Genomic DNA, 72,089 nt, shown 5'->3' on the forward strand with positions numbered 1-72,089 from the left:
GATTAGAGATGAGTGTTCATAGTCAAATGTATAATGTAGTATTGTATTTTCTCTCTGTAAACTAAGGACTTCCAAACATGTACACCTTAGGAACAAACCTTAGTGAGTACCAATTTATGTATCCTCTCCTTAGGGTAACCCAAACACTCAAATCAAACCTATCTAGAATAATTGTAAAGCCTAAAAAGGCTAGGGAAAGAATATTTGTAAAGCCTGGAGAGGCTAGCCAAATAATACTCACTGATAAGAAAATACTAGTGTTGGTGAGTGAAGTTGGCGGGCCAGGAGTGATCTAGAATACTTAGGGAACTATAAGTGGTTTAAGAATACTAGAGCTGGTGAGTGAAGCTAGCCAACCAGGAATGGTTGAGAATACTCGTGACTAGGAGTGGGCGTGACCTGGGAGGTCTAGAATACTCGTGACCAGGAATGGTCGTGACCTAGGTGGTCTATAATACTCATTGATAGCCTGAAGAGGATGATATGAACATACTAGCGCTGGTGAGTGAAGCTGGCAGGCCAGGAGTGGTCGAGAATACTTGGACCAGGAGTGGTTCTAACCTGGGTGGTTCATAATACTCACTACTAGCCTGAAGAGGCTGAGAAGAATATACTAGCGTTAATGATTGGAGTCAACGGGCCAGAAGTGGTCGACAATACTTATGTACCTCATTGAAAATATAGTGAAACCCTTCTGTTGAAGGAGACTGTACGTAGCTCAGGTTGAGCAAAATAATATAAAAATATTTGCACTACTTATCTATATTTTAGACGAAATCCTTTTTAATAGTCAAATTATCTTATAAACCTTCGTCCAATATTTATTCTTCTTTGGAACCAATTTTCAGACGCAGACATAAATCTTATTTAGCCCATTTATTAAACTGAAAGTTTCGTTTACTGCTTGCAACTATCTTTAAACGGAAGATGCGCACTGATGGAAGACTTGTAGAGAAACCCGGATTGATGTGAGTCTCCTTCAAGCTCCTCCCTAGACCTTGAACTCCTTGATCCTTCCTATGCTTGGTTAAGGCTTCCTATGGAGGAGGAAGCCTTAAAGCCACCACGGTTGGTGGAGGAACACTCCCAAGAGGCGCCACTCCTTGGAGAAGAGATAAGCCCCTTCAATTCTCACCACACTCTTCTATGGAAGGGATAAGAGAATTGGATGCACTCAAAGAGGTTTAGGGACTTTTGGAAGAGAGAAATCTGAACTCAACTCAGAAAATGCAATCTCTAATTCATCAAAAGTGTTTTACAAAGAGGGAAAAACGAAAATATAGGAGTAGGAAGCTTGGAGAGTAAGCTAGTCTTAACCATGGTTCACTAGGAACCATGGTAAGGTCTAGCTAACCACCCATGGTCTAGAGGCTTGGAGTGCAAGCTACACACTTAGCTTGCTTGGTAAGCAAGCTAAGGAGAAGCTTGTGCTTCAAGCTTCCAAGCTTGAGAAGAACCAAGCAATTTGGCCAAGTGTGAACACAAGTGTGAACACATCTAGGTGGGTGGCCTTTTGGACTTATTTTACTCCAATCACGTTTGAAAATGGTTAATTTGGTTTAGTTAGGTTCATTCAATGTGAATGGAACCTAGCTAAATCAAATCTATGAAAAATTAGGAGTAAAATGATTCCAATATGTAAATTTTAGCCTAGGACCACCTTTGGCTAAATTGCTAGGAGCACTCTCTAGCTTACTAAGGACACTCTCTATTTTGCTAATGCCACTCCTACTAGAAAAACTAAGAAAAGAATGTATTTCTAGGTTAGGTTAAATGGAGTCAAAGTTTCCAAGTAACCTACCCTAGAAACAATATACAATAGCTACTAAAAAGGAAATAAAGTGCCTCACAAATACAAAGGCAAAAATACACCTATACAAGTATCTACTATATACAAGGTACAAGAAAACAACTATACAAGTATGTACAATGGAAACTTAAGAGACTAATAAGAGGAACTATAATCAATGCTCATGATGAGCAAAGGTCTTTGAAGCACCTCCTCTTTAGAAGTCTTCTCTAGCTTCCTAACCATAGACCTAGTTAAAGGCCCAATGGTCTTTATGGGTGAGCCTCCTTGGATCAACCTTCACCTTTCTTGGTCTTACCTCTTCCAAATGGATCCTTGGGGATTAGATTTCCATCATACCCTCCCCCTTCGAAAGGATTTGTCCTCAAATCCCGTGGTCCTTCAACAAGGATAGCATCACCTACAAAAATAAGAAGCAAAGCATTAGTAATAAAATATGCATATAATACATGTGGAAAGTGCACCCTATGAGGAATCCCTTCTATAGTACTACCAAGGGTTCTTAGACTTGGATGGATGGGTTCTCTAAGCATAAGAATAGGATCCTCACTATAGTGTAGTCTAAGTGTAAAACTAAATCCAAAAGATGTTAAAGTACTAAAACTATAAGAAACTAATGAAGTAGTCCTATATACTAAGATATCTTGCCTAAAGTACCCTATGTGGTAACCTAGGCTTCTACAAGAAAACAAAGTGAATATAATAAGGAAACTACCTAGACAACCCTTGATCATATTATATGTTAGATACATCATGGAAGAGGGTGTAAAGAGTTTAGAAAAGTCATAGAATCTAATTTGGTCTTGAAGGGAAGTAGTAAAATTAAGTTCAAAGAAGTTTGAACTTCCCTTAAGATCAAAAGTAGAAAATAAGACACTATGAGATGTATTTAATAAACAATATAAACCAAAGGTTGGGTGCTTTATTAGAACAACTAAAGTAAGAGAAGTCCTAAATAGACAATGGCTGTCTACTTTGGGCACCACCAAAGTAGTAGCATAAGAAGTAGAACTAGGTGAAGTCCACTTCTTCTTCACAAGACTAAGAACTTGAGATCCATTATTTTCAAAAATATTTAGGTTGTGGATCTTAAGCTCTAAGGTTGTGGCAGCAGTAGGAAAAGAGTTAAAATCTTTATGAAGAAGAAAAGTCTTTTTGCAATCATTTTGAATTAAAAAGTGACTTTCCTTTTGCATAAAATTTTTGGAGGAGACACTATCCTCCTTACTCTTTTCCAAGAGTAGTGTCTTTTTTGTATTGAGAAGGTAAAGAGGTTGTTCATGATTTATTGAAAATTGACTTCGAGGGAGGTGAGCTACAAGGAGCCACTTAATAACCAAGCCTTTTCAAGTGGAAATTACTAAACCCCCTTATACTTTTCTTACAAAACAAAGTTTTCACACAAGCAAGCAAAGTAGTTGTGTGTGTGTGCACGGAACCCCTAGTAGGCAAGGAAGCCTTCTAAAACGAACTTAGAAGCTAAACAAGTAAAAAGGAAAGCAAGTAAGCATATACTAGTCGTAGGGTCCTAATGTGGAAGTCCAAGTGGCACTTGAAGCTTTTTGGGACACTTCCACAAGCTACAAACGAAGTATGAAAGCTAGTAAATCTAGGCGTGTCCTAGTGGAAGCCCAAATGGCACTTAAAGCCTTTGGGGACCCTTCCACATATACTAACCGAGTCTAAGAGTCTTTATTTAGAACTATTTAGGAAGTGGTGGGACTTAAACAATGACCCAAACAACCACCCCTAAATGTAGGTTTGTATATGTAGACCCCTAAAATTGTCCGGGTCGGAAATAAGACTCGAAGACTCTCGAAGACCAAAGGAAAGTCAGCCGGAAGGACTTCTGGAAGACTCTGGAAGACCCTAGGATGATTATCTGTAGGTTTAGAGGTCTTAGAGTAGCTTAAAATAAGGATGTGGGAGGATTGAAGCTCAATACGGCCTCCTAGAAGTTCAGTATGGCCGTACTGAACAATTTGAACTACAATACGGCCGTACTGAAACCAATACGGCCATACTGAAGTTTTTGAACTTCAGTACGGCCGTACTGAATTCAATACGGCCGTACTGTAGTTCAAATCTTCAGTACGGGCCGTATTGATGTCAGAGGCCGTACTGCGCCTCACTCCTATATATAGGACGTCATTTGGACGTCATTCCACACTTTTTCCAGACTTCTGGACCCTCTTACTGAGTATTCTGGGGTTTTTGAGCAGTGTTCTGCCCTAGAATTCTCTCCGAGAGCCGATCCGACGAAGTTCTTGAGTTCTGAGCATTTAGCTTGAGAATTCGAACTAGTCGAAGGGAAATCTTTTGATTTCCATAGTAAAGATTAATTTTTAGGGAAGGAGCGAGCAAGCGTGTAGTGGGAAGGAGCGCCAAAAAGCCTCCTAACATTTGAATATATAAAAGCACGCTTCAAAGGTTTCTTCTTCAAAATCCTTCCTTTTACTGCTTTCTGATTGTTGCATCGCATGTTTAATTTATTCATCATGTAGATATCTTATTCATAGTCGTTTCTAATAAATAGGGGTAATTTAGTAATTTTACACTGTTATTTATGAAATAATCCGTCATAGGGAACCCGAAAGGGGCGTTGTGGGGTGCTAACACCTTCCCCGCACGTAACCGACTCCCTTACCCAACTCTGGTTGTAATGGCCAAGGTTGATTTGCGAAAATCAATTGCCTTATCCCTTTTTCCAATGTTTTGAGTAAAACATTGGTGGCGACTCCAAGAACCCTTCTTTTTATGAAAACCACTAATCCATGGAGGGTCCCGCTTGGGATTAACATGGATTGGTGAATCATTTAATAAAATTGTTAGTTCGATGAGGTCTCAGTTTGAGAATAAGTCGTTCTAACAATCCATCATTTTTCAAACCTTTAAAAAGAGTCCGACCATCGTCGCGAATGCCAAGGTCCGTTTCGGCGGGTGGCGACAGATGGCGACTCCACTGGGGAAGCCTCGAGAGTCAGTCCCATTTAGTGATGGATTATTTCTAAAATAATAGTTTAAAATTACTTCATTACCCCTCGCTTGTATGATAATATGTTTTATCTATGTGGTTTTTAATAACTGTTGAATGTTTAAATTTTTGCAATTGTTTGAAATAAAAACTGCACACAAACCTTTGCACACAACAGTTCCCTCTATACCCGGGGGCATGAGTGGAAAGCCATAGGGAGTGGATGTTAGTACGGCCGGTTGTCGAATGGGTCTATAGGTGCCCGTAGACCGTTGTCGGAAAACATCACTCAAGGTGATAACCATGAACTCGAGTCCGACAGTGCGTTGGAGCTTTCCATCGACTTACGACGAGAGGGATTGGGTCCCTATAATGGGGGCACCTTGGGGGCCTCAGACCGGTGAGAACAGTTAGAACCTCCTTGAATATGCACTTTTCTGCAGGATACCCCTACCTCGTGATTCGCTCGTGACTGTTCGTGGATGAGTGAATTGTTTGTGCATTGTTTATGTGACATTGTTTGAGCATACATTGCATTCTTTAAACATACAACATTCCTTTTTAAAAATAAGAATAAATAGGAATAAGAATCTTCCGTTACATGGTGTTAACATCTACCTTCATCACATTCATATAGGTAGATTCCCTTTTCACCCAAAAAAATACAAAAAACAAAATACCCAAAAAAGGGTTATTTATCCAAACCAAGCAATATCATGCATCATCTTAGGGACATCCCGAAAACATGATAATGCTTAGTTGAATAAACACAATGCATGCATATTCAACGTCATCATCTCATATCATGCATTCTTATCAAAGATCATGGAGGGATCTAGGTTTGCATTTCATACATCCCTCCTAGTAATTCATTAATAAACATAAATAAAAAGAAAGGATTAAATCGATGCGTATGTTTAGAATGGATCGCACGCCATTTGTTATTAAGTGTAAGCCAACAACCGCGCCAAGCGAGCGCACATCAACTCCGTTGTTGGTAATCAAGACGAATAAAGGGGAAGGTCCGACACCGTTAAGGATCACTGCTCCAAGACCTTTTCCCTACGAATCGAATAAGGCTATGCCATGAATATACGACATCCATTCTTCTGCCGACAGCGATATCTCTAACATCGCTGAACTTGGGGGCATGACTAGGAGTGGCAGGATCTACACTCCCGAAGATCTTCATGATAAAGCTCCCAAGAATAAAGAAAAAGAAGAGAAAACCGAGGAAAATAAAGAATCCGAGGAGGAGACTGACGAGCTGTTAAAGTATATCCGACAGAGCGAGTACTCCATCGTGGATCAACTTCATAAGACGCCAGCAAAGATTACGCTGTTGTCGTTGATCCTATGCTCCGAACCGCATCGACAAGCTCTGTTGAAAGTCTTGAACGAGGCATATGTGTCACACACTATCTCCCAAGACAAGTTTGAGGGGATTGTTAGTCACATCACGGCTAGTGATCACCTCTCTTTCACCGATGAAGAGATCCCCGCTGAGGGACCGAATCACAACAAGCCCTTGCACATCTCTGTAAAGTGCAAGGAGTATCACATCGCTAAAGTCTTGGTGGATAATGGATCTTCCTTGAACGTAATGCCAAAAAGAACGCTCGATCAAGTGGCAATCAAGGGAGTCCAAATGCGCCCGAGCAACATGATCGTTCGAGCTTTCGACGGTTCTAAAAGAGAAGTGGTGGGAGAAGTCAATCTTCCAATCCAAATTGGACCCACCATCTTCAACGTCGAATTTCAAGTGATGGACATTACTCCCGCATACAGCTGTCTCCTCGGCCGACCTTGGATTCATGATGCGAAAGCTGTTCCCTCTACGCTCCACCAGAAAGTCAAATTCATAGTGGGTGACAAGCTGGTGACTGTACAAGCTGAAGATGACATACTCATCAGCAAGCCATCCACCATACCTTACGTGGATGCAGCGGAGGAAGCTCTAGAAGCCGCCTTCCAAGCATTGGAAATTGCCAATGTTGAAACGTTTCCCCGAGAAATGAAAAAGGTAGCCTCCATGCCCACCAAGAACGGATACTTGCCAGGACAAGGATTTGGCAAGGATTCCCAAGGAATTCCCGAGCTACCCGTTATCAAGGATAATCCGGGGAAACAAGGGTTAGGATACAACCCTATTAAAGATCAAAGGACGAAGAGGAACCAAGATCCTCCTCGACGTTCTTTAAGCCAGATCTTTAGGAAGGCCGGTTCACAAGCGTCAAGGCCGGTCGTCGTCATCAAGTGTTCTTCTCCTTCCGATAGGGATGTATAGACCTGATGACTGTTAGAGATCACTCCTCGGGGACAGGCCAACCCCCGAGCCTCGATAGGGCACATGTTTCCATTATGATTATAATAAAATCATTCTTTATTATTTCTTACTGCTTCTCTTCTTGCTTACAGTAAATTTCTAAACCGCATTATTTTTAACCATGTTTGAATAAACATGAATGAGGTTAAAATCATCTTAACAATAAACCCGCATCATTTTTATGTGGAAGTGTGTGTGACAACTTGGAGCACCTTCCCTTGGCCTCGACAAGTGCCATCATGGGTAAAAAAGAAATCCTTTAAAATAAAAGAAAGCTCGGCAGGAAACCCAAAAAGGGGGCTGCGCAAAAATAAGAGCAAAGAGCCCGCTAGGAATCCCACAAAAGGGTGACCTAGGCAAAAATTAGGGTTACAAAAATGAACAAAAACAAAAGTCCGCTAAAACGCCACAAAAGGGTGTTTTAGGCAAAAATAAGGACAATCAAAAAACAAAACAAATCCATGATGGTACCATGAGCCGAATTCAAAAAAGGTTCAAGGGAAACTATCTAAGTTGTCAAAATCACAACGTCAATAACAACATTTTCTTAACTTCATAAGTGTTTAATCAAACAAGCCTAAACACATAAGCCTACCTTGGCCAACCATTCTTACAAAAACCATTTTCAAAAAAATAATCCCCTCTAAAACACAAACTTCTGAACAAAAAATATCTTTCCTTTCTTTTCTCTCTTGTCCCAAACGATTTTAGAATAATCTAGTGGAAACATGGAGATATAGTGGTCAATAGGAGGGTTGACATGTCTTCTAAAGGAAGGGAAGAATCACTGGGTTGATGACGCCCATCTCGATATAACACGCATCATTCCTCGGTTATGTAAATCGGCAGCGCACAGCCCGTATAGAGGAATGGCAAAATTCAAACAGAAAAACGCATCGGTTAATTCTTTTGAAAAATGAATCAAATAGAATTAGGTGCATCATACCGCATACATGCATACAGATGATAGGTGTACTGGAAGATCACTTATTCTCTGTTTATTGAAAAAACAAACAAAAAAACAAAAAAACAAAAAAACAAAAAAACAAAAAAACAAAAAAATATAAACTTCAGAAAAAACAATGCGCCCGTATCATGTTCAGTACACCCGTACTAAAATCAGGGTTATGAACAAATTTTCAACTCAATACGGGCGTACCGAAATGAATACGGCAGCATTGGCCATAACGTCCACACCAATACGGGCGTATTGAATTCAATACGGCCCATATTGGCCCATTCTCATTCATCACAACATCTTCATTCCTCTGCATACTTCATCTGTGAGTGTGTTTGAGATCCCTCCAACAGAAAAAGCCGAAATCAACGAAAAAAGGCAAAATACAGAAAATCAACAAATTATACAGAATAACTGAGCCTGGAGAGGCTTGCCGAAATAATACTCCCGCATCATACAGAATAACTGAGCCTGGAGAGGCTTGCCGAAATAATACTCCCCAAGAAACATCTCAGCTTGCATTCTTGGGCTGAACAGAAAAACCAATAAATCGTACAGAATAACTGAGCCTGGAGAGGCTTGCCGAAATAATACTCCCCAGAGACTTCTCAGCTCACTCTCTTGGACCAAATTCCCAGTAAGAGCTATCAGTGCAAGATCAGCAAGATTCCCCAATGGAAGCATGATCATCCGAACAGAATATCCGAGTCAAAGGACTCAGACTTCCTCAGTGGAAGATAGCTGTCCAACTCGAGCGACGAGTGAAGCTAAGCCTGAAGAGGCTTTCTAAATAATACTCTGGGATACATAAGATCTTCAATCCCCATTCGCCTACTCAGAGGCACCCCTTCAAAAAGCAAAAAATCAAAAACATCAATAACCATTCCCCAAGCGGAATCCGGCACTCAGCCGAACACTGAACATCAAGATCATTCGCCTACTCAGAGGCACCCCTTCAAAAAGAGAAAAATCGAAAAGATCAATAACCATTCCCCAAGTAGAATCCGGCACTCAGCCGAACACCAAACATCAAGATAATTCGCCTACTCAGAGGCACTCCTTCAAAAAGAGAAAATCCAAAAAAGATCAATAATCATTCCCCAAGCGGAATTCGGCATTCAGCCAATCATTGAACGTCAAGATGATCCGCCTAACAGAAGAGGCTAATCAAAATTAACGACAGAATCCCCCAGCGGATAACAGCCTACGCAGAGGCAACAAAACCAAGAAAATCAAAAGAGTCACCCGAATAAGGATAACCGGGATACTCCACCAACGTCGAAAGGACGACAGCCAATCATAAGGCATCGCTCACCTCAGAAAGAGCATCTTTGTGTCTGCACCCCCAAGGAAACAGAATTTCCCAGTGGACACCAACTACACAATGGAAAGTTGGGACACAAGAACCTATGAATAACTGCACATCCCCTAGACGGATCCCTGCGTTATCCAGCCCTCAGCGGCATCAAAATAAAAAACAACCGTCGAAGCAGCATCGTGGACTGTGGAGACAAAATCATACCACAGAATCCCCCAGTGGATAACAGCCTACACAGAGGCAATAAAACCAGAAAATCAAAAAGAGTCACCCGAATAAAGATAATCGGGATACTCCACCAACGTCGAAAGGACGTCAGCCAATCATAAGGCATCGCTCACATCAGAACGAGCATCTTCGTGTCTGCATCCCCAAGGAATCAGAAATTTCCCAGTGGGTACCAACTACGCAATGGAAAGTTGGGACACAAGAACTTATGAAATAACTGCACATCCCCTAGACGGATCCCTGCGTTATCCAGCCCTCAGCGGCATCAAAATCAAAAAACAATCGTCGAAGCAGCATCGTGGACTGTGGAGACAAAATCATCGCAAATCCCTGGAGAGGGAAAACTCACGTTACCAAAGTGACCAGAAGCACGGAGGTACGCAGCTTCCGGCTCGGGCGTCGAGTGAAGCTGACCCTGGAGAGGGCAAACTCATGCTACCGAGGTTGTCAGAAACACCGAGGTATGCAATGAGCCTGGAGAGGCGACGACTAATACTCACACTACCCCGTCGTCAGAAACACGGAGGTAGGAAACTTCCAGCTCGGGCGTCGAGTGAAGTTGAGCCTGGAGAGGCGGGTACTCAGCTACCGAGGTTGTAAGAAGCACCGAGGTATGCACGAGCCTGGAGAGGCGACGACTAATACTCAACCTGGAGAGGCTACTCAACAATTTTCCATCGGAAGACACTACAAGTCAGAAGGATGGCCTACTCCCCGGACAATTGGGTCAACTCCTTTACTTCGCAACCGGTACACTAAAAAGCCGTTTGACTAAGTAAAGGGGGGGCAGCTGTAGACCCCTAAAATTGTCCGGGTCGGAAATAAGACTCGAAGACTCTCGAAGACCAAAGGAAAGTCAGCCGGAAGGACTCCTGGAAGACTCTGGAAGACCCTAGGATGATTATCTGTAGGTTTAGAGGTCTTAGAGTAGCTTAAAATAAGGATGTGGGAGGATTGAAGCTCAATACGGCCTCCTAGAAGTTCAGTACGGCCGTACTGAACAATTTGAACTACAATACGGTCGTACTGAAACCAATACGGCCATACTGAAGTTTTTGAACTTCAGTACGGCCGTACTGAATTCAATACGGCCGTACTGTAGTTCAAATCTTCAGTACGGGCCGTATTGATGTCAAAGGTCGTACTGCGCCTCACTCCTATATATAGGACGTCATTTGGACGTCATTCCACACTTTTTCCAGACTTCTGGACCCTCTTGCTGAGTATTCTGGGGTTTTTGAGCAGTGTTCTGCCCTAGAATTCTCTCCGAGAGCCGATCCGACGAAGTTCTTGAGTTCTGAGCATTTAGCTTGAGAATTCGAACTAGTCGAAGGGAAATCTTTTGATTTCCATAGTAAAGATTAATTTTTAGGGAAGGAGCGAGCAAGCGTGTAGTGGGAAGGAGCGCCAAAAAGCCTCCTAACATTTGAATATATAAAAGCACGCTTCAAAGGTTTCTTCTTCAAAATCCTTCCTTTTACTGCTTTCTGATTGTTGCATCGCATGTTTAATTTATTCATCATGTAGATATCTTATTCATAGTCGTTTCTAATAAATAGGGGTAATTTAGTAATTTTACACTGTTATTTATGAAATAATCCATCATAGGGAACCCGAAAGGGGCGTTGTGGGGTGCTAACACCTTCCCCGCACGTAACCGACTCCCTTACCCAACTCTGGTTGTAATGGCCAAGGTTGATTTGCGAAAATCAATTGCCTTATCCCTTTTTCCAATGTTTTGAGTAAAACATTGGTGGCGACTCCAAGAACCCTTCTTTTTACGAAAACCACTAATCCATGGAGGGTCCCGCTTGGGATTAACATGGATTGGTGAATCATTTAATAAAATTGTTAGTTCGATGAGGTCTCAGTTTGAGAATAAGTCGTTCTAACAATCCATCATTTTTCAAACCTTTAAAAAGAGTCCGACCATCGTCGCGAATGCCAAGGTCCGTTTCGGCGGGTGGCGACAGTATACAATAGCAAAACTAAACAAAACTAACCCAAGTAGGGTTAAAGAGTTACAAGATAAAGGAAACAATATAAAACAAGTCTTCTTGAAGAATTTTCCACCAAGGGCAGCTAGGACAGGTTTGGAACAGCCTTGAAGTCAAGGAGAAGCTTCCCAAATTGGTCTCCACCAAGCCTTCACCAAGTTAGCCAAATCCGTCACTAATGGCTTCAAATCCGTCACTAGTTTTGTTTCCAAATCCGTCTCTAATTTGTGACCTAAAATGCAAACAAGTCTTGGCTGCAAAACAACAAACAAATTAGCCTATCCAAAGGTGTTTCACTCAGGTTGGGTGTACCTCTATCTCCTTCAAGTATAAACTCCTTTGAGATTATCCAATATGTCTCAATTAAGCCTTCCTTCCAAGTGTGATGGCTTGAAAAGAATTATGTCTCAACAAGGAATAACAACCAAGCAAGAGAGAATAGAGGCCAATGAATGAAAACTGAAAAAGCACAATTTAGAAAAGGCTATACTCTAATAGGAATTAGTGTGACAAAACAAGGAGAGCCAAGAAGACACAAAGCAACAATTAAGGCAAATTTTGAAAGCTAGCACACAAAAGATTATACCTAGGAATGGTACTAGAATGGATTACAAAAACCAAAATAAAATTTGTGCAATTGTTTTGAAGGTTTTAAAGTGTTTTTCCAACCACTGGACAGCAAGCAAACCTCACAAAAATTCACACAAAAATTCAAGGCCAAGTGCTACAAAACTTGTTTAGTTTTCACTTTGATTTTTCTATAAATTTTCTTTTGTTTTCTTTTCTTTTTTTTGTCTCTTTTCTTTCTTTCTTTTCTTTCAATACAGTGAGTAAGCACCTTAACAGAGGCCAAACAATTAATAAAGAGGTTTCCAAGTGGTGGAGAAAAGAAGAACAAGAAGAGTAGAAGTGTAAGTGTACTAGTCAAAAATTTCAACACAAAAATGTTACTAGTTTTAGTACTAGTTTGTTATCTTCTTTTGTACACTTTAATTTTCGTTTTCAATACACTTCTACCTCTGTTTTCTTTTGTCAAAACAAGCACAAGACACACAAGGGATTGCTGGTCACAAATTGCTAAGAAACTATTAGCAAAAGAAGTTCACAAAAATTGACTCTAGAACATGTTAGGTCTAATAACATGCATTGGAATCTTTTTATGGGCACACTAAGAGTTATTTAATGTTCAACCAGCAATGACACAATCAAGAACAGAGGTTAACACATTAAGATTCAAAAAGAAAAAGGCACAACAAGGATTTAATGACAAGTACAAGAACTATACATGACTCTAAGACAAAACTAGTAGATTAAGAAATGTAAAAACTTGTATTCTTGTTTCTTTTTAGGAGTTTTCTTTTAGTCCGAATTTATAGGAGTCCAAAGGGAGATAAAAGCAATCCTAAAACAATTAAAAAGACATACAAAGAATACCTAAAGGCACATACAAAGATTGATTCACAAGAAATTATAAAATGAATCAAGAAAAGCAAGACAAGGTGAGTGTGTTCTATAGATTTATATATGTGACACAAGAACCACTCAAGGCACACAAACTCAAGACACAAAAAGGAAATACATGGAGGAACAGCAAAGACACATATTAAGATGATATACACTGAACAAAACAAGACAAAGAAGCATAGGAACGAATTTACCAAGGAGACCTAGCTCTTGATACCAAATGATGGAAGACTTGAGAAACCCGGATTGATGTGAGTCTCCTTCAAGCTCCTCCCTAGACCTTGAACTCCTTGATCCTTCCTATGCTTGGTTAAGGCTTCCTATGGAGGAGGAAGCCTTAAAGCCACCACGGTTGGTGGAGGAACACTCCCAAGAGGCGCCACTCCTTGGAGAAGAGATAAGCCCCTTCAATTCTCACCACACTCTTCTATGGAAGGGATAAGAGAATTGGATGCACTCAAAGAGGTTTAGGGACTTTTGGAAGAGAGAAATCTGAACTCAACTCAGAAAATGCAATCTCTAATTCATCAAAAGTGTTTTACAAAGAGGGAAAAAACGAAAATATAGGAGTAGGAAGCTTGGAGAGTAAGCTAGTCTTAACCATGGTTCACTAGGAACCATGGTAAGGTCTAGCTAACCACCCATGGTCTAGAGGCTTGGAGTGCAAGCTACTCACTTAGCTTGCTTGGTAAGCAAGCTAAGGAGAAGCTTGTGCTTCAAGCTTCCAAGCTTGAGAAGAACCAAGCAATTTGGCCAAGTGTGAACACAAGTGTGAACACATCTAGGTGGGTGGCCTTTTGGACTTATTTTACTCCAATCACGTTTGAAAATGGTTAATTTGGTTTAGTTAGGTTCATTCAATGTGGATGGAACCTAGCTAAATCAAATCTATGAAAAATTAGGAGTAAAATGAGTCCAATATGTAAATTTTAGCCTAGGACCACCTTTGGCTAAATTGCTAGGAGCACTCTCTAGCTTACTAAGGACACTCTCTATTTTGCTAATGCCACTCCTACTAGAAAAACTAAGAAAATAATGTATTTCTAGGTTAGGTTAAATGGAGTCAAAGTGTCCAAGTAACCTACCCTAGAAACAATATACAATAGCTACTAAAAAGGAAATAATGTGCCTCACAAATACAAAGGCAAAAATACACCTATACAAGTATCTACTATATACAAGGTACAAGAAAACAACTATACAAGTATGTACAATGGAAACTTAAGAGACTAATAAGAGGAACTATAATCAATGCTCATGATGAGCAAAGGTCTTTGAAGCACCTCCTCTTTAGAAGTCTTCTCTAGCTTCCTAACCATGGACCTAGTTAAAGGCCCAATGGTCTTTATGGGTGAGCCTCCTTGGATCAACCTTCACCTTTCTTGGTCTTACCTCTTCCAAATGGATCCTTGGGGATTAGATTTCCATCATACCCTCCCCCTTCGAAAGGATTTGTCCTCAAATCCCGTGGTCCTTCAACAAGGATAGCATCACCTACAAAAATAAGAAGCAAAGCATTAGTAATAAAATATGCATATAATACATGTGGAAAGTGCACCCTATGAGGAATCCCTTCTATAGTACTACCAAGGGTTCTTAGACTTGGATGGATGGGTTCTCTAAGCATAAGAATAGGATCCTCACTATAGTGTAGTCTAAGTGTAAAACTAAATCCAAAAGATGTTAAAGTTCTAAAACTATAAGAAACTAATGAAGTAGTCCTATATACTAAGATATCTTGCCTAAAGTACCCTATGTGGTAACCTAGGCTTCTACAAGAAAACAAAGTGAATATAATAAGGAAACTACCTAGACAACCCTTGATCATATTATATGTTAGATACATCATGGAAGAGGGTGTAAAGAGTTTAGAAAAGTCATAGAATCTAATTTGGTCTTGAAGGGAAGTAGTAAAATTAAGTTCAAAGAAGTTTGAACTTCCCTTAAGATCAAAAGTAGAAAATAAGACACTATGAGATGTATTTAATAAACAATATAAACCAAAGGTTGGGTGCTTTATTAGAACAACTAAAGTAAGAGAAGTCCTAAATAGACAATGGCTGTCTACTTTGGGCACCACCAAAGTAGTAGCATAAGAAGTAGAACTAGGTGAAGTCCAATTCTTCTTCACAAGACTAAGAACTTGAGATCCATTATTTTCAAAAATATTTAGGTTGTGGATCTTAAGCTCTAAGGTTGTGGCAGCAGTAGGAAAAGAGCTAAAATCTTTATGAAGAAGAAAAGTCTTTTTGCAATCATTTTGAATTAAAAAGTGACTTTCCTTTTGCATAAAATTTTTGGAGGAGACACTATCCTCCTTACTCTTTTCCAAGAGTAGTGTCTTTTTTGTATTGAGAAGGTAAAGAGGTTGTTCATGATTTATTGAAAATTGACTTCGAGGAACAACTTTTTTGGAAGGGACACTTCCTTCCAACTCTATAACCTTCCCTCCCTCCTTCTCAAGACTTAAGAGATTTTGTTTTTTTTCTAATTTTTCCTTTCTTTTTTCTTCCTCAAATTTCTTTTTCATGACTTTTTGATCCTCTAACACTTGGGAAGGTGTAAGAGGAATCAAAGTATGTTTCTTGCCTAGATAGACTAGGCAAATTTTGTTGCTAACACCATCATGAATGGCTTTTCTATCATGTTGCCATGGCCTTCCAAGTAGAATGTGACTTGTATCCATTGGAATGACATCACAAAAAACTTCATCTTGGTATTTTCCAATGGAGAAAGGCACACTTACTTGTTCCTTAACTTCTATAGGTCCATCCTTATTAAGCCATTGAAGTTTATAAGATTTAGGATGGGCTATAGTAGTTAAGTGAAGTTTATCAACCAACCGTTGACTTACAAAATTGTTACAAGACTCACTATCAACAATGAGAGAACATGTTTTCTTGAAAATTTTGCATCTAGAATGAAAAAGGTTCTCTCCTTGTGATTGATATTGTTCTTTTAATTGGTTGGTTAATAACCTTTGGGCAATTAATAGATCACCCTCACATGGTGTTTCATATTTATGTTTATGGGACCTAGAAGGCCCATGACCCTTATTGGCATGGGGTTTGCTAGTCTCACCCCCCACCATAAGCTTATTCAATAACTCTTTTATGGTTTCATTGTTTTTTTCTTTTTTGATTTCTTTTCTCCTAATATATTCCCTAAGTTTTCTAAGTTCTTCTTTAGTGCTTTTATTACTCCTAGGAGAATGATGACCATGCACACTAATCTCATGATAATGATCACTCATTTTTGCAAGGTAAAAGGTTTTCACAAGTCTTTAAAAATTTTTGCAAAGTGAGTGATAAAAATTTTCACAAAGAGTTTTTCTTTTTGGTGTAATACTAAGTACTTGGAGGTCTAAGTATACGAATTGCACTATCAAGGGAGGTGAGCTACAAGGAGCCACTTAATAACCAAGCCTTTTCAAGTGGAAATTACTAAACCCCCTTATACTTTTCTTACAAAACAAAGTTTTCACACAAGCAAGCAAAGTAGTTGTGTGTGTGTGCACGGAACCCCTAGTAGGCAAGGAAGCCTTCTAAAACGAACTTAGAAGCTAAACAAGTAAAAAGGAAAGCAAGTAAGCATATACTAGTCGTAGGGTCCTAATGTGGAAGTCCAAGTGGCACTTGAAGCTTTTTGGGACACTTCCACAAGCTACAAACGAAGTATGAAAGCTAGTAAATCTAGGCGTGTCCTAGTGGAAGCCCAAATGGCACTTAAAGCCTTTGGGGACCCTTCCACATATACTAACCGAGTCTAAGAGTCTTTATTTAGAACTATTTAGGAAGTGGTGGGACTTAAACAATGACCCAAACAACCACCCCTAAATGTAGGTTTGTATACAATAGCAAAACTAAACAAAACTAACCCAAGTAGGGTTAAAGAGTTACAAGATAAAGGAAACAATATAAAACAAGTCTTCTTGAAGAATTTTCCACCAAGGGCAGCTAGGACAGGTTTGGAACAGCCTTGAAGTCAAGGAGAAGCTTCCCAAATTGGTCTCCACCAAGCCTTCACCAAGTTAGCCAAATCCGTCACTAATGGCTTCAAATCCGTCACTAGTTTTGTTTCCAAATCTGATGGAAGAGTATGGGCTAAAGGCCCAACCACTAGAGCTATGGCCAGGAGGTTACTTGAAGATTTGACTGCTTCAGAGCTTGGTGGGCCCAATGGGCTTGGTGGGCCTAGGGTGCTTCTTACTTGGGCTTAATTGATTATACACCATGTTTATTTGTACTTTCTTAGTTTAGGAATCTATTTTCATGTTGGTCTTGTATTTTGACCATAGATTAGGGTTTAGGCTAGTTGGGCCTAGTTTTGGGCTTCATGGGCCTTTGGGCTTTTGGTACCCAATATTGGGCTCATTATTTTCCTTGTAATATTTCCTATTGATTGTATTCATTAGACCATTTTATTTAGATCATTAGATTAGGTTTTAAGGAGGAATTATTAAAATTGAGGATTAGGCAACATTAGGTTAAATTTGACTTGCATTTAAGTTGAATTTGGAGTCACATTGTTTGCGCCACCTTGGCTGAACAAGTGTGACACAAATTCAACCCTAAATGCTAATCAAATTCAACCTAAATGGACACTAAACACCCATGTGACCGGACCTTGCATGTGAGTTAAGTTTTTGAATTCAAATTCAAATTTGAATTCAAAAACTTGGCGCCACATTAGGCTAGCACATTGGCGCCAAGTGTGAGCCATTTCCGGATATTATATATGCTACCTCCTTAACCATTTGTACTACTTTGATTCATATTGAAATTTGAGAGCCATTGGCCGAGTTTCTTCCTCAAAGTCTTCTAGCTTCTCACCTCAAAACCCTAGGAGAGTTCCATTCTTTCCTTCTCTTTGAAGTGAGTAGTCCATTGTTTCTTGAGCTTGGATACTTCCCTCCATAGCTTAGGAACCTCAAGTCCGAGAATCATTCTTCCTTAAGTGTACATCTTAGTGGAATCCAATCTCTTTGAAGAAGATCCTAGCATTGGCGAATTCAAGGAGGAGAGCAACGTCCACTTCTCCTAGTCTTCTCCATCATTTTTGGTATCAAGAGCAAGGTCTTCAAGGAGATAAGTTCTTCATCTTGTTTGGTCCGAATATTTTGTGTTCTTTGTGTTCTTATGTTTGTCTTAATTGAGTTTCAATTCGGATCTATATTGTGATGTTATTGAGTTCATAGATCCATTGTTGATTGTCTTGAATTTTCTTCCATAATCAACTTGTAGGAACTATTTGCTTTGTGCTAATTTTGAGTTTATTTTGAGTCTCTCCATTCCTTGTATGTGTCCGTGATTGGACCTCATGCATTGCATTTAGATTTTGTTTTTTTAAATCTTTGTTTTGTCTTAGAAGTTTGTGTTTAGTCCTTACTTGTTGCAAATTCCTTGAATAGCATGTTTAACCTAGTTTTATTTTGAGTTTTGTGTCCATATATTGCTTTCGGTTTACCTATTGTTCTTGCCTCCTATATGTGCTTTTTCTTTTGCCTTTTTGTGTTCATAACTTGCTATTAGTTCTCGTAAGTTTCCTTAGAGTTAGGTTTCCTTTGTGTTCTTAAGTTTTCAAATCACCTTCCATTAAAAAATCTTCTAAAAGAAAATTTTCAAGTGTAATCCTATTTCTAGTGCACTTTCTTGTGGATTCAAATTTAATAAAAAAAATTTTAGAGGCTGAAAAACAGAGATAAAACAGAGCCTAAACAAAAGAAAAGACCTAAAGTTCAAAAGAAAAATAGTTCAAAAAGAATCCAAACCAAAACCTAAAACTAGTGCACTAGTTTATCATTCTCACTTGAAATTTGACCAAATTTTTGGCTGATTTGTATTCTCGGTTTCTATAGCTTGGAATCTCTAAAAATTTTGAAACAAAAGGCAAATATACTCTCTGGACTCTTAATTTGATACTGGAAAAAGAAAGAATTAAAAAAAAAATAGAGAAAGAAAATTAAAAGGAAAAAGCCGAGAGGTATACAAGTTGAAAAACCTACTTGATTCCTTGTTATTATTTTGGCTACTACTTTTGCTATACTTGTCCAATTGTCTTCAAATTTTTTTTGTTTTGTTCATCTATTCTAGTACCTATCTAGGAACTCTTCTCTCTGAGTGCTAGCTTTTATTTGGAGTCTTAATTTTCAGTTTTACTTGTTGAACTTCTTTGAGTCTTGTCATATACACATATTACTCTTAATTTTGGTATAAGCTTTCCAAATTGTGCTTTGTTGCTTGTCTAGTTTTCTTTCAATAATTTCCTGTGCTGGAAGTGGCCTTAAATCCTTGCTCAAGGATCAAGCATTGCTCAACAAAGAGTAGAAAAAATTTTGGACACTATAATCACCAAATTTGACCTAATTTAGTGACCAAAATCATCCTAAATCTCCTTCACTTGAGTGACCAATTCCTTCACCTTGTGAGGCAGCCACCTTAACCTCTTTGTTGTGTTTCTTTTGCAGGTCCAGGAGCAGCATATTGAAGGATTAGTGGTGGATTAAACACTTGGTTAAGTGTTAGAAAAGTTGAACACAAAACCGCCACTAATTGGTCACCAAAGCCGCCACTTTATTGCTTTTTAGGCTAGTTTAATTTTTGTCAATTCTCTTGTATTTTTAAACCAATTTGTAAAGCTTGGAGGGAGTATTAAGAAGCTGGTCAGGTATATCTACATCCTTGATAGACTCTCACGTGTAGTACTAGTGGAAGTGGCTTGGAAATTTCATATGTTTCAAGCTTCCACTTAGGATATCCGACTAGTTGCTTAACTTGCTTCTTTCAAGTTTTTCTTGTACTTAATTGCTTTACTTTGTTGCCTATAAACGTATAGAATTGTGTAGTTTTATTTGTTCACGTTTAGTTAAGTGTTAAAAACAAACCAATTGTGAAAAAGCATACAAAATTTTTGTGAAAAGTTTTGAGGAATTGGAAATACCACAAAGGAGTTTAGTGATTTCCACTTGAAAAGGCTTGGTTATTAAGTGGCTCTTTGTAGCTCACCTCCCTTGATAGTGCAACTTGTACACTTAGACTTCCAAGTGCTATTTTCATTCCTAGAAAATACCAAAAACATTTTATAACTTTTTGCATAGCATACAAATTCTTTTGCTTAACCATGAGTCATCATTCTCAAGGTAGTAGTGACTTTGATACTCCTAAAAGTTTTGAAAGAATTGTCAAGGAGGTTGAAGCACTAAAACTTTGGAAAAATGATGAGATGCTTCAAAAACAAAAAGAGAAACTTGAAAAAGAAGTACAAATCATGGCTTTGGAACAAGAAATCCAAAAGATTAAGCAAAGAGAAGAAAAACTTTTAAAAAGTTTAAATAAAAATAAAAGTCCAAAAGGTTCTTCTAGAAGCTCAACCAAGAGCTCCAATGATTCTCAAAACCAAGATAATGATGGTAGTATGCATATGGATGCTTACTATCAACCAACACCTAGGAGAGTCATTAAAGAACACAAAGTGAGGGAATCAAGGGTTGATCTCCCTTACTTTCATGGAAAAGATAATGTGGACACCTACTTGGATTGGGAGATGAAAGTGGAGCAAATCTTCACTTGTCATCAAGTAGGTGAGGAAAGAAAAGTTCCTTTGGCCACCCTAGCTTTTCAAGGACAAGCCATGTATTGGTGGACATCCTTGGAAAGAGAGAGAAGACTTCACAATGATCCTCCCATCACTTATTGGAATGAATTGACGAGTGCTATGAGAAGAAGGCACATTCCTTCTTATTATAGTAGGGAGCTTATGGATAAGCTCCAAAGACTCCAACAAAAGGGTATGAGTGTTGAGGAGTATAGGCAAAAAATGGAGTTATATCTCATGAGGGCTGGGATAAGGGAAGAAGAAAGATTGACCATTGCTAGATTTCTAAGTGGTCTTAATTTTGACATAAGAGATAGAGTTGAGTTACTCCCTTATAGGGACCTTGATGATTTGGTCCAACTTTGTATAAGGGTGGAACAACAAAATTTGAGAAAATCCTCTTTTAAAGGTAAAACTCAATCTAGCTCTTATGTTAAGAAAGATTACAAGAGGGAGGGTCACTTTGATTCCTCTAAGAAATTTGGCAAAGAAAAAGAGAAAGAAAAAGAAAATGATAAAAATAAAAATATTGTCACTTCTAGTAGCAAAACTAGTGATATCAAATGCTTTAAGTGTCTTGGGAGAGGACACATAGCCTCTCAATGCCCAACTAAAAAGGTGATGATTTTGAAGGGGCAAGACATTTATAGTAGTGTTGATGAATCTAGTTCCACTACTTCAAGTGATAGTGAATCAAGTGAGGAAGACCATTCCATTGAAAGTGCATATCCTTGTGATGGTCAACTTCTCATGATTAGAAGGCTTCTAGGAAGCCAACCTAATGAGTCTCATCTTTCACAAAGGGAGAACATTTTTCACACAAGGTGTAAAGTTTTAGACAATGCTTGTTCTCTCATTGTAGATAGTGGGTCTTGTTGCAACTGTTGTAGCACAAGGTTGGTGGAGAAGCTTGGTCTTATTATTATTCCTCATCCGAAACCATATCAACTTCATTGGATTAATGAAGATGGGGATATTAATGTTAATCAACAAGTGAAAGTCAAGTTCTCTATTGGTAACTATGAAGACCAAGTGGTTTGTGACATAGTTCCAATGGAAGCTTGTCATATTTTGTTGGGAAGGCCATGGCAATTTGACAAGAAAACCATGCACAATGGCCTTACCAATGAAATTACTTTCACCCATAAAGAAAAGAAATTTGTACTTCATCCTTTGTCTCCTTCACAAGTGATAGAGGATCAAGTACAAATGAAAAAGAAAAGAGAAGAAGAAAAAAAAACTTGAATAAAAAAAAGAAAAGAAGGAAAAGAAGCATAAATTTTCAAAGAAAGATGAAGAGAAACCTTTTCCAAAAGAAGGAATTCAACAAGAACCTTTTAAAAAAAAAACTTTGATTGTTGAAAAACCTTCTTACATTCTTCTTTGTAAAGGTATGCTTCAGTGTCATAATTTAAGTATTGAACTTAATTCTTTATCTCCTCAAGTTTCTCATTTAATAGAAGAATTTGATGATATATTCCCTAGTGAAGGTCCACAAGGCCTTCCTCCTTTTAGGGGTATAGAACATCAAATTGATTTTGTGCCTGGGGTTAGTCTACCCAATAGACCAGCCTATAGGACAAATCCTCAAGAAACTAAGGAGATCGAGAATCAAGTCCATGAATTATTGAATAAGGGTTGGGTACAAAAGAGTTTGAGTCCCTCTGCTGTGCCTGTATTGTTAGTGCCCAAGAAAGATGGAAAATGGAGAATGTGTTGTGATTGTAGGGCCATTAACAATATCACAATCAAGTACAGGCACCCAATCCCTAGACTTGATGATATGCTTGATGAGTTACATGGTGCTTCCATATTTTCTAAAATTGATCTTAAAAGTGGTTATCACCAAATAAGAATTAAAAAGGGTGATGAGTGGAAAACTGCTTTTAAAACCAAATTTGGATTATATGAGTGGTTAGTTATGCCTTTTGGTCTAACTAATGCACCAAGTACATTCATGAGGCTTATGAATCATGTCTTGAGAGAATGTATAGGAAAATTTGTGGTTGTTTATTTTGATGATATATTAATCTATAGTAGGTCTCAAGATGATCATTTAGGACATCTTAGAGAAGTTATGATGATCCTTAGGGAAAACCAATTATTTGCAAATTTTGAAAAATGTACTTTTTGTGTGGATCATGTGGTTTTCCTAGGGTTCATTGTAAGCAAAAATGGGGTTCAAGTGGATCCCGAGAAAATTAAAGCCATTCAAGAGTGGCCAAAGCCTAAAAATGTTAGAGAAGTTAGGAGTTTTCATGGTTTAGCAAGTTTTTATAGAAGATTTGTACCTAACTTCTCTAGCATTGCTTCATCCTTGAATGAGCTTGTCAAAAAGGATATTTTATTTGAATGGACTGCCAAGCATGACCAAGCATTTAAATTACTTAAAGATCAACTTACTAATGCACCCATTTTAGCTCTACCTAATTTTGAAAAGACTTTTGAGCTAGAATGTGATGCATCAGGAGTTGGCATAGGAGCTGTGTTATTGCAAGGAGGACACCCCATTGCATATTTTAGTGAAAAACTAAAAGGTGCCTCCCTCAATTACCCTACCTATGATAAGGAGTTGTATGCCTTGGTTAGAGCTTTACAAACTTGGGAGCACTATCTTGTGTCCAAAGAGTTTGTCATCCATAGTGATCATGAGTCACTTAAATATTTAAGAGGTCAAGGTAAATTAAATAAGAGACATGCCAAATGGTTAGAGTTTCTTGAACAATTTCCATATATTATTAAAATCAAGAAAGGAAAATCCAATGTTGTAGCTGATGCTTTATCTAGGAGACATACTTTGCTTGTGTCCCTAGGAACTCAAATTTTTGGATTTGATAATATTAGGGAATTGTATGAAGAAGATCTTGACTTTGGTGTTAATTATAAAAAATGTCAACAAAAAGCTTTTGATGGTTTCTATATGGCTGAGGGGTATTTATACAAAGAAGGAAGATTGTGTATACCCCAAGGATCCATTAGGAAACTATTAATTAAAGAAAGTCATGAAGGTGGGCTTATGGGGCACTTTGGTGTTGATAAAACCCTTAGTTTGCTAAAAGAAAAATTTTATTGGCCCCATATGCGAAAAGATGTCCAAAGGCATTGTTTTAGATGTTTAGCTTGTTTACAAGCTAAGTCTAAAGTAATGCCTCATGGAACATACACACCTTTGCCTGTTGCTTCTTCTCCTTGGGTGGATATTAGCATGGATTTTGTGCTAGGTTTACCTAGAACCCAAAGGGGAATGGATTATATTTTTTTGGTAGTGGACCGTTTTAGTAAAATGGCTCATTTTATTCCATGCTACAAAGTAGATGATGCAAGCAACATTGCAAAACTCTTCTTTAGAGATGTGGTTAAACTTCATGGGCTTCCTAAAACTATAGTTTCAGATAGAGATACAAAGTTTCTAAGCCATTTTTGGCGTGTCTTATGGTCAAGACTAGGAACTAAACTCCTCTTTTCAACTACTTGTCATCCTCAAACAGATGGCCAAACTGAGGTAGTGAATAGATCTCTGTCTACTATGCTTAGGGCAGTCCTAAAGGGTAATCACAAATCTTGGGATGAGTTTTTACCTCATATTGAATTTGCCTACAATAGGGTAGTTCATAAAACTACCAATATTTCTCCTTTTGAGGCTGTTTATGGGTTTAATCCTTTAACTCCTTTGGACTTGATACCTCTTCCTAATGTTGAACATTTCATTCATAAGGAAGGGGCTTCAAGGGCTGATTTTGTTAAGAAACTTCATGAAAGGATTAAAATTCATATTCAAAATCAAAATGAGAAATATGCAAAACAAGGAAGTAAAGGCAAGAAGTCTATGATCTTCGAGGAAGGTGATTGGGTTTGGCTTCATTTAAGAAAAGAACGTTTTCCAAATCAAAGGAAGTCTAAACTCAGTCCTAGAGGAGATGGTCCCTTTCAGGTCTTACAGCGTATCAATGATAACGCCTATAGACTTGATTTACCCTCTGACTATGGGGTCAGCACCACTTTTAATGTCAGTGATCTTAAACCTTTTGTAGGTGCTAGTGATGATGAGGAAGAGTCTTCAGATTCGAGGACGAATCCTTCTCAAGAGGGAGGGAATGATGGAAGAGCATGGGCTAAAGGCCCAACCACTAGAGCTATGGCCAGGAGGTTACTTGAAGATTTGACTGCTTCAGAGCTTGGTGGGCCCAATGGGCTTGGTGGGCCTAGGGTGCTTCTTACTTGGGCTTAATTGATTATACACCATGTTTATTTGTACTTTCTTAGTTTAGGAATCTATTTTCATGTTGGTCTTGTATTTTGACCATAGATTAGGGTTTAGGCTAGTTGGGCCTAGTTTTGGGCTTCATGGGCCTTTGGGCTTTTGGTACCCAATATTGGGCTCATTATTTTCCTTGTAATATTTCCTATTGATTGTATTCATTAGACCATTTTATTTAGGTCATTAGATTAGGTTTTAAGGAGGAATTATTAAAATTGAGGATTAGGCAACATTAGGTTAAATTTGACTTGCATTTAAGTTGAATTTGGAGTCACATTGTTTGCGCCACCTTGGCTGAACAAGTGTGACACAAATTCAACCCTAAATGCTAATCAAATTCAACCTAAATGGACACTAAACACCCATGTGACCGGACCTTGCATGTGAGTTAAGTTTTTGAATTCAAATTTGAATTTGAATTCAAAAACTTGGCGCCACATTAGGCTAGCACATTGGCGCCAAGTGTGAGCCATTTCCGGATATTATATATGCTACCTCCTTAACCATTTGTACTACTTTGATTCATATTGAAATTTGAGAGCCATTGGCCAAGTTTCTTCCTCAAAGTCTTCTAGCTTCTCACCTCAAAACCCTAGGAGAGTTCCATTCTTTCCTTCTCTTTGAAGTGAGTAGTCCATTGTTTCTTGAGCTTGGATACTTCCCTCCATAGCTTAGGAACCTCAAGTCCGAGAATCATTCTTCCTTAAGTGTACATCTTAGTGGAATCCAATCTCTTTGAAGAAGATCCTAGCATTGGCGAATTCAAGGAGGAGAGCAACGTCCACTTCTCCTAGTCTTCTCCATCATTCCGTCTCTAATTTGTGACCTAAAATGCAAACAAGACTTGGCTGCAAAACAACAAACAAATTAGCCTATCCAAAGGTGTTTCACTCAGGTTGGGTGTACCTCCATCTCCTTCAAGTATAAACTCCTTTGAGATTATCCAATATGTCTCAATTAAGCCTTCCTTCCAAGTGTGATGGCTTGAAAAGAATTATGTCTCAACAAGGAATAACAACCAAGCAAGAGAGAATAGAGGCCAATGAATGAAAACTGAAAAAGCACAATTTAGAAAAGGCTATACTCTAATAGGAATTAGTGTGACAAAACAAGGAGAGCCAAGAAGACACAAAGCAACAATTAAGGCAAATTTTGAAAGCTAGCACACAAAAGATTATACCTAGGAATGGTACTAGAATGGATTACAAAAACCAAAATAAAATTTGTGAAATTGTTTTGAAGGTTTTAAAGTGTTTTTCCAACCACTGGACAGCAAGCAAACCTCACAAAAATTCACACAAAAATTCAAGGCCAAGTGCTACAAAACTTGTTTAGTTTTCACTTTGATTTTTCTAGAATTTTTCTTTTGTTTTCTTTTCTTTTTTTTGTCTCTTTTCTTTCTTTCTTTTCTTTCAATACAGTGAGTAAGCACCTTAACAGAGGCCAAACAATTAATAAAGAGGTTTCCAAGTGGTGGAGAAAAGAAGAACAAGAAGAGTAGAAGTGTAAGTGTACTAGTCAAAAATTTCAACACAAAAATGTTACTAGTTTTAGTACTAGTTTGTTATCTTCTTTTGTACACTTTAATTTTCGTTTTCAATACACTTCTACCTCTGTTTTCTTTTTTCAAAACAAGCACAAGACACACAAGGGATTGCTGGTCACAAATTGCTAAGAAACTATTAGCAAAAGAAGTTCACAAAAATTGACTCTAGAACATGTTAGGTCTAATAACATGCATTGGAATCTTTTTATGGGCACACTAAGAGTTATTTAATGTTCAACCAGCAATGAAACAATCAAGAACAGAGGTTAACACATTAAGATTCAAAAAGAAAAAGGCACAACAAGGATTTAATGACAAGTACAAGAACTATACATGACTCTAAGACAAAACTAGTAGATTAAGAAATGTAAAAAGCTTGTATTCTTGTTTCTTTTTAGGAGTTTTCTTTTAGTCCGAATTTATAGGAGTCCAAAGGGAGATAAAAGCAATCCTAAAACAATTAAAAAGACATACAAAGAATACCTAAAGACACATACAAAGATTGATTCACAAGAAATTATAAAATGAATCAAGAAAAGCAAGACAAGGTGAGTGTGTTCTATAGATTTATATATGTGACACAAGAACCACTCAAGGCACACAAACTCAAGACACAAAAAGGAAATACATGGAGGAACAGCAAAGACACATATTAAGATGATATACACTGAACAAAACAAGACAAAGAAGCATAGGAACGAATTTACCAAGGAGACCTAGCTCTTGATACCAAATGATGGAAGACTTGTAGAGAAACCCGGATTGATGTGAGTCTCCTTCAAGCTCCTCCCTAGACCTTGAACTCCTTGATCCTTCCTATGCTTGGTTAAGGCTTCCTATGGAGGAGGAAGCCTTAAAGCCACCACGGTTGGTGGAGGAACACTCCCAAGAGGCGCCACTCCTTGGAGAAGAGATAAGCCCCTTCAATTCTCACCACACTCTTCTATGGAAGGGATAAGAGAATTGGATGCACTCAAAGAGGTTTAGGGACTTTTGGAAGAGAGAAATCTGAACTCAACTCAGAAAATGCAATCTCTAATTCATAAAAAGTGTTTTACAAAGAGGGAAAAACGAAAATATAGGAGTAGGAAGCTTGGAGAGTAAGCTAGTCTTAACCATGGTTCACTAGGAACCATGGTAAGGTCTAGCTAACCACCCATGGTCTAGAGGCTTGGAGTGCAAGCTACTCACTTAGCTTGCTTGGTAAGCAAGCTAAGGAGAAGCTTGTGCTTCAAGCTTCCAAGCTTGAGAAGAACCAAGCAATTTGGTCACGTGTGAACACAAGTGTGAACACATCTAGGTGGGTGGCCTTTTGGACTTATTTTACTCCAATCACGTTTGAAAATGGTTAATTTGGTTTAGTTAGGTTCATTCAATGTGAATGGAACCTAGCTAAATCAAATCTATGAAAAATTAGGAGTAAAATGAGTCCAATATGTAAATTTTAGCCTAGGACCACCTTTGGCTAAATTGCTAGGAGCACTCTCTAGCTTACTAAGGACACTCTCTATTTTGCTAATGCCACTCCTACTAGAAAAACTAAGAAAAGAATGTATTTCTAGGTTAGGTTAAATGGAGTCAAAGTGTCCAAGTAACCTACCCTAGAAACAATATACAATAGCTACTAAAAAGGAAATAAAGTGCCTCACAAATACAAAGGCAAAAATACACCTATACAAGTATCTACTATATACAAGGTACAAGAAAACAACTATACAAGTATGTACAATGGAAACTTAAGAGACTAATAAGAGGAACTATAATCAATGCTCATGATGAGCAAAGGTCTTTGAAGCACCTCCTCTTTAGAAGTCTTCTCTAGCTTCCTAACCATGGACCTGGTTAAAGGCCCAATGGTCTTTATGGGTGAGCCTCCTTGGATCAACCTTCACCTTTCTTGGTCTTACCTCTTCCAAATGGATCCTTGGGGATTAGATTTCCATCACGCACCTTTAACTTAATGCTTTAAGAAACATCTTCCTAGAGCAGACGATAAAACTCCCAAACGCAAACTCTCCTTGCTAAGCAAATTATGCAGCATTGACAAATGCTTAAAAACATATTCTTATTGGACGGACAAATGTCTCCTTGCAAAAAATAGTTAAAATTTTCTTCGTTCACACACATAAACATATTCAACCCCCCTTCTATGTGTTTTCCTGTCTAACTTCAATCTTATTCATTTAATGTAAGTTACACAGATTGTATGTTTCGTTTGATTTCTTTCATCTTACAAATGATATGTATTTTCTTCATATTTTGCCTAATATGTTATATTTTCGAAGAATGTTGACTTTTGCTTAAAGAAAATCTTTTTGTTTGTCAACATTAAAACTTAAGGGATCTCATGTTGTCTTAAAGATAAGATTTTTGATTTAACAATCTCCCCCCTTTTTAATAGTGGCAAACACCTTTTAAACGACATACACCTTTACAGGTTTTACTAGCTTTTTCTTTTGAAAGTGGCTTTTTTTAGTGATAAGACGAAATGAGTTTTCATATTTCAAAAAAGGTACTATAAGAAATGTTCAGTTAAAAATTATCAGACTGATGTGAAATACATATATCAAAGATGCTAGAAGTCATGTGAGCAAATTTGATTGCGATTTGATTTCTTCTTATGACATTTGGTTTTTCATATTTGCTTAGTCCTTTTAGTTAGACATTATAAAGTTTGACAAACTAAGGTATCAGAGCATATTATTCAAACACAGAGAACTCCCCTTAAAAGCATGCATGGTTAAACAAAACAAAACAACATGAAAAATATTTTATTACTAATAATAGAGAGACATAAAAAAAAAAGAAAAAGAAAACATAAGGAAAACACAAAAGAACCCTAAATCCTAGCACAAGGGAAATATAAGGAAATTAGAAGAAACTTGAACATTTTCTTTACCCTTAGATTTGGTGGATATCTCCTCCCTCTTTTGTCACTAGCAAAGTCGGGGACTCCACTTATATCATCAAAGTGGAAGAGAGGTGGAGATGGAGTGGGAAGAAAGGAGTGACGAAGAACAAGAGAAAAAGGTGGAGTAGATGGAGAGGTGGAGGATTCGAGAACGAGGGGTTAGGGTTGGAATGTCTTGGCAAACAATTCATTTAATTAGGTTGGTCGGAAACGAAAGTTGCTATTGAGTAGAAGCCAATGATGACTAGCGTGTCCGACCAACTAAGTTAAAGAAAGCATTCAAAAAGGCATGAGAAAAGTAGGGGAAAATGTAGAAAGAATTCAAAGAAGTTGGATGAGATGAGAAAAAGATAGGAGTAGTTTTTATAAGCACATAAGCACACAATCAGACAAAGAAAAAGAATAAACTAAAATAAATAAATAAGTACAAAAGGACATGGAGATACTTGACAATGTGAAAGATGAAATGAAGTTGAGTTGACAAGTCACTACAGATTATGAGGGTTTCATGCAATATGCTTGTGACACACTAAAACAAGGCATTAGTGCATATTACCAAGAAAAAGATGCCATGTCAAATTTAATCAGATGAAGTTTGATAGACATAATAATTATTAGACAAAACAACACACATAAGATGATGCATACAACATATAATCTAATGCATTTTTTATTCCTAAATGTTGTCTAATGAACACAAACCATTCCTTAGCTAAAGCCTTTGTAAAAATATCAGCCCATTGGTAACTAGTGTTAATAAATTTTATATCAAACACACCTATTTGGACATAATCATGAATAAAGTGATATCTTGTCTCAATGTGCTTAGCTTTAGAATGCTGAATAGGATTTTTGGAAAGGTTTATAACACTAGTGTTATGACAAAATAAAGGGATATTGGATTCAAGACTATAGTAGTCTTCTAGTTGATACTTGATCTATAGTAATTATGAAACACCCAGTAGTTGAGATGTATTCTTCCTTTGTTGTTGAAAGAGCTATGGAGTTTTGCTTCTTGCTTGCCCATAAAATGAGACAATTCCCCAAGAAGTGTCACCCTTCACTAGTGCTCTTTCTTTCAACCCTGTCTCCAACGTTGTCTACATCACAGAATCCTACTAACTCAAAATTGTTATGTTTCTCATAAAACATACTAAGGTTAGTAGAACTTGCTAAATATCTGAGTATTTGTTTCATAGGCTTTAAATGAGATTATTTAGGGTTAGATTGAAATCTAGCATAAAGACAAACACTGAACATAATGTTTGGTCTGCTTGCGGTCAGGTAGAGTAGGGATCCAATCATGCCTTTGTAAATCGTCTAATTTATAGACGTTCTAGATTCGTCTTTCGTTAACCCCACATATGAATGCATAGGTGTGGAAATTGGCTTGCACTCATTCATCTTGAATTGTTTGAGAAGTTCCTTGATGTACTTCTATTGATGAATGTAGATCTCTTCATCTGTCTGCTTGATCTAAAGACCTAAGAAAAACTTAAGTACTCCCATCATGCTCATTTCAAACTCAGTCTACATTAATTTTGAAAAATCCTTGCAAAGAGATTCATTAGTCGCGCTAAAGATAATGTTATCTATGTATATTTGCACAATAATAAAGTCATTTCCAAACTTTCTTTTGAAAAGAGTTGTGTCAACTTTGCCTCTCTTAAAATCATTTTCAAGTAGAAAATTGCTTAATCTATCATACCAAGCTCTAAGAGCTTGTTTGAGACCATAAAGAGACTTTTTCAGTTTGAAAACATGGTTTTTAAACTCGGGATTTTCAAATTCTAGAGGTTGCTTGACATACACCTCTTCTTCAATGATTCCATTTAAAAAGGCACTCTTTATGGTCATTTGATAAAACTTTATGTTTTTGTGAGCTGCAAAAGCTAACATACTAATAGCCTTAAGTTTGGCAATTGGAGCAAAGGTTTTAGTGAAATCAATACCTTCTTGCTAATTATAGCCTTGAGCTACTAATTTAGTTTTGTTTCTTACCACTTTTCCTTGCTCATCAAGCTTGTTCCTAAAGACCCACTTAGTTCTAATAACATTATGATGTGTTGGCTTGGGGACAAGGGTCCAGACATCATTTCTCTCAAATTGATGAAGCTCTTCTTCTATTGCAATGATCTAGTCATTGTCCTTTAATGCTTCGTCAATACTTTTGGGCTTGATCTAAAAAATGAAAGCATATAAGGCATTGGTTTTTAGAGTTGATCTAGTCCTTACTCCTTCAGCTTTATCTCCTAGGATGAGATCTTGGGCATGATGATTTATGAACTTTTAGTCTTTTTGAGGTCTATTTGCTTCGTTTGACTAGATCATCTGATCTATCTTCTAAGCTTTAGCCTCTAGTCCTTTCATCTATTTGCTAATATGCAAATCTGAAGACTCATCTTCCAGATCTAATAGTTTTCTATCAGTCTTCAAAGAATCATTAAATCTCACATTTATGGATTCTTTTACCACATCAGTTTTAGAGTCGTAAACTCTATATTCTTTTGAGGTTTCAGAATACCCAAGAAAAATACTTTTATCTACCTTGGAATCAAACTTCCCCAATTGATCCTTGGTATTCAGGATATAACATTCACATCCAAATAGGTGAAAGCATGATATGTTGAGTCTTCTTCCTCTCCATAATTCATAAGGAGTCTTATTTAGAAAAGGTCTAATCAACACTCTATTTTGTATATAAGTGGTTGTGTTTACTACTTCTTCCCATAAATGTTTTGGTAAATCATTTTCACAAGAAATGTTCTGGCTATTTCTTGCAAGGTCCTATTCTTTCTTTCAACTATCCCATTTTGTTGAGATGTTCTTGGTGAAGAGAAGTTGTGAGAGACCTTGATTTTTGCAAAAGGTTTTGAAATCATAGTTTTGAAATTTAGTTCCATGATCACTCCTTATGGTAGTTATACAAAAACATTTTTCATTTTGAACACATTGGCAGAATGTCTCAAAGACCTTATAAGACTCGTGTTTATAGCTAAGGAAGTATACCCATGTGAATCTAGAATAATCATCAAGAATGATGAAGCCATACTTTTTACCTCGTAGACTAAGTGTTCTAATTGTACCAAACAGATCCATATGTAACAATTCAAGAGGTCTAGAGGTGAAAACTTCCCTTTTTTCTTTAAAAGAAGATTTCAAATGTTTCCCCCTTTAACATGTTTCTCAATGTAGATGAGTTTTCCAAGAGATTTTAGGCAGTCCTCTTACTAATCCTCTTTTTGATAATTTTGAAATGTGTTTCATATTGACATGCCCAAATTTTTGTGCCAAATAAAATTTCTATCTTCTCTGAAAGCTTGACAAGTTACATTTTGTTTGCTCAAACTAGTTAGATTAATTTCATAAAGGTTATTTTTCCTCTGAGCAATAAAAAGTACAGATTCATCATTTCGTTTAACTATACATGAATCTTTATCAAAAGAGACAGTATATCCACTATTACAAAATTTTCTTATGCTAAGTAGATTATACTTTAATCCTTCTACATAAAGAACATTAGATACAATAGGTATAAAGTCTTTACCTATCTTACTTATGCCTTTGATTTTTCCTTTTCCACTTTTGAAGAAGACAAATCCTTCATGTGGTTGGAGGTCTAGGAACATAGACCTTTCTCCTATTATGTGCCATGGGCATCCACTATCCAGGTACTACTAGTGTGAATCCTTTGGCGGCTTTCTCACCAAGGATATCTGCAACATAAACTATTTGAGTGTAGCAAAAAGTGTCAACACAGAGCAATTGGGGCTAGTGTAGAGCAATCTTTTTCAATCTCTTTTCTGTTATATCCGGGATTGTGCTTTTGGCTTCTCACGAAAATTTTGTCTTTTTTCTCATTAATGCTCTTCAAGAGTTTCGAAGTTCCTTTTTGTTTAGTATGTCGAGGAATAACACATTAAAACAAATGCAATGTTAGTCTTATTCATTTAATGTAAGTTAGATGGACTATATGATTTGTCTGATTTCTTTCATCTTATAGATTATATGTATTGTCTTCACATTTCGTCTGATCTATTATATTATTGAAGAATGTTGACTTTTGCTTAAAGAATATCTTTTTGTTTGTCAACATTAAAACTTAAAGGATCATTTATTGTCTTAAAGATAAATTTTTTTGATTTAACAAATATGAAAGAGAGGGAGGAGGAGAGAAAGAGAGAAACAAAAAAATTGCGAGAGAAAAGAGAATATGAATAGAAAAGAGAGAGAGTGAGAGAACAAAAGAAAGAAAGGGAAGAAATAAAAAAAAATCATTCAAAATTTCAAAATTTTTGATGAGATTATAAAACATATAAACCTTATTAAATTTTTTTATAAAATTAATTATTTAAAATATTCAATTGAAATATTTTTTTAACATTAACAAATATGTTTTAAGTAAAAAAAAGTCTTAATTGAATATCATTAAATTTTTAAAAAAAGAAATTATAATTTTTAATTAAATAATACTAGATTTTTACGTAATTTTTTTAAAAAAAAATCTTGAAACAAAATTTTTTATATTAAAAGAATATATCAATAGAGTATCACAAAATATTTTTATATAAAAAAATCCTAATCAAATACAAGGGTGACAAATACTTCAGATTTTATAAAACAACTCTCGAAGGTGAGAGAAAGAGACTAGGGATGGCAATGGGGTCCCATGGGGGCGGGTAGTAGTAAACCCGTCCCCGTCCCGCTGTATAAAAATTGGTCCCATACCCACCCCATATCCACGCAGGTATCTATTAAGCAGGTATTCATGAATTTCTTGAATACCCACGGATATCCATGGATATTTATAAATTTTTAAGAAATTAAAAAAATTATATTACAAATAATTTTAAATTTATATTTAATGTCATTGAAATATTAAAAATAATAATTCAATGTTAATTTTGAATTTGTATTTAGCGTTAATTCTGTTGAAATAATAATAAAGATGCAAGATAATCAATCACTTAAAATACATTAATCGTACACAAGTATGTGAAAGTCTCATCACAAAGCTACAATAATTCAATTTCATAATTCCAAACGTAAATAAACAACTTAAAATACATAAATCTTATTAGTCCAATCAAAGATATGAAATTAATCAATTTACATCCATCATAATTCTATGAAAAGAAAATAAGATGAGAGTGTAACTTTAGGGTTATGTGGAACAAGGATAATTAGGATATTTAATAAATATTATTAAACAGGTACCCGCGGGTATGGAGATCATCATACCCGCCCCTGCCCGATTTATAAACGGGTAAAAAATTATTCGTCCCCATTATCTACGGGTACCCAATTAGTCTATCCATTTATTATTCATAGCGAATTTTACTCATAAATACTACGGATACGGATATTTTTGTCATTCCTAAACAAGACGAGGAACCTTGTCCGCCCTTCCCACTGCTCAGGGGACGGATCCATATTCATAAAAATGGCACTAAAATTTTTCTCCCATTATTATATAATACGTATATTATATTATATTTAAATATTTTTAATATATTTAATATACTTCACACTTTATTCTACTAAACAATTGTCCTCAATAAAATTATCTTTACTTTTTTATTAATATAATATGTTATAGTTTTTGGGTTAAAAATATATATTTTTGTATATTGATGTTATAATTTAATTTATTAAAATATTCTATTTTTCAATTCCTTATTTTTTAATTCTTTTGATATTGCATGATAGGTACAACATGTATTGATAAAAGATAATTTACTTCCAAAATAATAGGTACTATTTCCATAAAAAGAAAAATTATATATATTTAAAATGAATGTAAAAAATTATAAAAGATAAAAATGAAAATAAATTAATATTAATTTTATTCTTTTAATTTCTACTATTTTATTTTGTTGATCCGTCACTCTGCTGCTGTAGCCCGAAGACGCTGCTTCTCTTCGGCGTTTGGTTCCGTCGCACAATCCATCCTATTGTTCGCGTTGTAGTATCCGCAGTCCGCACTCAGGTTGTTTATTTGCTGTGTTATTTAGCACGACGCTATTTGAATATAAAGTATGTATGTTTGGTTTTTCTGGTTCTATACAATTTAGCTCCTCTGTTCCCATGTAATTTAGTATTTTATATATTGATTGCTCTGTTGCTATGTTTCTCTACGTAATTTAATGCAATTTTGTCCTCTCTTTCTCCCCTGACATCGTTTGTGGTGCTCATGCACGCTGGCAACTCCAATAATTTATGATGTATAATTTTTTTTAAAAAATTGATCTGACCATCTATACAATCTATGGAACATATAATTGAATTCAAATGAATGTGCTACTTTTCAACTCATTTACTTTTTTGCAAATTCATTCTTCTTTGGTAAAGAGCGTGCTGTTATTATTATTATTTTTGAAAAGTTAAGTCTGCATAAGAAGCAATTCAATTTTGTTGTTTGTAATTGAGTTTAATTTGCTAGCTGTCAACTGGTTTCAGGATCACGATAATTTTTGGACTCTAAATTTCAATTAGTTAAGATGCAGAGACTAATAAATAACCATATGAACATGCTTTATAGTGAATCATGAGACTGATAAAATAATTGTTCATCTATAAATGTTGTTGTGTTTTAATATTGATTTTAGTGTTCAAGCCCTGTGTCACCACGCATACTGCAATTTTTCGCAAGCAATGTTTGAGACCTTTATAGCTACTTTTATGTTTTACAACTTTCTGTGACAAAATGTTTGATTTGTGGATCTGAAAGAAATCATAACTTGTTATTTATTTAATACTTTCAAGACAGGCAATGTATGAGACCTTTACATGTAATATGAACTCACTGCTTAGTATTTGTTTACAAATTGATCTCTAATGCAGCTTCTGTCTGAATCAATATTTCTATGTACCATCTTTTGTCTTCTTTTTTTTTTTCCTCCCTGAAGAGCTTGTGTGGTTTTATAGTGATCTTCTCTATTGGTGAACTACCATGTTTGGCCACGTAGGCCTCCGTCTCTGTTTATCCTTTGAATGCGTAGACATAGACTGTTCACTTGTTCAGGTGGTGAACGGTGAGTTTTTGCTTGCAGGGCACCTTTTGTTTTTTTTGAAGAGTTGTATTGTTTGTTGCATACAACTTAGAGAAGCAGGTATGCTTAATCCTTGTGCAAACAGTAAGCTGAAGAGGAAGAGGGCCGATAAACAAAGCCCAAACTTGACAATTGGTAAAGAAGAAGGCACAGAAGAAGAGAAAGATGTTAAGATGGAAAAAATTGCCTCAAATGATGTATATTTATTTACCCCTTTGGCCTGTTCTCCAAAGAAGGTGAGCTCTCCTGCCATATTCATCCTTGACAATGCTTCTTTGAAAAAGGGTCTTGTTACGGAGGTATTTTACAAGCTAATAATCATTGTATTGTGAAGCTTTTACTTTGGTATAGGTTGTCAATCTAGCATTGCGTATGCTCTCAAATTATGTTTGAAATATCAAAATATGCTTAGCTTAACATGTGTGCTTATTATATATTTATTTGTAGCTTTCTTATTTATGCTTTAGAAATGGAGAATTCTAAACTCAAATGAGGATGCACAGTTTCTGCTGAAGCAAAAGAAGAATTTAAATTATAGGATTTTCAAAATCAAGACAGACTAACAATTATATAACAAATGTGTTAATAAAAGGTTAGTATTAAAACTAGACAATATAACTTTTTATCCCACCACTTTAGATTTTATATGTATATGTTTGTTTTAATGACTCGTAGAAACTAGAAATGGTTTCAATAACAAGAAGATACTGTCTAATCAATTTCATGACACGGACATTTGAGTATGATTATGGAAACTAATTATTGTCTTGAAGTTGTTACATTTTTAATTTGGATCGAATGAACTATGCTTGAAAGGGAGAGGTTAAAAAAATATAGTGTCAACTCTTTCTGGAAAAATACAAGAAACTGAATGGTATTTTATTTTGCTTGCCAATAATAGCTAACTATTTTTCTTTCCCACAGGCTATGCTTTTAGAATGGAATCATTCAACAAGGGATGAAGATGACCATGATTCAATGCCACAACTTGCCCGCATTCGGCTACCACCTCATAGTCACAATTCAAAACATGGAGTGTATTTCATTCTTGAGAAAGCCTCACTAGTTGCTGCTTATGTTGGCAAAGTTAGTTCTTTTTTTTTTTTTTCTCCCAACAAATTGTGTCATTCTGCTCTCTTAGTTTCATGTTCTTATTGAATTAAATTAAGATTTTGTTTGTAATCATTGCACTCCCTATTTCAGAAATACCAGATTTTGAATCCAGATGAGCATGCCAATTTCTTGCGAAGGAAAAATATGAATCCTTATGATTTTAGGCCTGATATTGTTCATGAGGTTAGCTATTGTTCGTTCATGCCTATCCTTGAGACATTTTATTCTCGAATTGTCCATAGGTAACTTGAGTACAATGAAGCTGGTAGTTGTTGAGATTTTATGACAAGTGAATGTAAGTACAGATTGTTGAACATTAGGGACTTGGAAAATATTTGTAATTTCTATCATCCTAATGAAAGCTTGAAAAAGAAAGATTCACAAAGATTATAAACATGTTCATTTCAGTATTGGATTTATAAAAGTATAATAAGCAAAGCAAAGGTGAAATTGAAAGATGACAGTATAGAAAGTTGTTGGAATTGAGTTTCACCTATCTCACCCTGATGTTTTCTTCCTATGATCATCTTTATATGATTTCTACCATCTAATGTTATTGAGTTCATTAAAATCATTCGAAATCAATTCCTTTTATTTAGAAATTCTATGGAGTCCAACTTAATAAATAATTCCTCTATTTATCAAATTAGAAACCCTGCATTAAGTTTAAAAACTTATTCAACTAACAGATCCAAATCTATTCCTAGTGTTTAGAGTTATTAGGTGATTTGATTCAAAACCAGTTTATAAAATGTTTTACTATCAAAATCCAAATCAAAGATCAAAGATGAGTGATTAAGTCACCTTATCATTAAAAACAAAATCAAAATCAATAGCACTAAATAATAGATCATCATATATATATATATATATATATAAATATATATATATATATATATAAATCAGAAGGAGTACATGAGAGTTTGATGGATTACATTTAATCCCAACAAAAAGGAAAATCAGCCACTCAGTGATGAGAGCCAATTCAAAATAAATGGAGAAAGTGTAGAAGAAAGAAAAAAGTTATCCTAGAATTCCCATTCCTAGTTGATTCTTGGAGTTCTTGGTTCCTCTACTAGTTTTGCTTTGTTCTCTTTGACGATCCTCCTGATTTTCTATCTTGTAAATCCTTGTATATGAACAACAAATAAAACAAAGTATGGATGAAAGAGAGTAAAGCGTCCAGCCCTTTCCAAATGGTTGAGCGAGTTTAGAGAATTTTTCATGGTGAATAAACTCCATCAGTTGAGCCCCTAGGAAATAAATTTTCTGCATCCATCTGGAACCAATCCACTTAGCCCTTCCCAAATGACTGAGCAGTTTGGACTCTGCTCTAAGTCTTATTCTCTGTATCTGCTCAGCCCTTTCCAAACAATTAAAAAGGTTTTGAGTCTCTAACACCTTTGGCTCTGTCTCTGATCCGTTCAGTCACTTCAGAAGGATGAGCGTTTGGGTGTTTTGAGACTCCAAAATATCATTTCACCTGCAAAACAAGAAGCAAGGGTTTATAAGTAAAATCCTTTGAGCTCTCCACAATGTAACTTATTACACATCCTTTTGATTTTTCTAATATTTAAGGGGTTAAGTTACAATTTTCTTTAAAACCAAGTTAGGTAAGTGTCAAATTAATCAAACATTTTGAGTAAAATGGACACTTATTAGTAGTTTGGTAGTGTTTGGTCAATGATTGAATGTGAAACAAATCATATTATGAATTTTGTGGTTTTGTATTCTCTAATCAAATTACAACCTACCTTTGGCTGGTTCTCTGAAGAATTTTATTTAGTTTTCTATTCCATTGTAGTTTTCTCTTGAATAAGTATTATTTTTCATGATTAACTTGACTATGAATGTTTATTGAGTTTAGGCTCTCCTTCAAATTGTGAGTAGTCGACTTTGCTTGTCTGGTAGATTACGCGCTGTATTCATCAGGACAGATGAAGGTATTCTTATCAGAGTTGAACCACATACTCAGATACCAAAAACATTGGGAAGCTTTTGTAATATGATGGGTACTTTTCTTTACTCATAATCATACTACTCCATAGTCCATCCTTGTTTTTTTGTTTTTGTCATCACATGTATTTGATATGTTCAATAATTTTTGTAGTGGAGTTGCTGCAAAAGTTCAGTATCAAATCAAAAGGTGGTCACGGAAAGCTTTTAAGGTTAATTCAGAACCCTGTGACTTATCACTTACCTGTGAACTCTCGTAAAATAGGTCAGTACTATAATTATGCAATGCTAAATTGTCAATGTCTTTTGTGAAGTGTTCTTATATGCTGCTCTTGTGCTATTATAGGTCTTTCTTTTAGTTCATCAAAGACAGTTCAATTAAGGGACTATGTTACTGATGCTAATAATGATGAGAACCTTGTATTTGTGGTGAGCTTTTGCAAGTCTTTATGATGTGATGAGGTTTATTCTGTTGTTTTATTAACTTTATCGTTTCACTATTTTTCAGGTTGGTGTAATGGCTCATGGAAAAATTGATGTTGAGTACATTGATGATCTTATATCAGGTTATTCACAAAATGGTGTTTCTTTCTTCTTTTTTATTTTTATTTTTATTTTTTTTTTCTGATTCAAGTCGTAATTTGTGGTGGTCAAAATGTTCAAAGTGTATTGGAGAGAATGAAGTCCTAATTGTTGGACATATCCTGCTGTTTCTGTTTATTTTTATAACTGAAGTGTTTTGATCTTTGTAATGGTTTTTTCATTAGCATGTATCTAAAACAAGGAAAATGTTCTTAAAAATCACACTTGCAATGTTTGTTTTCTTTGATCCTTTAATAATTTTGTGATTTAACGTGTCATTGAAGGAGAAATGAAATGGAGATCTTAACTAATAAAAACATTGTAGTTAAAAAGTTCTTTTTCGAATTCCGATGATCATTATGAACTTGCATAAATGTTTTGCTTAATTTTTAAAAGCTATCAATTACATGGTTGTTTGTAGGTTACCCTTGACATTATATCATTATTGTTAATTTCATAGTTTGAGTAATATTATTTGATTTCTATTTTGTGTTTATAGTTTCAGGTTATCCATTGAGCGTTGGGACTTGTCTCAGACGGATTTGCGTTGCATTAGAGAGAAATTGGAAGATCCAATGAATTTATTACTATATTATTTTTTATTTATTTTTTTACATTTTCTATAAGTAAGGTTATTTGTCAAGAGGTGCTCCTTCTATATATTAACAACCATTCATTATTCATTTTTAAAAATATTTATGATTCTCTTAATTCAGAATCAAAAATAGTTTGTTTCCTTCCTCTTTTCCTTCAAACTTCCTTTCAAATACAAATCACGCAACATGTTACGTTTAATATTTTAGTTTTTTTTATTTATTAAAAGATGTCAACTTTGTACAGGAATTTTTGAAAAACAAGAAATTATTTTTGGAATATTATTCATTTAATACTATTAGTTTTGTCAATTGATAGAAAATATATTTAATTGTATCAATTCTATATTGTGATTATTAAATGAAATTTACAATTACTAATATATATAAAATTAAGCACATAAATATTTTTATGTGAATGATACTATTAAACTTTGGGTTTTCGTATTTTTTCATGAATATTAAATTGACTCTATCTATTTTAATCTATTAAGAGATAGGCATAAAATTTTGTGAGAATGGATATTTAAAAACATGACCTTGTACATTTAAATAAAAATATATGATGCAATTCAAATGACTTGCTGAAAAAGAGGGGATTGTTTTGAACTCAAATGGCAAGTCCAAACTTGGTTTATTCTTTTATGATTGCATAAAAGATTATCAAGAATAGTTGAAAGTTACTCTTAGATCAAGAAAAAGACACAAAACATTAGTTTAGTGTGAAAGATCTTGATCGAAATGTCAAAAAACAATTATTTGAACTTGAAACATAAGAGCCGACAACTTTAGTGAATAAACTAACTAAAGAAGTCTTAACATTAAAAAGTATATAAATAAATTGAAGATTAATGACCTTATTTGGGGAAACATGCGAGTCATTTTCTTATCAAAATCCTTAATGATAAACCTTACGATTTGAGTGTTCAATATTCGATGTATCTTTAAAGTTGTATGAATTTGTAATTTGATTTAGTCATCTTCGATAACAATCAATTAAAAGAATTTATAATTCTCAATTCAAAATAAAAAATATAAAAAAAATAGTCGTCTTTCCCTCCAGACCTCTATGTCCAAAGACATCATTTCATATTTATTTAATTTTGGGATTTTCTTTATTAAAACTTTGTTAGATTTGTGAAGGAGCTTTTCGAAAACAAGCCATTATTTATGGAAATATTATTCACTTAGTATTATTGATTTTGTTAACCATTGCCTTAAAAAATTTAGAATGAAATATTGATCGAAAATATTTATAGTTATATATAAAAAATATTTCATATTTTCATATACAAACTATTTTACTTTTATAAGTTATAACCACCTTTAATCCACTCACTTATATATATATTTTTTTTCAAACCACACTTACTTCTTAAATAATCAATTATTTTATTTTTTTAATATAGAAATACGAAATAACTCTTTTACACTAATGTTTAATAATATAAATTAGTTATTGTAATTTTTAAATTAACTTTCTACTACTACAACTATATATAAAAATTAAGTGCATAAATATTTTTATGTAAGTGATAATATTGAAATTTGGATTTTTATATTAAATTGGTCTTATATATTTTAATGTTATTAAGAGATAGACATAAATTTAATGTGTATATAGATATTTATAAACATGACTTGGTATTTTTAAATAAAAGCATATCATGCAGATATTCAAATGACTTTTTTTTAAAAAGTTACTATAAGTTGAGGGGATTGTTCAGAAAATGAATGTTGTATTTTGAACTCAAAATTAAGTCCAAACTTAATTTATTCTATCGTGATGGATAAAAGATTACCTAGAATAATTGAAAGTTGTACTTAGATCAAGAAAAGACACAAAACATTAGTTTAGTATAAGAGATTTAGATGAAAATGCATATATATATATATATATATATATATATATATATATATATAAATTGAACTTCAACAATAAGAGTCGATAACTTTAATGCATAAACTAACTAAAAAGTCCCCATAAAATTTTTTTAAGAACAATGACCTCATTTGATGAAACATGTGAGTTATTATTTCCTTAGCAACATCCTTAATAATAATTCTTATGACTTGAGTGTTTGACTTTCATCTTTAAAATTGAATGAATTTGTAATTTGATATAGTCAATTTTTAAAAACAATCAGTTCAAGAGGACCTAATTTATTACATAAATGGGGTGAAATATTAATATTCTTTTTCCTTTTTTTTTACTGCAAGAATTTCTTTAAAATGTTGGGGGAAAGAAAAAGAAGAAGAAAACTACCAAACAATATTGAGTTGTTTTCTGATTTTATTTATTTATTTTTTTGCAAAAGGAAACAATTATCTACAACAAATGGATGCAACATGCAAAAAGAAGTTATTAATTATATGTTAATGGAATGTTAAACTAATGTGTCAAATTTGAAGATTATTTGATTTAAGCAATCCATATTCAAAATGAAGCGTACATGAAGAATGAAATTGTTGAATTGTTTCTATACGTCATGCTTTTATGCAAAAAAGGAATATTTCTCTTTTTTTCGCTCCTTGTTTTTTTTCCCCTTTCTCTTTTTCTTTTAAGTCAATTTTATTTCTTATATAGGCCTATGGTGTAACATTCTATTTTTTTTAATAATAATAATATTATTAATATTATTATATTATAGTAAGAAATATTAATTATTTTAAGTGTGGGGAATTATTTTATTATAATTATTTATTTATTTTAATGGAAGAAGAGAAATTGGCCAAACTAACCTAATTCAGTGAATTTTTAAGAAAGGAATCAGATAGAGTTTACTCATCTACCTCATTTTACATCCTAAGGGTTATGAGAGAAAGGGAAAAGAAGGAAAGAGCTCTAAGGAGAAGTGTTCATAATTGTCCCAAGCTGCATCAAGATTGTTCTTATCATCACAACAAGGTACGACGGGGGTGGAAGAAGTCCCTCAATTCTTAGGATCTTTCTATTTCCCTTTCTATAAATGGAATTAATGATTCTGTTAAGTTTTGTATTGATTTATGTTTGTGTTTTTTGTTAAAATTGATGATCTAGATGAAGATTGAAACCTTTTGAAATGTCTCTATCAATTAGGGTTTATGAGGAATTGAAATTTTTGTCAGTTAATGTGTGATTTCATGAAATAAAGGTTGTATATTTGTGGGATAATAATGGTTTCTGACTGATTGGATTAGGAAGAGGATGATGGTATGATTAATTGTGAATTTTGGGATATTATGTTTGTGCTGTATTTTTCTAGAAATTGCGTTGGCGTTGGGCTTGAGCCCTTTGCACCAAGCTCACATTCATACTAATGAATGTGAAGCCTAGAAGGAGTTGCACCGGGCATGGAATGTTTCACATTGGGCGTAACTACCTTGGGGTGGTCTGGCCTTAGTGTCAAGCGTGACTCCACGACATTGGGTGCGAGAGAGGCCTAGTGGTCTTGGGTTTCTCTTAGCACTGGGTGAAATAGTAATCTTGTCGGGCGTGAATATGGGATGTGCTATATGTATTGATGTGCTTTGAAGGTGATTGTGAGTGGTCTAATGTCCTTGATGACCATTGTATAAATAGATATAAATGATGTATATTTGGCTGAGTATAATTGAGTAGGAATATTGTGTATTTGGAGGAGTGTAATTGAATATGAGTGGTGTTTACTTGAATGAGTTGGCATGCAAATGTGGTGGAATGCAATTTTATTATAAGTTGTACATTGGCATGAAATGATGATGGTATGTGTAACATGGCATGAGCATTGGTACATGTTGCATGCGCATTTACCCTAGCCTAAGTGGTGATTAACAAAGGATGTATCCTTAAACATTGGCCTAAGTAGTGATTAAAAGTGTGACACCAATCATAAGTGATGTAAACAATGTTGGATGCATTATTTATACACTGGACTAAGTGGTGATTAATAGTGTGACACCGGTTCTAAGTGATGTAAACGGTGTGGCCATGTGTGTAAGTGCCTGAGGAGATTGATGAGGTTCGCCCATTGTGCAACACTCTAAGTCAATGCTTCTTAGGAGGTTGCATTGCATTTGCATTGATGTGAACAAGATCATAATGCATGAGTTGTATTATGATATGGTTGTGATGATTGTAGTTGATGGATTTGTGAATTAAGAATAATATTGTGATTGGTTGTTGCTGTTAACTGCACATGGGTTGATTTTATGTTGAGTGGAATTCTTTTCTTGTTTTTCACTTGTGAATACTTATTTTTCTAACCCATATGTTTTGGGGTTTTATTTTGGTTAATGATGACCATGACGAGGGTGGCACTCAAGGTGTCGAGAGTTAAAGTTATGGGTTGCTCTGATAGTGTGACATCGGGGTAATGAGAGTAGAATAAGAGTTATAACTTATGTTGATTTACTATTCCTCCCTTGTTTAAATACAACTGTAAACCTTATACCTTATAATTTTATTTTAATTTGGTTGGATGTTTAGAGACAATTTTTATATGAACCTATTTTACCTACAAGTTTTAATTGAAAATTTTCATTATATATATGAATTATATGTTGGGGTAGAATGGGTGTCACATTTAGTGGTATCAAAGTACGTCGATCCATTTGGTTGTGAGTTATGAGTTTACTATGCTTATGTGGTGCTTGATGGTGTGAATGAACTGATGATTTAACTAAATTATTCTATTGATTTGATGTATAACTATTCTACTTTTTTGTGAATCAAAAGAATGATGGCTGGGGGTAAGAAGGATTGTGCAATCACTGATGCCTAAAAGCAATGGCCCAGGCTATTGGTAATCTAAACTAATGCCCAGAAGTAGATTGGTTGAATCGATTCCAGAGGAAGAATCTGCCAAGTTTTCATGGGAGTTATAATTCTGATGGGGCTGATAATTTGATGTTTGAGATGGAGAAGGTATTCCAGGCTTTGATGTCCTTTGGTGCAAAATGTGACATTGGTAACCTTCATGCTCTTTGGGGATGTTTGTATCTGGTGGCAGAGTACCTTGTAGAAGATGATGGTTGAAGGTACTCATGTGAATTGGGAGAATTTCAAAAGGCTATTCATGGAGAGATACTTCCCTCAAGATGTGAGAAACAAGAAACAAGTGGAATTCCTTAAGCTGAAGCAAGGAGACAATACTATGGCAGACTATGTGTCTAAGTTTGAGGCACTGGTTCGGCTCTGCCCTATGTATGATGATGCGGGAAATAAGGAGGTCAAATGTGTGAAGTTTGTTAGTGGCCTTCGTTTTGAGATTAAGCATATTTTTAACTACCAAGGAATCACTTGCTATCACGAGTTGGTGAATAAGTGTCGAGTATATGATGAGGATAATCGTGCTAAAGTTACCCATTATAAGAGTGGAGGACCGATGAGGACACAGAGCAAGTTTGGTTCGTCTAGTAAGAGTAAGCCTTACTCTAAATCTGTTGGAGATTCCAATGTTAGGGGAGGTAGTCAGGGCTTTGCTTAACACAAGAGTCAAGTGGTCAGTCAAGCTTTTAGAGGAGGAATTATGGGTTCTACTCCGATAATTAACTACTTCAAGTGTGGGAAGCCAGGCCACAAGGCATACCAATGTCAAGCAATTAGGGACGTGACATGCTTAGGAGAAAGGGCACATTGTTCATGACTACCCTAGAGCAAGACATGAGTCGGTGGGAGCTAGTGGGAGTGCTAGTAAACCAAAAGCGACATGGAGAGTATTTTCCTTGAGTGGTGTTGAAGCCACTCAATCTGAATACTTAATCCAAGGTATGTGTTTCATTGATGAGACTCCTTTAATTATTTTGTATGATTCTAGTGCGACTCGCTCTTTTATATCACATGCTTGTGTGTCCAAACTAAAATTGCCTGTGACTTTCTTGTCCTTTGAGTTAATTGTGGAAACACCAACTAGTGGGTCAGTTTCTACTTCCAATGATTATTTGAAGTGTCATGTGCATGTTGATGGTAGATATTTTGTAGTTGACTTGATTTGTTTGCCTCTGAGTCAACTAGACATTATTCTTAGTATGAACTGGTTATCTTCCAACCATTTTCTCCTTAATTGTGCTAAGAAAACTATTGTTTTTGGAAAATCTGTCGAGAGGAAAAGTAAGGACTATTTGATTGCCAATCAAGTTAAGGTGTCTTTGCAAGTTGATGCCCAAGTTTACATTCTTTTAGCCTCTTTAAGTTCTGATAGTAGTGCTATAGTGAATGAACTACCAGTAGTGTATGAATTCCCTTATGTCTTCTCTAAGGACATGTCTAGTTTACCACCTAAGAGAGAGGTAGAGTTTTCTATTGATCTAGTACTGGGTACGAGGCCTATTTTAGCTACACCTTATAGGATGTCACCTGTAGAGCTAGTCAAGCTTAAGAAACAAATAGAGGACTTACTAGAGAAAGGGTTTGTGAGGCCTAATGTGTCACCTTGGGGAGCCCCTTTTCTCTTAGTTAAGAAAAAAGATGGTAGCAGAACCCAACTTAGGCTTAAATCAACTTATCACCTACACATCGATGGCCAGACTGAGAGGATTATCCAATCCTTAAAAGATTTGCTTAGAGTCTGTGTGTTGGACCAAGGGGGTAGTTGGGATAACCTTTTGCCTTATATCACTGTGGAAAAAAGGCTTTTAAAAAGTTATTTTCAAATTTTAAAATCGGTTCCGTAACTAATTTTAAAAGAGCCGATTTTAAAAGTTAGACTTTTAAAATCAGTTAAATAACCGATTTTAAAAGTTAACTTTTAAGATTGGTTGTTTTATAACCTATCTTAAAAGTCCTGGCTGCGAAAAAATTAAACTGGAACGGGCCATTCCACATCTGGAACGGGCCGTTCCAGGTTGTTAAAAAGGCCTAAAAAGATAGTGTGGAACGAGCCGTTCTAGCATAGTTTGGCATAAGTTTAACCAATCCAGAACGGACATCAGAACGGCTGGTTCTCCTTGCAATACGGGTCGTTCTCCTTGAAGAACGGGTCGTTCTCCTTGCAGAACGGGCCATTCTCCTTGCAGAACGGGCCGTTCCAGATTCAAAATTTACCCAAAATGAATCTACAACGAAAATAAAGACAAGAGAAAAACATGAGAAAACGAAAAGAGACACAAGAAGAGCATGAGAAGATGAAAACGAAAAGGAAAATGACAACGAAATTTACCTTATTGGAGACTTTAGAAAATGAGAGTGCGAGAGAGTAAAAAAAGGAATGGAGGGAAATATTAAAGAGAATGAAAATGGAGGGAAATATAAAAGGTTTCTGACGATACTTTTAAAATCAGTTATTTAAGAACCAATTTTGCATACTACGTACAAAATCGGTTCTGAAATAACCAATTTTAAAAGTAGCACTTTTAAAATCGGTTCTTAAATAACCGATTTTAAAGTAGCACTTTGAGAATTGGTCATAAAATAACCGATCTTAAAAGTTATGTCTGATACAACTTTTAAGATCGGTTCTTTTGTAACCGATCTTAAAAGTTGTGTTAGACATACCTTTTAAGATTGGCCATAAAATAACCGATCTTAAAAGTACTTTTAAGATCGGTTAAATTTTAATCGATTTTAAAAGTGTTCATATTATTTACCAAATTGCCATCGCGTCACTTTTAAGATCGGTTACCCTGTAACTGATCTTAAAACTCTGATTTTAAATCCAATTTTTGCATTAGTGTATAGAGTTTCCTTTTAACAATAGTTTTCACTCTAGTATAAGCATGGCACCCTAAGAAGCCTTGTATGGTAGGAGGTGTAGGACTCCTTTATGTTGGTGTGAGTTGAGGATGGTATTACCTTGGGACCCGAGGTGGTACAACAAACCACAGATAAGGTTAGGGTAGAGAGGATAAGGACAACCTAGAGTAGCCAAAAGAGTTATGTTGATAGGAGGATGAAGGACTTAGAATTTCAAGAGGGAGATCATGTATTCTTGAAAGTCACTCCGTGGACTAGTATTGGTAGGGCATTGAAGTCCAAAAAGCTTACGTCTCAATTAATTGGTCCTTTCCAAATCCCTAAAAAAGTCAATAGCATTGCCTATCAAGTTGTTTTACCTCCTAATCATTCAAATCTTCATAGTGAAGTTAGCGAAAAAACACACAGAAGGGGGGTTGAATGTGTGTGTGAACGAAGGAATTTTAAAACTATTTTCCCAAAGAGACTCTTTTTCATTTAACAACAACACTATTTTGAACACTTACAAACTGTGAAAGGTTGGCTTAACAAAAGATTTTGCGTTTGAGAGTTTATCGTCTGCACAAGGAAAATGTTTCTTAAAATAATAAGTTAAGCAAGTGTATTTTTTGTCTGAAGATAGTTGCAGCGAAAAATAAGCAGTGGACGGAATTTTTGGTATGATATATCAGCTAAACAAAATTGCCTTTGAGAAATAGATAAAAAGTGCAAAGAGTTTTATACTGGTTCGCTCGACCTGAGCTACGTCCAGTCTTCTTCAATCGAAGGGTTCCACTAATCACAACAGATTACAAGTATTATCAACCACTTTTGATTCGCCAACTTTGTAACGACCCACCCTAGGCCGTCACATACAAAACCAACCAAAATAAAATAATATATAATAAGGAAAATAAAACAAGGGCCAGCTACGCTAGAGTGTAAATATACAATAATATATACATTGTTTTCCAAAATATATAACATATTTTATAGCAGAGTCATCATCCTCGGTAAGATTATACAGTAATCCAAAAAGATAATATAATTACAATGTCATGAAGACATCAAAATAAGACACCCTAGGTGCTAGTCAAGCTCTAAGCCTAGCCACTTCTCAAAGCAGCTACCAAAAGACTCCTTGCTATCCCAAAGCCTCACACCTGATCTGCTCCCCCACATAGTGAGATCATCATAGTCCAAACCACATGGAAACATGCAAGAGTTAGCACATATAAAACAAACCATAGTACAACATAATAAAATATCATTAAACAAGATATTCATCAACAATATGTATCCATACCAAAGAAATGAACATTATAAATAGTTATTTCCATGCCAAATATAAACCAATTCTAGAATCTAATGTATACACATCCATGCCAATGTATACATATTTAATAAAGAATCCATAACCAATGTATACAATCCATACCATATGTATACATATTCCACATTCAAAACAAAGTCACACCACTGTATAATCCATGATGTAACCAACACATCCAAACCAAATGTTGGCCTCAACACCATCCAAACCAAGTGTTGATACGGTGAAACATGTCAGCAACCCATGTCCCATGCCTAACCTCTCATGGAAAATATACAGTTGGATTACGTCGTCACGTAACCCTGGTAGGGCCACCTCATCCATCGGTATGACTCGGCCTAGACCCATACCGGTAGCAAATAGAATACTTAGAGGAGTACTTCAGAATCCACCAAATATCTGAAGTGGTTTATTATATAATCTTTGGAAAAGTTCCATATTGGAATCCTCACCATGGGACTCCCAAATTCCATATTTTTCCAAAGATTATATCCTAATCTCACCGAGAGATCTCCCAATCCATACCATAACCTTACTCCTCTAAGTCCTATTAACTTTCCAAACCAAACACATACAGCATATTCCATAATTACATGCAATCATTTCCAAAACCATGCCACATTCCATACCAAATATATAACATCAAAGACGATATGATTCAACATTTAAAAGTTTCATAAAAAAAATCAATTATAAAAGGTTTTCCTCAAAGAAATCACGCGCCCAGCGCAGTGGTATTTGCGTCCAGCTCAACTAAAACTGGGAGCCTATTAGGCTTTGCCCGCTCAGTGCGTCACCATGTGCGTTCAGCCTATGACCATATGCGCTCAGCGCATAGACTTGTGCGCTCAGCGCGCTTGAGACAGAGAGCCACTGGAAACAGCTCGCTTAGCGCGTAGACCCATGCGCTCAGCCCATTTTGAAATGCGCTCAACCCATGGATAAATGCGCTTAGCGCGTTGTCTCGTGCGCTCAGCGCATGCATCAGACAGCGCGTCAGAAGTTCGAAAACTCCGATTTTCACCCCCCAAAATCCATCCCAAATGAATCCCAAACCAAATTTATACAATTTCGAACCATTATAGAGTATAAACACCATCCAAAAACAACATATTAAGTGATAAAAACAAGTATTAACCATTAATCCATGAAAATCGTAGGAAATCATGAAGAAACCTAACCAAATCGTCTCCATCTCAATCCAGCCTCAATCATGCGTAAAACATGGAATCAATGTGATATTTCAACTCCATACATACTAGATTAAGTCTTATAAGTACAGCCCTTACCTCAGAAACAAACTTCAATCTCACTTTTCAAGGCTTTAGAGGCCAAATCTCCTAAAACTCTAGTTATGAAGATTGATCCTGGCTTGATAAGCTTCCCAAATGTGTCCTCAGCTTCCCTCCGGACCAGAGCCCCTCTCTCTACTTTCTCTCTCTAGAACTATCCATGTATGACAAATGAGACCCTCCGGTCCTAAGTTCCTATATATAGCCATTTTTCAAAATTTCCAAATTTCACCCTTAGCACCTATTCACCTCAAATATCCTATTCTTGAAGTATTTCAACTCCCTAAGCTCTAAAACAACCTCAAATTCACTCAAAAAGACCAGATTTATCTTATGTCCCTATCCTTCAATTTCCTATCCATCCTATTCCTTTCCGTGCAATACTCACAATTCACCACCATATGAAATGCAACATGTATCAGCACACAAACAAACATCACTTTCAGATACATATGCTTGGAATAATGAGTTGCATGCCATAATACTTCACTTAACCAAGATGAGAAAGAAGGTGATCAGTCTTCTTCCCTCTTAGTACCAGTTTAGTATAATGGTGTACAATGCATCATTCACCAAATTCATGCACACACATGCCTATATATAAACCTCTCATTTCATACTATAAAATCACTACCATGCTTAAGCAACTAATCAAAACCACATCAACATACAACATGCACAGAGGTAAGTACATTTCAAATCCATATAAACAACATATACATACATGCATACATACATACATACATACATACATATATATAGAATATATATATCAAATAGCTCGGTATTTTCATGGCGTTACAAACTTCACTCATCAACGCTAGTATTCTTAAACCACTTCTGGTTCCCCCAAGTATTATCAACCACTCCTGGTTTGCCAACTTCACTCATCAACGCTAGTATTCTTAAACCACTTCTGGTTTCCCAAGTATTCTTTCAACTAGTCTCTTCAGGCTTTATAGTAGATAGATGTTTTGAGTGTGTGTATAACTCTCATAGAGAGGATACTACACTCGCTAAGGTATGCAACCTTATTTTTATAAAGATATGTGTTTTGAGTGTGTGTACTACTCTCACAGAGAGGATAGGATAGTCTCAACACTCACTAAGATAAGTTATCTTAGATTTACACAAATATACAAGACTGTACAGGAGGAGATGTAAGTTGGCTTTTACGTTCGCTTTTGCTTATTGCTCGTTGCTTCTCTTCTTTTTCCTTCTCTTGTTAGGTCTTGATATTTATAACCTCGTGATAAATCTACCCGTCTTTTAAATTTGAAAGTGTTTGCTAGAGCGGAGCTTCCCGTTGGCACAGATAGTAGTTCGTTCAAGGCCATATAGATCTTTCATTTAATGCATTTGATCTTGCATTAAATGTTTGCTTACAAAATCTGTGTCACGTGAAGCCTTTTGTGTAGTTCGTTCACTTCTATTTCTAACTTCAATCATAACCTAGGCATTTTTGTTCTCTCTCCGTCAGTGTAGCTATAGAGGCGTTCTTTTTTTGAAAAGTAGGTGTACTTTCTCCGACACACGCATGCTTTGACTTGTGGATATGTGCTTGTCTATCTTTCTTCTTCCTTCACAAATTTGATGACTTCGTGTGCTCTTTTATGACTATAGACGATATTTGATATCTCTTGTTGTGAATAGTAGACTTCAAACACTTTTTAGTATTCTTCGTCTGCATCAGGTAATGCATCACAAATTTGAGTCTCTGTTTGAGAAGTAGACTTTGACTTTTTCTTCCGTCTGGTCAATTGTGAAGATGGAAGACTTTTAATTCTGTTTGGAATGTTTCTTCATCTTGTGTTATCCATCGTCTAATACTTTTTGACCTTCATTTGGTTGACCATTAAGCTTCATCTATTGTCTGTATGGACTTCATTCGGTACTTAACCAACTTTTGTCTTGTTCTTGATTTGGCCTTGTTTGATACTTGTTTTGGCCTTTCGTATGATACTTCAAGACTTCGACTGGTAGTACGCCTTGTGTTATATTTGTTGTATTTTTGTTTGGCTTTTGATCAGGCTTAGTCTTGATGCTTGATTAACCATTGTCTGATGTTTTGTACAACACAACTAGGCTTCGTTTGATTTGACCATAGTATGTGTAATAATACATACTTCTTTTTTCAGTTTTGCATGTTCTTATATTTATCTAAAATACTAATACACATGTTAGAAATAACAATATGTATTATATTTGTCATGTTCAAAACCATGTTGAGAATTGCTTCGTTTGACTTAACACATAGTGTATTCCATATATTCTTAACTCCAAAAATACATTTATGATCTTTAGCATGTGATTGAGTCGAATCATCTTGAGGTTAAAGAAAACCTAACAATGGAAGCTATTCCAGTGAGAGTTGAGGATCAAATGGTGAAACAACTCAGAGGTAAAGAAATTTCCTTGGTTAAGGTGATTTGGGGAGGAGCGACACTTGAGAGTGCTACTTGGGAGTTGGAGGAGAAGATAAAGAAGTCATATTTGGACCTTTATTCAGGTAATTCGGGGATGAATTTCTTAAAAGGTGAGGGGAGTTGTAACATCTTTTTTTAATAATAATAATATTATTATTATATTATAGTCAGAAATATTAATTATTTTTAAGTGTGGGGAATTATTTTATTATATTTATTTATTTTAATGAGGGATGATAAATGGGTCGGGTTGACTTGGTCCAGTGAATTTTTAAGAAAGGAATTAGGCTAAGTTAACCCATCTGCCTCCTTTTGCATCCTAAAGGTTAAGAGAGAAATTGTCTCAAGTTGCACCAAGATTGTTCTTATCATCGCTACAAGGTACCAGGGGGAATAAGTGATTCACATGTGGGATTACAAGAGAGAATGGATAGTGGGAGAAGTCCCTAAATTCTTAGGATTTTTCTATTTCCCTTTTTGTAAATGGAATTGATGATTCTGTTAAATTCAGTATTGATTTATGTTTGTGTTTCTTATATTGTTTGTTAAAATTGATGATCTGGATGAAAACTAAAACCTTTTGAAATGTCTCTGAGTTAGAGTTCATGAGGAATTGGGATTTTGGTCAGTTGATATGTGATTTTTGTGAAATAAAGGTTGTATAATGTGTTTTCATGGGATAATAATGGTTTCTGACCAATTGGATTAGGAAAGGGATGATAGTATGATTAATTCTGAATTTTGGTACATTCTATTTGTGTTGTATTTTTCTGGAAATCGCGTTGGCACTGGGCTTGATCCTTTCGCGTTGGGCTCACATTCATATTAATGAATATGAATCCTAGAAGGATTTGCACTAAGCATGGAATGTTTCACACCGGGCGTAACTACTTTCAAGTGGTCTCGGTCTGGCCTTAGCACCGGGCGTGACTCCTTGACACTGGGCGCAAGAGAGGCCAAGTGCTCTCAAGTTTCTCTTAGCGTCGGGAAAAATAGTAATCTCACCGGGTGTGAACCTGGGATGTGCTATATGTATTGATGTGCTTTGAAGGTAATTGTGAGTGGTATAATGTCCTTGATGACTATTGTATGAATATATATAAATGTTGTATATTGTATGAATATTATGTATTTGGAGGAGTGTAATTGAATTTGAGCGTGTGGAAGAACGCATGTAAAAGATTTTGGTGATGCCAAACAAATTGTAGAAAACACAAGGTCAAGATAAAGCAAGGTGTTCAATAAACAAAAGTCTCAAAGTGTTTTAGATAAGTTTTGTCAACCTAGCTTTATATATGTAAAAAGAATTCTTTAGAATTATTTCATAAGATTCTTGGCCATTTAAAATAAAGAATTTCAAAGAAAACCTAAATATAATTTTTTATATATAAAAATAAGGTTTTGAAAATATAAGCTTTGTGTATCTTAAGTTTTAATGAGGGAACTATTGTTTTAACAGTCTGGTAATCGATTACCAGTACATGTAATCGATTACCAGAGAATGGAAACTCATATGTTCAAAATTGAAACGTACTCTGGTAATCGATTACCCATTCCCTGTAATCGATTACCAGAAGATAAATTTTTCAAAATTTGAATTTAAATTTTGCAACATTCCAATCTGATAGCAAACTTAGGAGAAGTGAAAGAGATTCTTCTCCACGGATTTGCTTAGGCCGGATCTTCTTCAAAGGAGACTTGATTCTTCACTTATGAACACTTTGCCAGCTACGAACTCAAGATGAACTCAACCTAAACTAGGAAGGAAGCATCCAAGCTCAAGCATCAATGGAGAGCACACTTCAAAGAGGAGGATTCTAAGGTGGAATCCTAAGGTTTTGAAGATGAACTCTAGGGGACTTTTGAGAGAGGAAACTCGGCCAAAGGCTCACAAATTTCTATTATGATCAAAAGTGAATACAAAAGGTGAAAGAAAGGCTTAAGTATGCACGGAATTGTGACCCATAGGCACCTAAACTAAAGCATCACAAAATGGCGCCAAAAGTTTGAATTCAAATTTGAAATTTGAATTCAAACTTTGGTGCACATGTGTAAGTCCGAAAATTTAGGTACCAAGGTGCATTTAGACGTGATTTGAGAGTCATTTAGGGTTAATTTGAGTGGCACATGTTCAGCCACCCATGGTGCTAAACATGTGACTCAAATGTAACTTAAATGACTTCCAAATTAAACCTAATTTAACCTAATTAGCATACTTTAGTATTCCTTGTATTTTCCTATTCTAATGACCTAATTACATTGGTCCAACAATTACAATGGAAAGGAAAAATTACAAGAATGAAAATGAGCCCAATATTGGGTACCAAAAGCCCAAAGGCCCATGAAGCCCAAAACTAGGCCCAACAAGCCTAAAACCTAAAATGCTACTCTATGTGGTCCAAAATACAAGACCAAAATATATTCAAACTATACTTAACAAAATATAATAGGAAAGTTGAAATCAAGATAGGCCCATGTTGAAACTTGGTTTGGGCCTTCAAAGCCCATAGGGCCCATTGGGCCTAGACTGGCCCAATCTTCCATGTCTAGCCCACTCCTCTTGGATCTTTGAGTGTGTCACCTCTTGCATTCCCAAGTATGATTCCATCATCCCCTCCCTCTTGAAAAGGATTTGTCCTCAAATCTAGAGGATGCATGGAAGAAACATTAGCACCTACATGTAAAACATGCAAGGAATAAGAAGTGACATGGTAAGAGAAAAGATCATGGATCCTAAGAGAAGTCCTACTATCTATCCTAACAAAGAAAGATAAAATACTAGACTCTCTAAAAATGGAAATATGCTCCTCTTCTAAGCACAAACTAGAAGTAAAACCTAAAAATGTAAGAACACTATGACTAAGACAATGAAAAGAATGATTTTTAAACACAACTACATCTTGCCTAAAGTACCCTAAATGGTAACCTAGGCTTTTCCTAAAAAATAAAGAAAAAACTACTAGAAAATACCCTAAACAATTTTGGATTTGATTGTTTACTAGATACTCATAATCATATAAGCTATATTTATCTTGTTGGGAAGGAATCATATTAAATTCAAAAGAGTAAGAACTTCCCATAAGGTCAAACATAGAATATAGATTATTACAAGTTGTATCTACTAAACAATGTAACCCAAAAATTGGGTGCTTTATGAAATCGAAAGAAATACTTCCTTCCTTGTGCACCTTCAAGGAAGTAGTATAAGGAGTAACACTAGGAATAGTCCACTCCTTCTTCACTATATCTCTAAGTTGAGAAGATTTTTTTGCTTGAAATTTATTTTGTTCCTCATTCTCAACTTTAAGATAAGTGGCAGCATTAGGATAAGAGTCAAGAATTTTATGAATAAAGAGAGTTTGTTTCAAAGCTTGCTTAGTAATAAAATAACTCTCTTTTGTCACTAAGGTCTTAATGGAGTCCCCTTTATCCACACTCTTTCCTTCTTTTCTTTCTTTATTTCTTTTTCTTTTCATTTGTTTTTGATCCTCAAACACTTGGGGTGGTGTTAAAGGATTAAAAACAATTTCCTTATTTTTATGAGTGAAGGATATTTTGTTAGTAAGGCCATCATGTATAGTTTGTTTATCAAATTGCCATGGCCTACCAAGCAAAATATGACAAGCTTCCATAGGGATCACATCACATAAAACTTTGTCTTTATAATCCCCCATAGAAAACTTGACCTTCACTTGTTGGTTTACCTCCAATTCCTCACCTTCATTGAGCCAATGAAGTTTATAAGGGTGAGGGTGAGGAATGGTGGTAAGAGCTAACTTGTTAACCAACCTTGTACTACAACAATTAGAACAAGAACCACTATCAACAATGAGAGAACAAGTTCTTTTAGAAACCAAACATCTTGTGTGAAAAATGTTCTCTCTTTGAGATAGTGAAGTGGGACAAGGTTGACTTCCAAGAAGCCTTTTGATCATAAGTAGATCACCATCAACAGGATATAGCTTTTCAATTGGATGATCTTCCTTACTAATCTCACTATCACTTGAAGTGGTAGAACTAACTTCATCAAGACTACTATAAATGTCTTGCCCTCTCAAAATCATCACCTTTTTAGTGGGGCATTGAGAAGCTATATGACCTCTCCCAAGATATTTAAAGCATTTGATGTCACTAGTCTTACTACTAGAAGTGACAACATTTTTATTTTTATTTTCTTTTTCTGTCTCTTTTTCTTGACCCTTACTAGAATTTTTAGAAGAGTCATATTGACCTTCCTTCTTGTAGTCTTTCTTGATATAAGAGTTAGTTTGAGTTTTTCCTTTTCTCAAATTTTGTTGTTCCACCTTTATACAAAGTTGGACCAAATCATCAAGGTCCCTATAAGGGAGTAACTCAACCCTATCTCTTATATCAAAATTAAGACCACTCAAAAATCTAGCAATGGTCAATCTTTCCTCTTCCCTTATGCCAGCTCTCATGAGATACAACTCCATCTTTTGTCTATACTCCTCCACACTCATGTTCTTTTGTTGAAGTCTTTGGAGCTTATCCAAAAGCTCCCTACTATAATAAGAAGGTATGTGCCTTCTTCTCATAGCACTCCTCAACTCATTCCAATAAGTGATTGGAGGGTCATTGTGAAGTCTTCTCTCTCTCTCTAAGGATGTCCACCAATACATAGCTTGTCCTTGGAAAGCTAAGGTGGCCAAGGGAACTTTTATTTCTTCACCTACTTGATGACAAGTGAAGATTTTCTCCACTTTCATTTCCCAATCCAAGTAGGCATCCACATCTTCCTTTCCATGAAAGTAAGGGAGATCAACCCTTGATTCCCTCACTTTGTGTTCTTTAATGACTCTCCTAGGAGGGGGTTGATAGTAAGCATCCATTTGTATACTACCATCATTATATTGACTTTGAGAATCATTGGAGCTCTTGGTTGAGCTCCTTGAAGAACCTTTTTGGCTTTTATTTTTATTTAATCTTTTCAAAAGTTTTTCTTCTCGTTGCTTAATTTGTTGAATCTCTTGTTCTAAAGCCATGATTTGTACTTCCTTTTCAAGTTTTTCTTTTTGTTTTTGAAGTATCTCATCATGCTTCCAAAGTTTTAGTGCCTCAACCTCCTTGACAATTCTTTTAAAACTTTTAGGAGATTCAAAGTCACTACTACTTTGAGAATGTTGACTCATGATTAAGCAATAAGAGTTTATATGCTATGCAAAAGTTATAAAAATGTTTTTGGTATTTTCTAGGAATGAAAACAGCACTTGGAAGTCTAAGTGCACAAGTTGCACTATCAAGGGAGGTGAGCTACAAAGAGCCACTTAATAACCAAGCCTTTTCAAGTGGAAATCACTAAACTCCTTTGTGGTATTTCCAATTCCTCAAAACTTTTCACAAAAATTTTGTATGCTTTTCTCAATTTGTTTGTTTTTGAGACTAAACTAAACGTGAGCAAGTAAAACTACACAAGTCTAGTCGTTTCAAGGCAGCAAAATAAAGTAATTAAAAGACAAAGAACTTAAAGGAAGCAAGATAAGTAACTAGTCGGGTTCCCTAAGTGGAAGCTTGAAACATATGAAATTTCCAAGCCACTTCCACTAGCACTACACGTGAGGATGCTAACAAGGATTTAGATATACCTGACCAGCTTCTTAATACTCCCTCCAAGCTTTACAAATTGGATTAAAATACAAAATATTTGGCAAAAATGTAAACTAGCCTAGGAAAGCAATAAAGTGGCGGCTTTGGCAACCAATTAGTGACGGATTGATGTTCAAGTTTTCCAACACTTAATTAAGTGTTTAATCCGCCACTAATCCTTCAATATGATGCTCCTGGACCTGCAAAAGAAACACAACAAAGAGGTTAAAGTGGCTGCCTCACAAGGTGAAGGGATTGGTCACTCAAGTGAAGGAAGTTTAGGAGGATTTTGGTCACTAAATTAGGTCAAATTTGGTGATTATAGTGTCCAAAATTTTTCCTACTCTTTGTTGAGCAATGCTTGATCCTTGAGCAAGGATTTAAGGCCACTTCCAGCACAGGGAAATTATTGAAAGAAAACTAGACAAGCAACAAAGCACAATTTGGAAAGCTTATACCAAAATTAAGAGTAATATGTGTATATGACAAGACTCAAAGAGGTTCAACAAGTAAAACTGGAAAAATAAGACTCCAAAACAAAGCTAGCACTCAGTTAGAATGAATCCTAGATAGGTACTAGAGTAGATGAACAAAAAAAATAAAATTTGAAAGCAATTGGACAAGTATAGAACAAGTTATAGTCAAAACAATAACAAGGAATCAAATAGGTTTTTCAGCTTGTACACCTCTCGGCTTTTTCCTTTTAAATTGTCTTCTCTATATTTTTTTTATTATTTCTTTTTCCAGTATCAAGTTAAGAGTCCAGAGAGTATATTTGCCTTTTGTTTCAAATTTTTATATGATTCCAAGAAATAGAAAATGAGAATACAAATCAGCCAAAAATTAGGTCAAATTTCAAGTGAAAATGAGAAACTAGTGCACTAGTTTTAAGTTTTGGTTTGGATTCCTTTTGAACTATTTTTCTTTTCAACTTTTAGGTCTTTTAGGCTCTGTTTTAAACTCTGTTTTCCAGCCTCTTAACTCATTATTTTTTTTTAAAATTGAATCCACAAGAAGAGTGCACTAGAAGTAGGATTACACTTGAAATTTTGAGTCACAATTTTTTAGAAGATTTTCAATGGAAATGTGATTTGAAACTTGAGACACAATGGAAACCTAACTCTAAAGAAACTTACTAGAACTAATAGCAAGTTATGAACACAATAAGGTAAAAGAAAAAGCACATATAGGAGGCAAGAACAATAAGCAAACCGAGAGCAACAAATTGATGCACAAGACACAAAGAAAATTAGGTCAACATGCTATTCAAGGAATTTGAAGACATATAAGGACTATACAAACACACTAAGACAAAACATGGATTAAAAACCAAAATCTAAATGCAATGCATGCAGTCCAATCACGGACACATATTAGGAATGGAGAGACTCAAAATTAAAATCAAAAACAAGCACAAGCTAATAGGTCCTAACAAGTTGATTGAAGGAGAAATTCAAAAACAATCAACCAATGGATCTATGGAACACAAAAAACATCAAAACAATATAGATCCGAAAATGAAACTCAATTAAGACATAAGAACACACAAGAACAGCACAAGAACACAAGAAGAAACCGACTCAAAAAGTGAAACAACTTATCTCCTTGAAGACCTTGCTCTTGATACCAAAATTGATAGCAAACTTAGGAGAAGTGAAAGAGATTCTTCTCCACGAATTTGCTTAGGCCGGATCTTCTTCAAAGGAGACTTGATTCTTCACTTATGAACACTTTGCCAGCTACGAACTCAAGATGAACTCAACCTAAACTAGGAAGGAAGCATCCAAAGCATCAATGGAGAGCACACTTCAAAGAGGAGGATTCTAAGGTGGAATCCTAAGGTTTTGAAGATGAACTCTAGGGGACTTTTGAGAGAGGAAACTCGGCCAAAGGCTCACAAATTTCTATTATGATCAAAAGTGAATACAAAAGGTGAAAGAAAGGCTTAAGTATGCACGGAATTGTGACCCATAGGCACCTAAACTAAAGCATCACAAAATGGCGCCAAAAGTTTGAATTCAAATTTGAAATTTGAATTCAAACTTTGGTGCACATGTGTAAGTCCGAAAATTTAGGTACCAAGGTGCATTTAGATGTGATTTGAGAGTCATTTAGGGTTAATTTGAGTGGCACATGTTCAGCCACCCATGGTGCTAAACATGTGACTCAAATGTAACTTAAATGACTTCCAAATTAAACCTAATTTAACCTAATTAGCATACTTTAGTATTCCTTGTATTTTCCTATTCTAATGACCTAATTACATTGGTCCAACAATTACAATGGAAAGGAAAAATTACAAGAATGAAAATGAGCCCAATATTGGGTACCAAAAGCCCAAAGGCCCATGAAGCCCAAAACTAGGCCCAACAAGCCTAAACCTAAAATGCTACTCTATGTGGTCCAAAATACAAGACCAAAATATATTCAAACTATACTTAACAAAATATAATAGGAAAGTTGAAATCAAGATAGGCCCATGTTGAAACTTGGTTTGGGCCTTCAAAGCCCATAGGGCCCATTGGGCCTAGACTGGCCCAATCTTCCATGTCTAGCCCACTCCTCTTGGATCTTTGAGTGTGTCACCTCTTGCATTCCCAAGTATGATTCCATCATCCCCTCCCTCTTGAAAAGGATTTGTCCTCAAATCTAGAGGATGCATGGAAGAAACATTAGCACCTACATGTAAAACATGCAAGGAATAAGAAGTGACATGGTAAGAGAAAAGATCATAGATCCTAAGAGGAGTCCTACTATCTATCCTAACAAAGAAAGATAAAATACTAGACTCTCTAAAAATGGAAATAGGCTCCTCTTCTAAGCACAACCTAGAAGTAAAACCTAAAAATGTAAGAACACTATGACTAAGACAATGAATGAACACCATGTTTTTCTTCTAGGGTGCTTCTCACTTGGGCTTTGAATGAATGAACACCATGTTTTTATTGTCTTTTATTAGTATAGGGACTTACTTGAAATTGGTCTTGTATTTTGACCATAGTTTAGGTTTAGGCTTGTTGGGCCTAGTTTTGGGCTTCATGGGCCTTTGGGCTTTTGGTACCCAATATTGGGCTCATTTTCATTCTTGTAATTTTTCCTTTTCATTGTATTCATTAGACCATTGTATTTTGGTCATTAGATTAGGTTTTAAGGAGGAATTATTAAGATTGAGAATTAGGCAACATTAGGTTAAATTTAACTTGCATTTAAGTTGAATTTGGAGTCACATTGTTTGCGCCACCTTGGCTGAACAAGTGTGACACAAATTCAACCCTAAATGCTAATTAAATTCAACCCAAATGTGCACTTAACACCATGTGACTGGTCATTAGAAGTGTGAGTTAAGTTTTTGAATTCAAATTCAAATTTGAATTCAAAAACTTGGCGCCACTAGGACTAGCACATTGGCGCCAAGTGCAAGCCAATTCCGGATGTATATATACTTCCTCCTCTCCTATTTTGTACTACTTTGAACATTATTGAAATTTGAGAGCCAAGTGCCGAGTTTCTTCAAAGTCTTCTAGAGAAAGAGAGTGAGCTTCACCTTTAGGAATCCATTAGGTTTTCCTTCTCTTTGAGTGTGAGCTTTCTCTTGCATCTTGAGCTTGGATACTTCCATCCAAGGCTTGAGCCTTCATCCATCCGTGTTCCTTCTTCATTCAAGCTCCATTTCCATTCGGTGTTATCTCCTTAAAGAGGATCCGTGGCTAGGAGGAGCTAAGGAGAAGAACATTCATCACTTCTCCCTACTTTCTCCATCAATTTTGGTATCAAGAGCAAGGTCTTCAAGGAGATAAGTTCTTCATCTTGTTTTGTGTCCGTGCTTGTGTTCTTGTATATCTCATTGTCTTGTTTGAGTTTCTCTTCGGATCTATATGTTTTAATTCACATTTTATTCCATAGATCCATTGGTTGATTGTTTTTGAATTTTCTTCCACAATCAACATGTTTAGGACCTATTAGCTTGTGCTGGTTTTTGAATTTTCTTTGAGTCTCTCCATTTCTTGTATGTGTCCGTGATTGGACTTCATGCATTGCATTAGATTTTGGTTTTTAATCCATGTTTTGTCTTAGTGTGTTTGTGTAGTCTTTATATGTCTTAAAATTCCTTGAATAGCATTGTTGACCTAATTTTCTTTTAGTACATTGTTCATTTGTTGCTCACGGTTTTTTTTTTTGTTTTCTTTGTGCTTACCTATACGTGCTTTTCCTTTTACCTTATTGTGTTCATAATTTGCTATTAGTTCTAGCAAATTTATTTAGAGTTAGGTTTCTATTATGTACTTAAGTTTTCAATTCACTTTCCTTTGAAAATCTCTTAAAAAAAAATTTTGACCGAAAATTTACAAGTGTTTAACCTACTTCTAGTGCACTTTTCTTGTGGATTCAATTTTAAAAAAACAAAAGAGGCTGAAAACAGAGGAAATACAGAGCCTAAAACAAAAGAAGAGTTCCAAATTTCAAAAGAAAACGAGTACAAAAAGAATCCAAAAACAAAACCTAAAACTAGTGCACTAGTTTCCTTGTTTTCACTTGAAATTTGACCTAACTTGTAATCTCGGTTTCTAGAGCTTGGAATCATAAAAAAATTTGAAACAAAAGGCAAATATACTCTCTGGACTCTTAACTTGAAACAGGAAAAAGAAAGAATAAAAAAAATAATAGAGAAAACAATTTAAAAGGAAAAAGCCGAGAGGTGTACAAGCTGAAAAATCACTTGATTCCTTGTTTTTGTTTTGACTACTACTTGTTCTATACTCATCCAATTGCTTTCAAATTTTTTTTGTTTTGTTCATCTACTCTAGTACCTATCTAGGAACATTCCTAACTGAGTGCTAGCTTTTATTTGGAGTCTTAATTTTCAGTTTTACATGTTGAACCTCTTTGTGTCTTGTCATATACACCTATTACTCTATAATTTTGGTATAAGCTTTTCAAATTGTTCTTTTATTGCTTGTCTAGTTTTCTTTCCTTAAATTCTCTGTGCTGGAAGTGGCCTCAAATCCTTGCTCAAGGATCAAGCATTGCTCAACAAAGAGGAGGAAAAGTTTGGACACTAAGACCACAAAATTTGACCTAATTTAGTGACCAAACTTCTCCTAAACTTCCTTCACTTGAGTGACCATTCCTTTCACCTTGTGAGGCAGCCACCATTAACCTCTTTGTTGTATTTCTTTTGCAGGTCCAGGAGCATCATATTTGAAGGTTAGTGGCGGATTAAACACTTGAATAAGTGTTGGAAATTTGAAACTCAAAAATCCGTCACTAATTGGTCACAAAAGCCGCCAATATTTGCTTTCTAGTTTAGTTTAATTTTTGTCAATTCTCTTGTATTTTTAAACCAATTTGTAAAGCTTGGAGGGAGTATTAAGAAGCTGGTCAGGTATATCTAATTCCTTGATAGCCTCTCACGTGTAGTACTAGTGGAAGTGGCTTGGAAATTTCATATGTTTCAAGCTTCCACTTAGGGTTATACGACTAGCTACTTGATCTTGCTTCCTTTAAGTTCCTTGTTCATATTTGTGTTTACTTTGCTGCCCTATCTCGTCTAGAATTGTGTAGTTTTAATTGCTCACGTTTAGTTTAGTCTAAAAATCAACAAATTGTGAAAAGCATACAAAATTTTTGTGAAAAGTTTTGGGGAATTGGAAGTACCACAAAGGAGTTTAGTGATTTCCACTTGAAAAGGCTTGGTTATTAAGTGGCTCTTTGTAGCTCACCTCCCTTGATAGTGCAACTTGTACACTTAGACTTCCAAGTGCTATTTTCATTCCTAGAAAATCTCAAAAACATTTTATAACTTTTTGCATAGCATATAAAATCTCATTGCTTAATCATGAGTCAACATTCTCAAAGTAGTAGTGACTTTGAATCTCCTAAAAGTTTTAAAAGAATTGTCAAGGAGGTTGAGGCACTAAAACTTTGGAAGCATGATGAAATACTTCAAAAACAAAAAGAAAAACTTGAAAAAGAAGTACAAATCATGGCTTTAGAACAAGAGATTCAACAAATTAAGCAACGAGAGGAAATTTTTTTGAAAAGATTAAATAAAAATAAAAGTCAAAAAGGTTCTTCAAGGAGCTCAACCAAGAGCTCCAATGATTCTCAAAGTCAAATTAATGATGGTAGTATTCAAATGGATGCTTACTATCAACACCCACCTAGGAGAGTCATCAAAGAACACAAAGTGAGGGAATCAAGGGTTGATCTCCCTTACTTTCATGGAAAAGATAATGTGGACACCTACTTGGATTGGGAGATGAAAGTGGAGCAAATCTTCACTTGTCATCAAGTAGGTGAGGAAAGAAAAGTTCCTTTAGCCACCCTAGCTTTTCAAGGACAAGCCATGTATTGGTGGACATCCTTGGAAAGAGAGAGAAGACTTCACAATGATCCTCCCATCACTTATTGGAATGAGTTGAGGAGTGCTATGAGAAGAAGGCACATAGCTTCTTATTATAGTAGGGAGCTTATGGATAAGCTCCAAAGACTCCAACAAAAGGGTATGAGTGTTGAGGAGTATAGACAAAAAATGGAGTTATATCTCATGAGGGCTGGGATAAGGGAAGAAGAAAGATTGACCATTGCTAGATTTCTAAGTGGTCTTAATTTTGACATAAGAGATAGAGTTGAGTTACTCCCTTATAGGGACCTTGATGATTTGGTCCAACTTTGTATAAGGGTGGAACAACAAAATTTGAGAAAATCTTCTTTTAAAGATAAAACTCAATCTAGCTCTTATGTTAAGAAAGACTACAAGAGGGAGGGTCAATTTGATACCTCTAAGAAATTTGGCAAAGAAAAAGAAAAAGAGAAAAATAAAAATATTGTTACTTCTAGTAGCAAAACTAGTGATATCAAATGCTTTAAGTGTCTTGGGAGAGGACACACAGTCTCTCAATGCCCAACTAAAAAGGTGATGATTTTAAAGGGGCAAGACATTTATAGTAGTGTTGATGAATCTAGTTCCACTACTTCAAGTGACAGTGAATCAAGTGAGGAAGACCATTCCATTGAAAGTGCATATCCTTGTGATGGTCAACTTCTCATGATTAGAAGGCTTCTAGGAAATCAACCCCATGAGTCTCACCTTTCACAAAGAGAGAACATTTTTCACACAAGGTGTAAAATTCTTGATAATGTTTGTTCTCTCATTGTGGATAGTGGGTCTTGTTGTAACTGTTGTAGTACAAGGTTGGTGGAGAAGCTTGGTCTTACTATTATTCCCCATCCGAAACCATATCAACTTCATTGGATTAATGAAGATGGGGATATTAATGTTAATAATCAAGTGAAAGTCAAGTTCTCTATTGGTAATTATGAAGATCAAGTGGTTTGTGACATAGTTCCTATGGAGGCTTGTCATATTTTATTGGGAAGGCCATGGCAATTTGACAAGAAAACCATGCATAATGGCCTTACCAATGAAATCACTTTCACTCACAAAGAAAAGAAATTTGTACTTCATCCTTTGTCTCCTTCACAAGTGATAGAGGATCAAGTACAAATGAAATTAAAAAGAGAAGAAGAAAAAAAACTTGATTAAAAAAAAAACAAAAAGGAAAAGAAGCATGAGTCTTCAAAGAAGAAGGAAGAGAAATCTTTAGAAGGAATTCAACAAGAAACTTTAAAACAAACCTTAATTTTTGAAAAGCCTTCTTATCTTCTTCTTTGTAGAAGTGTGCTTCAGTGTCATAATTTAAGCATTAAACTTAGTTCTTTACCTCCTCAAGTTTCTCATTTATTAAAAGAATTTGATGATATATTCCCTAGTGAAGGTCCAAAAGGTCTTCCTCCTTTTAGGGGTATAGAACATCAAATTGATTTTGTGCCTGGAGCTAGTCTACCCAATAGACCAACTTATAGGACAAATCCCCAAGAAACTAAGGAGATAGAAAACCAAGTTCAAGAATTATTGGATAAGGGGTGGGTGCAAAAGAGTTTGAGTCCTTGTGTTGTGCCTGTATTGTTAGTGCCCAAGAAAGATGGAAAATGGAGAATGTGTTGTGATAGTAGGGCCATTAACAATATCACAATCAAGTACAGGCACCCAATCCCTAGACTTGATGATATGCTTGATGAATTACATGGTGCTTCTATATTTTCTAAAATTGATCTTAAAAGTGGTTATCACCAAATAAGAATTAAAAAGGGTGATGAGTGGAAAACTGCTTTTAAGACCAAATTTGGATTGTATGAATGGATAGTTATGCCTTTTGGTTTAACTAATGCACCAAGTACATTCATGAGGCTTATGAATCATGTTTTAAGAGAGTGTATAGGAAAATTTTTTGTTGTTTATTTTGATGATATATTAATCTATAGTAGTTCTCAAGATGATCACTTAGGACATCTTAGAGAAGTTATGATGATCCTTAGGGAAAACCAGTTATTTGCAAATTTTGAAAAATGTACTTTTTGTGTGGATCATGTGGTTTTCCTAGGGTTCATTGTAAGCAAAAATGGGGTTCAAGTGGATCCCGAGAAAATCAAAGCCATTCAAGAGTGGCCCAAGCCTAAAAATGTTAGTGAAGTTAGGAGTTTTCATGGATTAGCAAGTTTTTATAGAAGATTTGTGCCTAACTTCTCTAGCATTGCTTCACCCTTGAATGAGCTAGTCAAAAAAGATACTTTATTTAATTGGACTTCAAAGCATGACCAAGCATTTCAATTACTTAAAGATTAACTTACTAATGCACCTATTTTAGCTCTACCAAATTTTGAAAAGACTTTTGAGCTAGAATGTGATGCATCAGGAGTTGGCATAGGAGCTGTGTTATTGCAAGGAGGGCACCCCATTGCCTATTTTAGTGAAAAACTAAAAGGTGCCTCCCTCAATTACCCAACCTATGACAAGGAGTTGTATGCATTGGTTAGAGCTTTACAAACTTGGGAACACTATCTTGTGTCCAAAGAGTTTGTCATCCATAGTGACCATGAGTCACTTAAGTATTTAAGAGGTCAAGGTAAATTAAATAAGAGACATGCCAAATGGTTAGAGTTCCTTGAACAATTTCCATATATCATTAAATTCAAGAAAGGCAAATCAAATGTTGTAGCTGATGCTTTATCTAGAAGACATACTTTGCTTGTGTCTCTAGGTACTCAAATTCTTGGATTTGATAATATTAGGGAATTGTATGAGAAAGATCTTGAGTTTGGTGATAATTATAAAAAATGTCAACAAAAAGCTTTTGATGGTTTCTATATGGTTGAGGGGTATTTGTACAAAGAAGGAAGACTATGTATACCCCAAGGATCCATTAGGAAACTATTAATTAAAGAAAGTCATGAAGGTGGGCTTATGGGGCACTTTGGTGTTGATAAAACCCTTAGTTTGTTAAAAGAAAAATTTTATTAGCCCCATATGCGAAAAGATGTCCAAAGGCATTGTTTTAGATGTTTAGCTTGTTTACAAGCTAAGTCTAAAGTAATGCCTCATGGTACATACACACCTTTGCCTGTTGCTTCTTCTCCTTGGGTTGATATTAGCATGGATTTTGTGCTAGGGTTGCCTAGAACCCAAAGGGGAATGGATTCTATTTTTGTGGTAGTGGAGCGTTTTAGTAAAATGGCTCATTTTATTCCATGCCACAAAGTAGATGATGCAAGAAACATTGCAAAACTCTTCTTTAGAGATGTGGTTAAACTTCATGGGCTTCCTAAGACTATAGTTTCAGATAGAGATACAAAGTTCCTAAGCCACTTTTGGCGTGTTTTATGGTCAAGACTAGGAACCAAACTTCTTTTTTTAACTACTTGTCATCCTCAAACAGATGGCCAAACTGAAGTAGTGAATAGATCTCTATCTACTATGCTTAGGGCAGTCCTAAAGGGTAATCACAAATCTTGGGATGAATTTTTGCCCCACATTGAATTTGCCTACAATAGGGTAGTACACAAAACTACCAATATTTCTCCTTTTGAGGCTGTGTATGGGTTTAATCCTTTAACTCCTTTAGATTTGATACCTCTTCCTAATGTTGAACATTTCATTCATAAGGAAGGGGCTTCAAAGGCTGATTTTGTTAAGAAACTTCATGAAAGGATTAAAACTCATATTCAAAATCAAAATGAGAAATATGCAAAACAAGGAAATAAAGGCAAAAAGTTTATGATCTTCGAGGAAGGTGATTGGGTTTGGCTTCATTTAAGAAAAGAACGTTTTCCAAATCAAAGGAAGTCCAAACTCAGTCCTAGAGGAGATGGTCCCTTTCAGGTCTTACAGCGTATCAATGATAACGCTTATAGACTTGATTTACCCTCTGATTATGGGGTCAGCACCACTTTTAATGTCAGTGATCTTAAACCATTTGTAGGTGCTAGTGATGATGAAGAGGAGATTTCAGATTCGAGGTCGAATCCTTCTCAAGAGGGAGGGAATGATGGAAGAGCATGGGCTAAAGGCCCAACCACTAGAGCTATGGCCAGGAGGTTACTTGAAGATTTGACTGCTTCAGAGCTTAGTGGGCCCAATGGGCTTGGTGGGCCTAGGGTGCTTCTCACTTGGGCTTTGAATGAATGAACACCATGTTTTTATTGTCTTTTATTAGTATAGGGACTTACTTGAAATTGGTCTTGTATTTTGACCATAGTTTAGGTTTAGGCTTGTTGGGCCTAGTTTTGGGCTTCATGGGCCTTTGGGCTTTTGGTACCCAATATTGGGCTCATTTTCATTCTTGTAATTTTTCCTTTTCATTGTATTCATTAGACCATTGTATTTTGGTCATTAGATTAGGTTTTAAGGAGGAATTATTAAGATTGAGAATTAGGCAACATTAGGTTAAATTTAACTTGCATTTAAGTTGAATTTGGAGTCACATTGTTTGCGCCACCTTGGCTGAACAAGTGTGACACAAATTCAACCCTAAATGCTAATTAAATTCAACCCAAATGTGCACTTAACACCATGTGACCGGTCATTAGAAGTGTGAGTTAAGTTTTTGAATTCAAATTCAAATTTGAATTCAAAAACTTGGCGCCACTAGGACTAGCACATTGGCGCCAAGTGCAAGCCAATTCCGGATGTATATATACTTCCTCCTCTCCTATTTTGTACTACTTTGAACATTATTGAAATTTGAGAGCCAAGTGCCAATTTTCTTCAAAGTCTTCTAGAGAAAGAGAGTGAGCTTCACCTTTAGGAATCCATTAGGTTTTCCTTCTCTTTGAGTGTGAGCTTTCTCTTGCATCTTGAGCTTGGATACTTCCATCCAAGGCTTGAGCCTTCATCCATCCGTGTTCCTTCTTCATTCAAGCTCCATTTCCATTCGGTGTTATCTCCTTAAAGAGGATCCGTGGCTAGGAGGAGCTAAGGAGAAGAACATTCATCACTTCTCCCTACTTTCTCCATCAACAAGGAAAGGGAATTCCTAAGTGTTGGAGAATTTGAGTCTTGTAAAGGTTACAACCATAGTGAAAAATCTCAAGTGGGAGACTTGAGGACTGGATGTAGGCAAGGTTGGCCGAACCAGTATAAAATCAAGTTTGCAATTCTCTTTCCTTATACTTTTAATTTTGATTTTAAAGTTTTTGCATCTTTACATTCAAATAGTTTATAATATTGAATTTATAAGAAAGAAGTTAGAAAAACTTAAAAATAGAAGAAAAATTAGATAACTTAATTCACCCCCCCTCTTAAGTTATACGAGGCTACTTGACTAACAAGTGGTATCAAGAGTAGGTTACTTGTATAAGGCTTAAAAGCTTCAAGATTTAGAATGGCCTCATCAAATTTGTTATTTCCTGAAGGAAACTCTATTAATAGACCTCCTATATTCAATGGGGAAGGATATCACTATTGGAAATCTAGGATGCAAATTTTTATAGAAGCCATAGACTTAAACTTATGGGATGCTATTGAAAATGGTCCTTTCATTCCCACTATAGTAGTAGGTCATGAAATAAAAAATTTGCCCAAAGATCAATGGAGTGAAGATGATAGAAGAAAGGTTCAATATAACTTAAAAGCCAAAAATATAATCACTTCTGATTTAGGAATTGATGAATATTTTAGAATTTCAAATTGTAAAAGTGCCAAAGAAATGTGGGATACACTTGAAGTAACACATGAAGGTACTAATGATGTAAAAAGATCTAGGATAAATACTCTCACCCATGAATATGAATTATTTAGAATGAATCAAAATGAAAGCATACAAGACATGCAAAAGAGATTTACACATATAGTTAATCATATTGCATCTCCAGGAAAAGTGTTTCCTAATGAATATCTTATTAACAAAGTTTTGAGATGTTTAAGTAGGGAATGGCAACCGAAAGTGACTGCAATTGCTGAATCAAAAGATCTGACTACCATGTCTCTTGCCTCATTGTTCGGAAAACTCCAAGAACATGAAATGGAATTAATGAGACTAAATCAAAATGAGGAAAGTGATAAAAGAAAGAAAGGGATAGCACTCAAAACATCATCATCTATTCAACAAGAAGATGAGAAAGAAGAAAATATGAAGGAAGATGATCTAGAGGATGATGAGGATTTCAGCCTCTTTATAAAGAGATTCAACAAATTCCTTAGAAACAAAGGAAACCGAAAAACAATCAACTTCAACAATAAGAAGAAAAGAGAAGACTTTTCTTGAACTCCAAAATGCTATGAATGTAATCAACCAGGACATTTGATATTAGAATGTCCAATCTATAAAAGAAGGATGGAGAAATCTAATAAGAAAAGTTTCAAAGAAAAGAAGGGGAAGAAAGCCTATATCACTTGGGAAGAAAATGACACAGATTCTACAAGTGACTCAGAAAATGAAGTTGTAAATTTGGGACTTATGGTCAATGACTACGAAAGCGAAGAAGAGGTAACATCTTCTAATAATGATATCTCAATCTCATATGATGAACTTCAAAATGAATTCAATGATTTACATAAAGAGTCTTTTAAACTTGCAAAATTAGTATCATCTTATAAGAAAACAATTTCAAAATTAGAAAACGAGATTTCAAAATTAAATAATGAATTAGATAATCTCAAAACTGAAATTAAGATGATTAATTCTAAAAATGAAAAACATGAAGTTAAAACTAAGATAGATACTAATAAAGAAAATCATCCATGTTCAACTTGCAATAAATTTAAGGAAGAAATTAGTAATTTAAGAA

At 35.5% G+C, this 72,089-nt stretch overlaps 2 protein-coding genes across 5 annotated transcripts; both read left to right on the top strand.

Annotated features, from left to right (window-relative positions):
• Positions 1-35,227: 35,227 nt before the first annotated feature.
• On the top strand, positions 35,228-40,822 carry LOC109793402 (uncharacterized). 4 transcript variants are annotated; one of them, XM_020352869.3, is made up of 9 exons: positions 35,228-35,372; positions 36,436-36,671; positions 37,360-37,521; positions 37,639-37,731; positions 39,416-39,560; positions 39,659-39,769; positions 39,851-39,933; positions 40,013-40,070; positions 40,586-40,822. In XM_020352869.3, exons 2-9 carry the CDS (start codon positions 36,498-36,500, stop codon positions 40,663-40,665), a joined length of 906 nt encoding a protein of 301 aa, XP_020208458.1. In that variant the 5' UTR covers positions 35,228-35,372; positions 36,436-36,497; the 3' UTR covers positions 40,666-40,822. The 4 variants fall into 4 exon arrangements, with proteins under 4 accessions (XP_020208458.1, XP_020208459.1, XP_029126177.1 ...); XM_020352870.3 differs by having other exon boundaries at positions 40,592-40,822; XM_029270344.2 differs by having other exon boundaries at positions 35,283-35,419.
• Positions 40,823-45,664: 4,842 nt separating this feature from the next.
• On the top strand, positions 45,665-46,126 carry LOC109793401 (uncharacterized). Its single transcript, XM_020352867.1, has one exon. It carries the CDS (start codon positions 45,665-45,667, stop codon positions 46,124-46,126), a length of 462 nt encoding a protein of 153 aa, XP_020208456.1.
• Positions 46,127-72,089: the final 25,963 nt, after the last annotated feature.

This window comes from Cajanus cajan, chromosome 11 (genome assembly GCF_000230855.2).
Source record: "Cajanus cajan strain Asha chromosome 11, NIPB_CcT2T_4, whole genome shotgun sequence".
NCBI lineage: Eukaryota > Viridiplantae > Streptophyta > Magnoliopsida > Fabales > Fabaceae > Cajanus > Cajanus cajan.

Bases quoted from the DNA above. Each gene is read 5' to 3' on its own strand.
- LOC109793402 (XM_020352869.3), top strand. From the start codon at position 36,498: ATGCTTAATCCTTGTGCAAACAGTAAGCTGAAGAGGAAGAGGGCCGAT. The intron at 39,561-39,658 runs GTACTTTTCTTT...TAATTTTTGTAG, and splicing joins AAGCTTTTGTAATATGATGG to TGGAGTTGCTGCAAAAGTTC. The intron at 39,770-39,850 runs GTCAGTACTATA...GTGCTATTATAG, and splicing joins TGTGAACTCTCGTAAAATAG to GTCTTTCTTTTAGTTCATCA.
- LOC109793401 (XM_020352867.1), top strand. From the start codon at position 45,665: ATGATGGTTGAAGGTACTCATGTGAATTGGGAGAATTTCAAAAGGCTA.